The sequence below is a fragment of the Pinus tabuliformis genome, chromosome 5_1 (genome assembly GCF_031772625.1).
Source record: "Pinus tabuliformis cultivar Carrire ecotype Pingquan chromosome 5_1, CPIR1, whole genome shotgun sequence".
NCBI classification, from domain to species: Eukaryota; Viridiplantae; Streptophyta; class Pinopsida; order Pinales; family Pinaceae; genus Pinus; species Pinus tabuliformis.
In genome coordinates, this window is record NC_142305.1 from 427,625,309 (window position 1) to 427,697,397 (window position 72,089).

A 72,089-nucleotide genomic window follows, 5' to 3' on the forward strand; every position below is an offset into this window, starting at 1 on the left:
CACTGAGGGGATGAGGCTACTGATAAGTTGTTGAGAATCCGCAACTTCGAAAGCCAATACCCTAAGTGAAAACATATTTATGTAACATTCTGCAAATTAGAGCTTACTAAAAAAGTATTGAAAAACATAGAAAGGAACACCTTATGGGTACTTTGAAATGTGAGGTGAGCCCAAAAATGAGAATGCATGCTGAATGGAATGGAGGGGACCATGATGTAGATGAAAATGTCTTGATCCCAATGTCTCTGATGATTTTGTGAAAGGAGCTCATGGGATCTAGAAAAATGATATAAATGGAAATATATAAGGATGTGGGGCTCATATTGCCACCTCATTTGTACTTATTGACGTGTAATCTAGGATGGAGCCCACAAGATATTTTTGTCATTGTGATCAACTAGTGTACTCGGGTTGTGCGTGAGGAGAGACATTTTAATCGTCTTAACACCCACTCTATCAATTCAGTAGCCTAGGGTAGGTAGGCTATATAGGGTGGGATGTAACGACCCTTTTAGGGAAAAATATTGAAACGTGCGTAGGCGACTGCGTGACAGTCATGTGATATCATGCGATTTTGGGGATATAAGATGCACGGGGAACGCATTTTATGATAAAATAATCATGCGAGTGTCGTGACTATGGGAAAAATGGCCACGAGACCCTCTTAGCAAGGACCTCATGGGTAAGGCATGAATAGTCGTGCAATGAGCGCAAATGTGAAGAAAACAGTCATACAGTACACGCAAGTGTGAGGGAAACATAGGAAAAATAGATGTAAGGCCTTCTGGAAGAGGACCTCGTGAGTATTGGATGGACAATGACATGACACATGTATGTATTTTTTGGAAACAGACACGTAGGTTGCAATAAGTGAAATTTTTGGCATTTGGGTTGCGTATTTTTTTTTGAAATGACTGATCACTTGGTGCTCATGTGATGGGCAGGATGTTCTTGTGGTGAGAGTAGGATTGGCCTAATATAGCCACAATGGTGGTTGTTGATGCACAAGCATGATCTTAGTTAGCAGGGTGGGGGTTACTAAAGTATCTTTAGAACCCCTCATTGAGGTCACTAGAGGATTTATTGCACTTTGTGATTAGTCGGAGGCAGCCTACGAGGCACGTGTTTGTTATCTAAGGGACAGACCTAGCATTCACCATGGAGGTAGATATTTACTTCATGATAGGGCTATAATCTCAGGTGGGGGGGGGGTGGGGTGGGGTGGAGTGGGGCGTGCTACCAACTAAGCTCCCTCATGGAGGGACTAGGTTAACAGCCTCAAACAACCAATATTACGGGGTGGATGCATTTGATGCAGGGAGTATCTACATTTCTTCTATCTTGGACTTGGTGGTGTGAGTGGTGGCATCTATGATTGTGTGCCTTGTGGGGTAAGCATCCCAAAATCATATCTCAGGGATTCTAATTTTTGTATTAGAGAGCATGTAGGAAGATACCTTTCTTTAATGTTCAGGTTTCCTCTATTGGAGGATGGTGATGCAGCTCATGCAAGTGGTCTGCAAGGAGATGACTACCTTATGATATGGGAGTGTTATTTGTGAAATAATTTACGAGAGAGTGGCGATGTTGCATTTGGTTATAGTGGTGGCATTTGGGCCATGGGGGGAGCTATGAATCTAGCAATGGGCCCCCTTTATGCCCAAAGAAAGTGGGGGGAGGTTGGGCAATACTAGATGCCCACAATTGGGGGTTGGTTCTTGTCCAACCCTTAATTGATTCTACATTTTCATTATGTCGATGTTGACTTCAGGGGAGATCTGGACATGATATTTTCCCCTTTAATTCTATATGCTAGATGCATTGATCCTTTTTGTTTTTCTATCTATGTAGATATCCTTTGGAACATCATGGAGAAGTTGTGGAAAACACTAGAAAAGACTCTAAATCATTGAGGAGAAGCCACCTATGGAAGGCACTGAAGGGACTTCAACATGCATTTCATTCAACCGGTAAGTGATTCCTCGCATATTACTTGTTTCAATCAAACATAAGCTAAGGAAAGGTAACAATTCTTTTCTTGTTTATTACTATATTTTGTTTGAGATCTAGGGAGATCCATCTTGTCCACAAGAAGGATTAGTCCACCTAACAATGAGCCAAGGTAGCAGTAGCTGAGGATGTGAGGGAGCAACTATCAGAATTTTTACATGTCATTCTTGAGGCTAAATGTATAATTCTAGGTGAGGTCATCATTGAGAGGATGATGACTCCTGATAGAGCTTGGTGCCCTATTCTCCGTAGGGTGACTATTGCTGGAGCCATGAAAGGGCCTATCTTAGGACTAGAACCAACGGAGGAAAAAGGACCTTCACTATGTGGTGTAGGGGGCAATGATCCCAGGCTTTATATGCATATTATGATGTACCACGGAATAACCCATTATGAGGATGCTCCCCTTCATTGGATCACTCATTTTTCTGGTGATGACTAGCTGATGTACTATATTTTTTGGATGATGTGTGTCTATATATATATATATATATATATATATATATATATATATATATATATATATATATATATATATATATATATATATATATATATATATATATATATATATATATATATATATATATATATATATATATATATATGAGAATTCCTTTTCAGATTTCATGATGTGTTTTGTGCTTATAAATGTGATGTTCATGAATTTTTATTTATATGAAGGGTTATTCTTATGATTTATATGTCTCAATGATGTCTATGTGTAAGACTTACCAATCTAGTATTTGATTAGCAATGTGGTCAACAACCTGATTTGGTTTTCTTGGGATATGTGAAAATGTGATATGGTTAAAACCTTGTGTTAACAGTCATGCATGCGATTATTTCCAAAAAATCCAAGCATCATGAACATTGAAGGTGTGATTCAACTGTGATACGAAGAGCCAATAATCAAGGAACATATGCATATGATTGATGCCTAGGTGAGAGACATCAGCTAATAAACCTATGACAACATCATATTCTTCTTGATTATTAGAGGCTAACCAAATACAGATTCTATTATGATGGAGAATCATCTGATTAGGGGAGTAAATGGCCCAAGTTTTCACAGCTAGATTTTGTGACCATCGAGAAGCACCATTAGTGAACCCATGGTGGTAGGCTTTTGGATAATCCATTTGTGAAACAATATGAGAGGATAGTTTATAGTACATAAAATGATGAAGTAGACACCATAAAAATAAATCATGGTACATAACATTTACATCATAAGACCAAACTTGAGGATTATGGGAAGAATTTTTTAAGGCAAGGCCCATTGATGGGATCTTTAATGCATCTCCCATTTAGATATGCCAGCTCATATGTGCCCTTTAATAGGAAATGCTTAACAATGTAAGATCCTTTCCATAGGGTTTCAAACTTGCCAGGTACTAGGGCTTCTTTGGCAACGTCATACGTAAGTACAAGATCCCCCCCATTGAATGAGTGAGGGGTGAGGTTGCAATCGAATGAGGCTTTGGCTCTATTTTTATAGGCTTCGTTATGCTAAAGGGATTCTCGCTAAATCTTTTTGATGGAATATAGTTGTACAAGTCATTTTTCTAGTGACAAAGTTTCTGGAGAAGCTCGATGGTCATGCGTAAAGTGGGGATCTTGCACTCTATGGGGAGTACGGCTTCGACACCATATACTAGGTGGAAAGGTGTAAATCCTATGGATGTTTTGACCAATGTGAATTATGCCCATATGGTGGTGAATAGCATGTGATTCTAGTTGGTTTTGTGCTTGTTCACCATACATTGCAACTTTGTCTTAAGGACTTTGTTAACAACTTCTACCTAGCCATTACACAGGGTATTATGGAGAAGTAAACTCATGTGAGAAGCTAAGGAGCTGGAATAGTTCATGGAAAATATTATTCTCGAAGTGTTTACCATGATCCGATACTAACTCCTTGGGAACGACAAACCACGTGATGACATGATTAAAGAAAAATCATGCGGTGGTATCGATAGCATTGTCGAATGTGGCATGGCTTCGGTCCACTTGGTAAAGTAGTCAATGACAACTACTATGTATTTGTGGCCATTTTTAGATGGTGGATTGCAAGCCATGAAATCAATGCCCCATTTGAGAAAAGGACTAGTGACACTGACTAGATGTAGGGTAGTTGAAGAAGCTCAGGCTTTGTGAGCATATCACGGACAATGTTCACACCTTTTGACTTCTTTAATACAGTCATGGAAAAGAGTGTGTTAGAAGTAGCCTACATGGAGGATATTTTGGGAAGTGGCCATTCCAGAGAGGTGGCCACCACAGGTTATGCTATGGTAGTAATTTAAAACCTTCTTGGATTCATCAATGGAAAGGCATCAGTGAAGAATGGTGTCGATACCTCTGCAATAGAGAGTGTCTCCAATAAGGATAAAGTGGGGAGATTGTTGATGAATGCACTGAAAATCATCGCGAGTAAGATGAGCGTGAAAATTATGATTTCATAGGAAGAGGAGTATGTCACCATACCAAGGGTCATATATGGATATAACAAATAAGTGTTCGTCTGGGAAATAATCATTTATAGGGGACCATTCAGATTCTTATGGGAGATATGTGATGAACTCTGCAACAATAAGAGATTTCATGCTCTTGGGGGAAGAAACTAAAGATATAATTCTTTTAATAAAACCACCCATTGGGCGTACTTGTGGTTCATCATTCAACGCATGAGAAAGTAGCGCATGTTGTTGATACTTGTGATGACAATGATAGTCTGCAAAATAATGTAGTGTCGAAGCTTATGGATTACATGCATGAAGAATAAGGTTATTTTTTCTACTAGATCATACTTCAAAGAAGGCCCTAAGAGCTTCTTGCTGACACAATAGATGATGTGTTCTCTATTGTCACTACCCTCTTTGACTAGTATGCTGACGATGGATACATCTGAGGATGAGAGGTAGAGAATATAGTCCTTGGTGTGGTCAAGTGGGATTATCAGTGGTTCCTATGATAATGTGTGTTTTAAGGCCTCAAATAATTTTTGGGTATGTTCATCCCATTGGAAGGGGATGTCTTAACACAAGAGACATAAGAAGATGTGCACACATGTGGCATAGTCAGGGAAAAAGTGTCGTAAGAAGTTGGCCTTAACTTGTAAGCTTTGTAACGGCTTTAAAGTTCTAGGTTGTGGATATGTCGAATGGTATGAACCTTTATAGGGTCGACTCTGATGCCTTGTTGGGAGACTATGAATCCCAACAATCTTCTAGCGGTAATGCAAAAGACACACTTGATGGGGTTCAAGAAAAGGATATATTATCGATGTCTTTGAAAAAACAAGCGAAGTGTTGGGAGAATCTCTCATATGGTAGCCAGACGGTGGGTAGGATAAGGTTCCCAGGAAGGTTTCATGGTCCTTAGGTGCAAGGAAACATCCTTTGTGGGAGGAGTTTGTTTAGGAATTATATAAAGTGGGTTTCATCGGATGTTAAGCTATCAAAATTTTTGCAATGTTAGACATGTCTCCAAACTATGAAAGGTGTTAGTACAAATGTGACAAGGATGAGCTATATGTAATGCAGATCATGTGTCCATATGATAGTTGGTCTATGTAACAACATATATCATGGTTCATGATGATGACTAGTGGTTGATTTCATGAGGTGGGGCATTTGTTAAAGGTGTGTACCACCCATTGAGCTTAGTGTTGGCAGCGAGAGGATGGGTTGAGCTCTTGATGCCATTTTTCTATAATGCTGCCCTTGCCTCTCGAAATTGAGGGAGGTATGGGAAATTCCTCATATTATGGACTTGGGAACAAATGCAATAATGGTTTCACTTGTGTCTAAACTTGATTGAGCGATCAAGGTGAGGAAGCTGGACCAATGAGAGAAAAATTTCCTTGATTTTTTTCAACTCTCTACATTGATTAATCAAATTCCTTGGTTTTCCACATAAGGAGAATGAGTGGGTAGGTTGTGGTGAGGCTATCTTAGGTAGCTTTTCCATCCTAAAGGAGACTCATTATAGGTGTGAGGTAGAATGGAATTGGATGCAAGCAGGAACTAACTTCGGAGCTTCTTCCTCGAAGACATAATAAATGGTCTGAGACACATCGTTTGCCACTGGGGTGTTGGAAAGTGATGGTGTCACAATTTTGTCTTGGGATAGGGCTAGCAATGCATCCCAATAGCAAGGAATTTTGGGGTAATGGTGCATGTAGTGGTCATACTGTGAACATGTATCACATGGATGGTTGGTACATAATCCCTTATTACTCAATGGTGTGGCCTTATCTCTCGGAAGTGGAGGTGGGGCTATTGGTGTGTGTGGGGCATGAAGGAGATCTTTCAACTCTCCCAATTTTGGGCACTGGTTGGTAGGGTATCCCAATACATCACATAATGCACACGATAGAGATATAATAGGAGAGGAATCAGTTGGGGTTTTGATTTTCTTACCTTTTTTTTTGTCCCTATTGTTGGCACCTACCAGTTTTGATGTAGTAGAAATGACTAGAGGTGTGACCTCTAGAGGTATATTCATTGGGATCACACTAGGAAAGGTAACATTTGAATTTTCTGACATGGCATGTGAGGTCAAATACCAAATAGGTATCACAAGATACATGTTGGGTAACATAAGTGTTTCCATGACTTCATGTGAGACAAAACTGGGTGGGGAATACAAGAAAGGGGTTTGGGTTTTTGCGTATGGAAGAAATGATGACTTAGTAGTCACAACATTGGGTTTGCCTAGAATTAATTTCTGAGACCGGGTATTATTCCATGAACCCATCATGCATTCTACCGTTGTTAAAGAAAATGTGACTATTGGTGGGTCTCCTTCGTACCTACCAAGGAGTGATGATGATTTGAACAATCTTGGGCCTACCTCAGTCAAGGATGGGACTGACTCATTGTGGGACCCTATGAAAGGTAACACACTATCGGGGTTGTATATGTTCGTTTCTCATAGTATGTTAATTGATCTTTAGTGATGATTTTCTCATCACGGGGAAACATCATGACATGAAATAATGATGACACTACTATGGTCATGGCATATATGTAGCTACAGCCTAGAAATATATTGTAATCTAACTTGGCATCAAGGACTTTGATACCCATGAGCATTGTTTTTATAGCAAGCTCCACCAGGATGTTTTGGAAAAGTTCAACGAGTGCAGAGGGGTGTCTTCCATAAGCCATTAATGTAATAGGGGTTGCAATCAATTCAAGGGACCTTAGTTTCTGCCAAACTGACTTTCAAATAATTCAAGTGGATCCCCCCCATCTATGATGGATCGATGGATGGTAATGTTTTGAATGGTGACTGGGATCTGAAAGGAAACTATAGAGGGATTCATGATGCAGTGTTCTCAAATTAAAATCCACCAATCATGAATTGGATGAGTTGATTGCACCTAACGCAGAAAGTAGGGATTTCTGTTGAGTTGGATATGTTTGTAATACCTCCAATGATGTTATGGTTGAAGAATATTGTGCTAGGTTATCAACAATTCTATAACTAGAATTTTCCTTTGTGTTATGGGCATTGTGATGTAATGGAACTTTGATCATTTCCGGAATGGGTTCAATAAGGGGTCGTGGTAATGTCAAAGGTGGCGCAGTAGAAATGTTTGATGATGAGGAAGGATTGGCTTTTTTAGGGGCCCCATCATCATGGTTTCATGTTTTCAAGAGATCATCTGATCCGGTCATGTAAATGTCCTACTTGACTAGGTCATTAGAATTGCTCCTAGTTGGATTTTGATAGGGGAGGGGATGCCTCGTGTTGCATGACCACATCTCCCTGGTGGGGGGATGGACTCTACATTACTGCAGGTTGTTGTCTCATTCCCACCTACCCCCTGGCCCCTCTCATCTTCTTCAATTCTTGGAGTCGAGGACAATGATGGGTGTAATGCCCATATTCCCCACAAAGAGCACATGCATGGTTGGTCCTGGAACTAGCATCCTTGTTCTTCTTTTATGGGTTGTTGGTACCTTGACTTTGAGTTTGGCTCTAATTTGGGGGTTTGCCTCCATTTGGTGCACACAAAGGCTATTGGTTGTTTTTTCCTCTCCGCCCAAGTTCCCATTTTTGTTTGTTCTTTCCTTTCTTCTTGTTGGTGTTTGGATTGTTAGCAGTGTTGAGACTTTCAAATTTCTATTGTTATTGAAGGAAGGAAGGTTGCACAAAATTAACCCCTGTATTTAGCTAAGGTGGGGGGTTAGGTTGTTGAGGTGTAGGAAAAGGGTAATAAGGGCTCCCTTGTCCCATGTTGGTGTAAGTGGTTTGGGAGGTCAACATAGCTATTGTGGTGCACAAAGGATATTGACCACCTTACGTTGGAGGATACTAGTTACCCAAAATGCTAGGGTACTATTTACCTTGCATGGGAGGGTTTTGAGAGTGCACAAGGTGATTGGGATAATATCTCGTGTTGATGAGAATTTCAGTTGTGAGTGGACACCCAAAATTTTGGAAATGGGGTTGTCCATTGTACACATTTATGGACTGTTGGAATGTGCTTCCAGGTGAATTTTGGGTGATGGTTCCAATTAAACCATCCACCGCATTTGATGCTCCCAGTTTATCTTGTTTAAATGACTATAATCAGGGGACATTTGAGAGTATGGAGTAAAGGTACCTTGACTAAGTGTAAATAAGCTCAAACTATTGAGCTTTATTGATAGCCTCTTCCTCTATCTGGGGCATGGTTGTAGCCACATCCTTTGTAATTGTTGGTAGAAGATATTTCAAAAATAAATTGAGGTGGAGGTATTTTGTCACGTTCACTTTTCACTTTACATGGGATATGATGCTTTTTCCACTTGTGGATATGGTTTGAAATATGAGTGGAGGTAGATTTCCAAAAGTGGGTCAAAATTTATAACCCAATGTCATGTCAAACTAGGAGATGAAAGAAGGTGAGGAATGAGTTGGCTAGTGAGTTAAAGGTTGCATGGGAGCCTGAGGTCTCACTGACATACCATTTCGATGCAAAGCCAGTGAGGGTGCATTAAAATAGTTGTAGATGAATTGAGTCTTCAACGATGTTGTTGGATGAACACCATAAATGAAAGGTCGCGATGTGGTTGGCGGGATATTCCCCTTGTTTACCTTCAAACTTAGGAATGTTTGAAGGGAGCTTAGTTGGCATGGGAGGCCATTGTGGATCATGGGAAATTGGATTATTTGTGAGCTTAGTTAGATCTAGTAGGTTTAGAGAAGCTACAAATAAGATTATATTCCATAACATAATGACCTTGGGACGTAGTCCGGAAAGAGTTCCCTTGTGGGGGAGAACGAGTAGGACTACTTTGGGGAGTAGTATGTGGACTCCCCAAAGGGGTAGTAAAAGGAGTACTTTGAGAGGGAGGGGTCCCAATCAAGGTTTCTCCAATAAAGGATGACCCAATCAAAGTGGTTGAATGGTGTCTTTTACACCTAGACAGTGAGAGACATGGCACACCTTTCAGCAAAGGGGGGAGGTTTAGAATGTGAAGAGAGTGACGGGTAACCCTTGGTTCCCCTATGGTGCCCTTGTGGATGTGTGTTACCTTATATGGTGAGAGGGGATATTTTATCAAAGAAAATGAACCACATTAATAAAACAAAGAAAAAGTAAATTTTTATTTCTCCCTTTAACTTTATGTTATGAGACCAATTAAGAAAAAAAGGTTTTCTATTTTTTTTTGCATATGATTAAAAAATCCTAAAAATACCTATACATCCTTTCCACTCAAATAGTAACTGGGCCTTGCAAGGATTCTATAGTAGGGTATTGGGGCCACATCCTGAAAGTACTGAAAATGCTTCCAACAACCAAGACTCAACCAAGGTATAGAGAGGAGATGTAATGGGGGGTACTAGGGTGATGTCCTGAAAGTACTAGTGACGTTTCCATCAACCTTACCAATATCACCTCAACTCTTCGTGCTTCATGCACCTCAACCTATAGGGAAAGATTCCCTAATATTTGGCCACTAAGGTTATCTTCGTCCACGGGGGTGATCAAATCTTGGGCTTCTTTGTACTTAGTCAACAATGAGGAGCCCTAGACCAATGAGTCGGGTAGCCTCATGGACAGCCACATGCACTAAGAACTAAGACTAACCCCATATTATTTAGGTTTCTAGAATGCACCAAGTTTTGTTGTGGGATGGTGAAGGATTTCAGGTTACCTACAAGACAAGTTTCTATGTTTCAAGGTGTAAACAACCATGATGACTTATGGGATTCCTACCCCCAGTTGTCCTAGCCTAAACTATAAATTATCTTGTGATCCCTGTGGGGAATTTAGTGTGTTCAAGTGTTAGGGTTGTTTTTAAAGAGGCTTATCTTAACGTAGGGTGTGAAAAATGTAAGCTTCAAGGAAACTAAGGATCAAGATTCTAAAAGGTGGATACCCTTGATGAAAAGTTTAGATGAGCTTAGTGTGTGAAGTGCAAGTGTGTGAAAATGAATTTGTGAGCATACAATTATCTATATTTATGAAGGAACGAAATGAAATATAGATATAAACATAAAAACAAAGATGCAACAGAAATAAATCTTCATTTCATTAATCTCAAAGAACTAAAAGATGCTTACATGCAGAATGGAAATAAAATAGCTCAGGTGATGGTAGCTTATCTCTAAGAAGAGATTTGGTGTTTACATGCCTATGCACTATGTTACATGAGGCTCAATGGAATTTTTATTATTGGACAATAAAGGGAAACCATAAACAACAAAAACCCTAACCCTATGAGTTGGAACACCAAGAGTTTGTGGGCCCCATTGGGGTTAGTTGGACAACCAACTTCTCAGGGTCATAACTTGGTCATATAATATTTGTTTGGCACATACCATACCTTGTTATAAATGTATCTTTGAGTACTAAATTATTTGCAATAGGCCTGCGAGCCTCAAAAAAGTGTCGTTTAGGGTTTCAAAACAACTATGAGAGTTAAAGACATGAAAAAATGCTAAAAATAGTAAATTATGCTATAGTCAAGGAAACTGATGAAATCAGTTGGAGGTCCAGGTGGAATAGGTGGGTGGCCACCAATAGCCACCTATATCATTCCTCCCCCCTTAGGGAGCAATTGTCCCCATTGCATGCAGATTGTCCATGAGGTGAGGAAGTTTATGTTAAACTTTGTCTCTAGTGAGCCACTTACCCTAGTCAAGGAGTTTGCCTGCTTTGACAACTTGATATAGTTGGATCCTCTACTAGAAAGTTTTATTGAACTATTTTTCCATGATCCTATCAATTGTGGCATGTTTGATACAAATTAGGTTGAGCTATGTTGGTGTCATATGCTCATCAATGTTTGATGTGTCCAACAATGGGGGAAAGTATGGTCGTAGCCAATCCACATTGAATACTGGGTGTAGTCTAAGGAACACTGGAATGTTGAGTTCGAAAGAATTGTCTCCTATAAACTTAGTGATGGTATAAGGCCCATATTAAAGTGGGCGAAGATTGCAGTGGGCTCCAGCAAGGAACTTGTTCTGCAAATGTAACCAAACTTTTTCACCCACCTAGAACTTATGTGACACCCAATGTTGATGATGATGTTGTTTGTACTTGGCAGTTTCTCTATCCAATATGTCATGGACCTAATGGTGTATGTGCTTAATTCATTCAATGAATCTAATAGATCTCTTAGCTTTGGAATGGACATGAGCCGAATCTTCCTGAGTAACTGCAAGTGGTATGGAAACATGAATGGGACATAGTGGTTGGAATCCCATCCCCACCTGAAAGGGGTTGTGTTTAGTTGAGTTGTGGAGAGCTTTGTTGTAGTTGTGCTAGACATAGGGTAGGCTTTCATCCCATGTGCATGGATGCTTCTAGTTTTACATGCACAAGATGTGCACGATCATCCTGTTGATGACCTTTGTTTGACAATCAGTTTGGGGGTGAAAGGTCATGCACTGAGTGAGCTTGGTATCAAACAATGACCAAAGGCTTGTCCAAAATTTACTTAGGAACCTATTTTCCTGATCTGAGATAATGGTTTGTGGTATCCCAAAGTGTACCCATACTCATTCAAAGAAGAGTTTGGCAACGAATTCTGTTGTGATACTCTTCTTATAGGCCACCAGAATGGCCATATTAGAGAATTTTTCAATGACCATGAAAAACAAAGTCATTTCCATGCTTGGTAGAAGGAAGGTCTGACATGTGATCCATGGAGATGGATTCATACGGCCAAATAAGAGTTGGAAGAGGAGTATAAAAGCCTTGCTTATTGATATTAGGTTTGGCAATGGCACAATATGTGCAGGATCTAATGTACTTCCCAACATCATGTAGAAGTTTTGTCCAATAAAAATAATTTTGCAACATTTCCACTATTTTTTCTACCCCAAAATGTCGAATGAGCTAACTATAGTGCACCTCCCAAATCATCTTTGAAGACTCTCTTGAAGGAATGCAGCGGTGTCCCAGGTGGCATAATAACACGTCTTAGAGATGAAATTCTAGAACTTTCTTGCCTTCCAGGAGCATTTAGTATGTGGTGCCAAATTTTGGACCACTCTTGTAAAGATGCATTCATCCTAAGGTTTCGTGTCCACAAGAGTTGAACATGGTGGTCAACGCCATAATCAACGGTCAGCTGAGGTAGTCTACAACATTATTGGTGTTGCCCTTCTTGTAATTTTTTCAAATGAAATTGTTTCATATATGTGGACCATTTATGATGTCTATCGTTCTGTAACTTTCCTTATGTCTGTATGAATTGCAGGGGTCAGCGGTCTATGTGGATGATCATTTCCTTCCCCATAATGTAATGCTTCCATTGTCAATAGGCCTATAAAATGGAATTCATCTCTTTGTCATCGGTGGAATACTTTTAGACTGTATCTAAAAGTGTCTCACTGTGATATGCTATAGAATGCTCCTATTGGATAAGCACTACACTAATAGCATAGTCAAACGCATATATCTCAATTTAAAATGGTTTTTGCAGGTCTTGTAATGTGAGTACTAGTGCAGAGTAGAGGCAATGCCTCAACTTGGCAAACTGTTGGCATTATGACACAGATTTTGCACTATGACACAGGTGTTGTCCTTGATGGCAACTCACTCAGATGACAGATCACAGTTCATACTCTCAGAATGAAGAAATAGAGGTATACGCATGTTCCTCATTGACAAAGCCACATGTACATGCGTGTTCGCAGACCAAAAGGCACGTATAGCGTACACACGCACTTTCATGGAAGGAAAGGTGCGTACATGTTGGAAAACTTAGTTTTGGTCTGTGGTATTTGGTCCATGGTATTTTGATCCATGGTATTGGTCCAAGGTATCTTGTCCAAAGTGTTGACCACAGGTATTTGGTCCAAGGTATTGGTTCTAAGTGGTTTTGGTCCATGGTATTGAGTAAGGCCTAAGACTATAAAAGGAAGAGAAGGTCATTAGGCAAGTGCACTTAAGCATTGAATATCTGATGAAGAGAAAGATCCAGAATACATATTATTGGGTTATGGTGCATAGCTGGATTTGAATCAAGGATGAACCTTAGCGCTTGATGAAGGATAAGATCTAATGATGGGTCAAGATCTTAAGGCTTGAAGAGAAGTATCTTTGTGTGATTTTTCATCTTTTATCTGAATAACTGACGCATGTTGTAATTTGTAAATATGATGATCTGGGTATAACTGATGTCTAGAATTGTTGTAAATTTTAAATCATCATTTACAGATCTGTATGCAGGTTCACTTTAGCAAAGGCGCATATACACGCTGATTCTACATATCAAAATAGCATATACATCATAAATTTGATTTGCAGATCTATACGCAGGTTCGCCTTGAGAAAAAGCGTATGTACGCAGGTTCGACACATTGAAGTAGCGTATACCTCATAAAATATGCTTTAGCTACTTCTGGTTGCTGTTGCAGTGTTCTGGGTTCTGGTTACTGTTACTGTATTCTAGTTACAACATTCTGAGAAGTGATTGATTGATTCAGTTTTGGTTGGTGCAAAGGGGATTGGTTGATGCAGATATATTTGATGTTTGATTGATGTTATTGATGGATCTAGTCTGAAAATTTATGAAACGTGGTCCGTGGAAGAAAAGAAAAGGTTTTAGCCTTCTGTAGGCTAGCACCTACGTACTAGTGAACACATCAGCTAGTACAAGAGCTAGGGGGTTGTAGATCCCTTCCAGGAGAAGCTGGAGAAGGAGAGAAGGTTATAGCCTTCTACAGGTAGAAGCTTGCGTACTGGTATAAGACTGCACTAGTAAAAAAATTGTTAGAAGAAGTTTCTTATTAAAAGAAGATAGAGACATTTGTAGCAGGTGGTTTTCACCCACATTGGGTTTCCACCTTATATCTTGTGTTCATGTGTGTGATTGTCTATTCTGTTTTTACTGCACCTGGTTACTATTTATATGGTTCTGATGCACAGATTAAAGATCAACATATGATGAATTAACTAAGTTATAAGTTTGCAGGGTATACACTAGTTGCCTTAAATACAATTGCGTATACACACAAGTTTCAGTAACTGAAGTAGCGTATATGAATCTGATTATGGAAATCAAATATTATTGACTTGCTAATATTTATTCACCCCCCCGCCCTCTTAGTATTATTTCCAACAATTGGTATCAGAGCAGGTCCTTCAAAAGAAGCTTGATTGCTTGAAGGAAGATCTATCATCATGAGTAACTACAAAAGAGAGGGATCCATTAGACCACCAATCTTTGATGGGAGCAACCTTTTTTATTGGAAGGTAAGAACCACAACCTATCTCCAATCTCTTGGAACAGATGTCTAGGAAATCGTGGAAGGAGGATATACATTTCCATCAGCAATTCCTACAGATACGGCAGGTAAAAAGCAATATGAAACCAATGCCAAGGCTGTAAATACATTATTGGGGAGTTTGTCACAATCAGAATTTTTCAAAGTTATGCAGCTCAAAACTGCCAAAGAAATATGGGACAAGACCATTCTAAGATATGAAGGAGACAATCAGGTAAAACATGCAAAACTGCAATCTCTCAAAATTCAATATGAAACTCTCAAAATGCACAATGATGAAAGTATAGCTAGTTACTTCTTATGTATAGATGAGATTTTTAATTGCATAAAGAACTTGGGTGAAGAGATAAAAGAAGTTACTTTAGTTGAAAAGGTTTTAAGATCCTTGTCTACTAAGTTTGAATCAAAAGTTTCTGCCATAGAAGAAAAGCAGGATCTTCAGAGTATTACTATGACACAACTGCACGGAATCTTAACTGCTTTTCAAATGAGAAGAGGAGGTCCATTAGATATGAGAGAAGCCACATTCAAAGCTTGAGGAAAAGTAGAACTAAATGAATCGGGACATATTTCAGAAGGAGAGGAAGAAGCAAACTTTGTCAAGAACTTCAACGGGGTAATGGAAGATTCAAAGGTAAACTACCTTTCAAATTTTTTGCTTGTGGAAGAGTCGGTCATTATGCAGCCAAATTTCCTCATAAAGATAAGCTTGATAAAGGTAAGGAATCGGCAAAATGGAATAGAAAACAAAGTGTAAGTAAGAAGAGCTACTATACGCATGAATATAGCGATGGATTACCAAATAGTGATGAAGATGAAAATAGTAATGACTATAGACTTCTGATGGCTTTTGAAGATGATGATTCCTTGGATGCTTTAGATGAAGATGACCTTTATGAAGAAATTTCTAAACTAAAAATTTGTTTGTAAGAAAAGAATATGATTATAGATACTCTGACATTCCAACTTGCTAAAAGAGAAAAACATAATGAAAAACTAGAATGTGAAATTGTGGGTCTAAGAAAGGATATTGAGAAAACAAAAGCTCTCAATCTTAGATTTGCTAAAGGATTAGAAACCCCAAATGAAATTATCAAAGTGCAGTGTTCTCCTCTGATAAAGATAGGTCTTGGATATACTAAAGAAGCATCCCAAGCACAGAAGCTGTCAACCTCGACTAAAAGCTATCTTGATGTAGCAAAGAGCAGTGAACAGTTTGACAATCGATAGCAAAGGCATAAAGCAGATCACCAGGTAAATCGGGTTCAATTTACTTCAAGGATAAATAGAAGCAACATCTAAACTCAGGTAAATCATACTCAATCTGTTTCAAGAATGAATAGCAACTACAATCACCAGGTCAGTAGATTCGATAATCGCAGGAACTTCTTCAATGGCCAATGTTTTTCATGTCATAGCTTTGGACACAAAGTTGCTCAATGTGTTGCTTACAATACCATCATGACTAGAGAAGCACGAAATCAAAGGAATGTGATGGGGATCATGAAATAGACCTACAATAACTTTTCTCTTCTTGAAAATGAAATAGAATGCTCTATATGCAACAACTTTGGTCACAAAGAATCTGAATGCAGGAGTAAATTTCGACAAACATCTCAGAAGGAGAAAACTTCATTAAATCCCAAAATATGGAGAAAGAAAGAACCACAAACAGAAAGATGTGGTATAGACCTGTATGTAGAAGGACAAGAAAAACAGTGGTACATCGACAGTGGATGCTCAAAACACATGACAGGTGATAAAGAAAAACTTTGGTCATATAATGCCTTAGAAAAGGAAAAGAAGGTCTCATTTGGAAATGACACTCCTATTGTCATAAAAGGTAAAGGTTTTGTTCTTTTAAAAGAAAAATTTAAAGCTGGGAATGTTATGTATGTTGATGGTCTAAAGCATAACTTGTTGAGTGTCAGTCAAATGTGTGATCAAGGAAATGAAGTTGCACTTTGATCAAATGGATGTGTTGTTCATGAGCTTGATACAGGAGAAACTGTGATCAAAGGTATAAGAACTCCAAACAACTTATACATACTCAAGGGAGGACAACAACAGTGCTATATAAGCAAAAATGATGAACACTAGCTATGGCACAACAGATTGGGGCATCTAAGCTTCTCTCAAATAAGAAAAGAAATCAAATTCTAGGCCGTTCGTGATCTTCCTGATATCAACATTCCAGAAAATACAATATGCAATTCATGTCAATTTGGTAAGCAAACCACGTCACAATTCCCTGAAAAGGAAGGATCAGCTAGTAAGCCTCTTGAACTTGTTCATACTGATTTATGTGGTCCATCAAGAAAAAATTCACCTCGTGGAGAAGAATACTTTATATTGTTCATTGATCATTTTTCCAAAATGTGTTGGATAGGACTTCTAAAGCATAAAGATGAAGCTTTTTAAAAATTCAAAGCCTTCAAAGCATTAGTTGAGAATGAATCACATCGCAAAATCAAATGCCTCAGGTCTGATCGAGGAGGGGAATTTACCTCAGATGAATTTTTTGACTTTTGTGAAGAACATGGAATAAAAAGGAAATTCTCCACTACAAGGACTCCTCAGCAAAATGGAGTAGTAGGAAGGATGAACAGAACTGTTCAACAAATGGCTTGGGCTATGCTAGATGAGTCTGGAACTCCTGAAACCTTCTGGGGTAAAGCTGCATTCACTGCCACCACTATTCTCAACAAAGCAAATGTTTGGGTAAACATCACTCAAACTCCACACGAACTTTGGTATGGTAAGACTCCTACTGTAAAATACTTCAAAGTTTTTGGAAGCAAATGTTACATCAAAAGGACTGATGAAAAACTTGGCAAGTTCGAACCCAGAGCAGATGAAGGCATTCTCCTTGGTTACTCTTCCTGAAGTAAAGGATATAAGTGTTATAATAAAAGACTTGGGAAAATTATTGAAAGTATTGATGTTGTGGTTGATGAAGCATGCAAAAATCCAAAGCAGGTAAAAACCGAAGATTGTGGAGAAGATGAGGATTATCCTTCCACATCAAATCAGACTAATTCTGAAGAAGAAACCAATGAAGCACCAGAAGAACAGATAACGGTAGAAGAAAAGACTCCATCCAGGTATGTTCAGAAAAATCATCCAGAGACTCAAATTTTGGGACAAAAAGAGGCAAGTGTGTAGACAAGAAGAACTATCACAGAAGCTTCAAGCTATCTAGCATTACTTTGCTCCATTGAACCTCAAAATATAAATGAAGCATGCAAAGATTAATGTTGGGTCAAGGCCATGAATGAAGAACTTGAGAAAATTGAAAAGAATAATACTTGGGAATTAGTTCCTAGACCTCATGATAAGAATATCATAGGAACCAAATGGATATTCAAAAACAAGCTGAATGAAAATGGTGAAGTTATTAGAAACAAGGCCAGACTTGTTTGTAAAGGATATGCTCAACAAGAAGGTATAGCTTTTGAAGAAACTTTTGCACCTATTGCTAGACTTGAAGCCATAAGAATGTTCCTTGCTCTTTCTAGTTTTCAGAAATTCAAAGTATACCAAATGGATGTAAAATCTACCTTTCTTAATGGAGACTTAGAAGAAGTATATATTGAGCAACCAAACGGATTCATCCTTGGAAATGATGTAAAACTTGTATGCAGACTCAGAAAGGCTCTCTATGGTCTAAAACAAGCTCCAAGGGCCTGGTATTACCATCTTGACAAATACCTCCATTAACAAGGTTTTTCAAAAGGATCAGCTGATAGCAATCTATATACAAATATTGACAATAATAAATTGTTAATACTTGTTGTGTATGTTGATGATATCATTTTGGTAGCAATGAAGAAGCCATGAGTCAAAACTTTGCTTTGGTAATGCAGTAAGAATTTGAAATGTCCCTTCTTGGTGAGCTCACATATTTTCTTGGTCTACAAGTTCAACAAAATAAATATGGTATTTTTCTGTCACAAACCAAATATCTCAAGCAGATCTTGAAAAAATACGGCATGGAAGATTCTAAACTAGTATGTAGCCCTATGGTAACAAGATGCAGTCTCAACTCAAATGATGAATCAGGGGCAGTAAATCAACCAACCTACAAATCCATGATTGGCAGTCTGCTTTATCTAACAGGTACCCGACCAGACATCATGCATGTAGTGGGAATAGTTGGAAGATTTCAAGCCAATCCAAAGGAATCACACCTTTAAGCAGTCAAAAGGATTTTCAAATATCTTCAAGGAACACAGAATTTTGGTTTATGGTATCCTAGAGATACAGATCTTACACTTCATGTATATACAGATGCAGATTGGGCAGGAAGTGTTGGTGACAGAAAAAGCACTAGTGGTGGTGCATTCTATATGGGTTCTAGATTAGTGTCTTGGTTCAACAAGAAACAAAGTTCAATTGCATTATCTACAGCTGAAGCAGAATATGTGGCTGCTGCATCTTGCTACACACAACTCCTTTGGATGATGCAAACATTGCAAGACATCAGATCACATGTACTCCACCCATCTCCATTCTATGTGATAATACAAGTGCAATCAGTATTTCAAAGAATCCAGTCATGCATTCCAAGACCAAGCACATACCCATCAAATATCATTTTCTACATGAACAAGTGCTTGAAAAAAGGTCAAATTGGAGTATGTTCCCTCCAAAGAACAGGTTGTTGATATATTCACCAAACCACTGCCCAGAGAGACATTTGAATATCTCAGACGGAAGCTGGGAGTAGTTGATGCATCATATTGCTATTGAAACTTATCTGTTTCAGAGAAAAATGGTTATATGCGAGTTTCATGAAGCATATCCACGTACATACGCTGGTTGCTATGGATACAGTTGCGTATATATTGGTTTGAAGAAAAACAGTGGGCCAGGCTCAGGATGAAAGGAGTCTGATATGGGTCTGACAATGATCATCTGACATAGGTTCAGGGGGAGCATATACTTCTAATAATGCATTGTTGGCATTATCTTAGAAGATCTTGGTACAAATTCACAGTTGTTTTTTATTTAGGTGGAATAGGTTCAGGGGGAGATCATGGTTGCTGGTCTGGATGGTGATTGACAGGTGCTACTAATGATAGTTGTTGATAACTATCATGGTCTTGTTTCATATATTTGGTCTCTATGTCATGTATATATTTTAATGTCAAGGCCATGAAACGACCTATTTTGTTTCCCCACTATGGATGTGATGGATGATGTAATGTTCTTGTTTTGACTTGTATAATCAATTGGTATATCCCCACTTGGTTTGGTGGATGAGTCAAACTTGGTATATCCCCACTTGGTTGGGAGATGGATGTATGTATGAGTCTTTGGTGATAGGAAGGTCATTTAGGATGTATGTATAGAGTCATGCTCTTCTTTTAGAACATCTTTTTACAGACCTTGCTTATATTCAGGGGGAGCATGGACTCGAGCATGGAGCTCAATCAACACACTTCAGCATATCAGAGAATTCAGCATGTACTTAGGGAGAGAATAACCCTTCGCCCTTGATGACAAAGGGGGAGAATGACTTGGGGTTGCCATCAAGTCCAAAGGGGGAGATTGTTGGCATTATGACATACATTTGGCACTATGACACAGGCGTTGTCCTTGATGGCAACTCACTCAGATGAAAGATCATAGTTCAGACTCTCAAAATGAAGAAAGAGAGGAATACGCAAGTTCCTCATTGACCAAGCCACGTGTACACGCATGTTCGCAGACCAAAAGGTGTGTATAGCGTACACACGCACTTTCATGGAAGGAAAGGCACGTACATGTTGGAAAACTTAGTTTTGGTCCGTGGTATTTGGTCCATGGTATTTTGATCCATGGTATTGGTCCAAGGTATCTTGTCTGAAGTGTTGACCCCAGGTATTTGGTCCAAGGTATTGGTTCTAAGTGGTTTTGGTCCATGGTATTGAGTAAGGCCTAAGACTATAAAAGGAGGAGAAGATCATTAGGCAAGTGCACTCAAGCATTGAATATCTGATGAAGAGAAAGATCTAGAATACAGGTTATTGGGTTATGGTGCATAGCTGGATCTGAATCAAGGATGAACCTTAGCACTTGATGAAGGATAAGATCTAATGATGGGTCAAGATCTTAAGGCTTGAAGAGAAGTATCTTTGTGTGGTTTTTGATCTTTTATCTGAATAACTAGCCCATGTTGTAATCTGTAAATATGATGATCTAGGTATAAATGATGTCTAGAATTGTTGTAAAGTTTGAATCATCATTTACAGATCTGTACGCAGGTTCACTTTAGCAAAGGTGCGTATACACGCTTTTTCTGCATATCAAAACAACGTATACATCTTAAATTTGATTTGTAGATCTATACACAGGTTCGCCTTGAGAAAACAGTGTATGTTCATAGGTTTGACACATTGAAGTAGCGTATAGCTCATAAAATATGCTTTAGCTACTTCTGTTTGTTGTTTCAGTGTTCTGGGTTTTGGCTTTGGTTCTCGTTACTGTTACTGTATTCTAGTTACATCATTCTGAGAAGTGATTGATTGATTCAGTTTTGGTTGGTGCAAAGGAGATTGGTTGATACAGATATATTTGATGTTTGATTGATGTTATTGATGGATCCAGTCTGAAAATTTATGAAACATGGTCCCTGGAAGAAAAGAAAAGGTTGTAGCCTTTTGTAGTCCAACACCTATGTACTAGTAAACACATCGGCTAGTACAAGAGCTAGGGGGTTGTAGCTCCCTTCCAGGAGAAGCTGGAGAAGGAGAGAAGGTTGTAGCCTTCTACAAGTAGAAGCCTGTGTACTAGTATAAGACTGCCCCAATACAAAAATTGTAAAAAGAAGTTTCTTATTAAAAGAAGATAGAGATGATTGAAGCAGGTGGTTTTCACCCACATTGGGTTTCCACCCTATATCTTGTGTTCATGTGTGTGATTGTCTGTTCTATTTTTACTGCACCTGGTTACTGTTTATATGGTTCTGATGCATAGATTAAAGATCAACATATGATGAATTAACTAAGTTATAAGTTTGCAGGGTATACGCTAGTTTCCTTAAATACAGTTGCATATACACGCAAGTTTCATTAACTAAAGTAGCATATATGAATCTGATTATGGAAATGAAATATTATTGACTTGCTAATACTGATTCACCCCCCCTCTCAGTATTATTTACAACACAAACACATTCTATTCGGATTCATACCAAAATAAATTTTCTTTCCACCCTTGGTGACTTGACTCAAAGTCCAAGTGATATAAGAGAATCCTAACATGAACCTATGATAGAAATTGGAAAGACCCAGAAAGTTGTGGAGCTCTATTAGAGTGGTTGGGGTGGAATAATCTTGAGTAACATGTATCTTTGTTGGGTCCACATGTACACCTTTCTCATCAATGATGTACCCTAGATATTAAACCTAGGTCATACCAAAAGTGCATTTCTCCAAATTGGCACACAATTTGTGTTGTCGTAGGATTTGGAGGACGTGTTGAATATGGCGTAGGTTCTCTTTCCAACTCTGATCAAAGATCAAGATGTTGTCCAAATACACTACCACGAATGAGTTGTTGAAGGGCTGCAAGATTGTCGTCCATCAACCTCATGAAGGTTTTGGGGGCATTATTCAACCAAAAATCATGACCAGCCATTCGAAAAGGCCCTTCTTGGATTAAAAGGTAGTCTTCAACACATCAGAGGGTTTGATTGGTACCATGTGATAACCAAAATTCAAGTCAATCTTGCTAAAATATTTGGTCCCCTTGAGCTAGTCCAGAAGTTCATCAATATGTGGGATTGGATACCTATTCCACACAGTGATATTATTTAGTTTTCGATAGTCAACACAGATCCTCCAAGTTTCATCCTTCTTTTGTACCAACGCAATTGAGCTCCCACAAGGTGATGAAATTGTGCTGATGTGCCCTTTCTACAATAACTCCTAAATCTGCCTCTTGATTTCATCATTCTCTAGAATAGAATGTTGGTAAATTAATCTAATCAGATTAATGGAGTGCTTGACTTGATAGTGTAGGGGTACCCCTGTGGGTGAGGTGAAGATTTCATTGTACTCCTCCACAGACTTGTCCATCTGCTTCTATCGTGTGGAGGAGTATTGTCTGGAGGCTATGGATGTGGCCGCAATATTCCTATTGCTCTAAGGGTGAATCAAAAGGAAGACAAATTTATCATTTTGGGAAATAATCTTACTGTATTTTTTAGCGGAAATAATCCTGTACAATTTCTGACAAAGTAGTAATGTAAATTATTATTAGCGTAGACCTAATAAAACATCAAAAAATTCCATAGGGGAAACATTGCACAATACCTCATCTGCAAATGGCTTGATGCTATAAGGTAGGTGACACTACTAGCTGACATAGAGATATCGCCCTTGGTGGAGCCACCCAATGTTTTATGATTGTGGGTGTAGCATTGTTGGTATTTTCAATCTCTTAACGACCTTGGATGAGATCAGGTTCTTCTGGCTCCTGCTGTTAATGATGAACTACACCAACGAACCCTTTACCCACATATGTGAGTGGAAGAGGTGCTCCCCCTCCTTTGGATCCTTAGGTTCTACCTTTTAGAGCTTGTTGGTGGCTACCATCATAGTGGGTTCTATGTCAATAATTTTCTTTCCCTTGTTGGTTCCCTTGTAGGATTACATGTCAGAATCATAGCATGCATCCATCTCTGAGTCTTTTAGCTTGGCCACTAGCACCTGCATTGTGCAACATTCATTCATTTTTGTGAGTGGGAGTTTTATGGAATTCACACCAATTGCCAATGTCCTTCTTTTCCTTTATGTTATTCTTGGCTTGCGACTTCAAGGAGTTTTCTTGGGGGTTCGTGACCTGGATCTACGCTTTTCTATATGGATTGGGGGCACCTTTTCTCTACTATGAGTTCACATATCCAAAGTCTCGCTTCTTTTGCTTGAATTTCTACTCAATCTTGGTGGCATATCGATATGTTGAACCAAGCGAGGAGATGTCCAGGAACTCCATTTCCTCCTAAATGTATTTGTGAAAACAACCATGGTACTTGAGCACCATATGTTTCTCAAAATATTTGATACCCAACTTTGTGTGCAGGGTAAGGAGACGATTCATCATCTCATGCACATCTTGATCCCTTGACTACTGCAGCATATTCTATTGTATGTACTTGTCATCATAGCTTCTAACAGGGTAATATTTTTCATTGATGGAATCTCAAAAATGATTCCAAGTGGGTGCGGCTAAAAGTAGCAACGGTTACCTCTCATCCCTCTGCTCAGAGTAAGTTTCCCACCAGTCCTTGACGTGGGGGGTGTCTTTGAGGAGTAAAAAATTAATATTATCCATATTAGAAAAATAATGAACTGAAAAATATCCTTCCAAAAACTTTAGCCATTTATCTATGGCATCTGCATCTGTATGGCCTTCAAATATGGGAATGTGAAAGTTGACTTGTACCTTAAAGGGAGTGGTGCAAATCTGTCCCTCTTTGTGTTCTTTTATCACTCAAGCCCTTCCTCGAGCAATATTTTGAAAGTATCTCTTGCTCCCTCATCTTTCCTTTCTTCTGCCATGGGAGGTCGTGAGCATTGGTGAGGCCAGTCTTGCAAAGGTTCAACCAGTTCAATCCCTAACTCCTTATACCCCGACCTCATTGGGGATATTCATAGAAAATAGAGAAAGAGTAGAGTGCTCTAATACCACTGATCCATATTTATGAAGGAACGAAATTAGATATAGATATAAACATAAACACAAATATGCAGTAGAAATAAATCTTCATTTCATTAATATAAAAGAACTGAAAGATAATTACAGACAGAATGGAAATAAACTAGCTCATGTGATGGTTGCTTATCTCTGAGAAGAGATGTGGTGGCTACATGCCTTTTAACTTTTTTAAAATGAGGCTCAAGGGCCTTTTTATTATTGAACAAAAAAGGGAAACCCTAACCCTGGGAGATAGAACACCAAGAGTTTGTGGGCTCCGTTGGGATTACTTAGATAGTCAACTTCCTGGGGTCATAATTTGGTCATATGATATTTTTTTGCATGCACAACACCTTCTTATAAAGGTATGTTCGAGTGCTACAATATTTGTGGAAAGCTCCTATCTATGGCTATGGGCCTCCTGTGGACCTTATAAAGGTGTTTTTTAGGAGCTCAAAACATCTCTAGATGTTCGGGACCTGAAAATCTGCTAAAAATAGTAAATTGTGATATAATCAATGAAACTAATGAAAGTTCCAGCTAGATATCTAGGTGGAATAGGAGGGTGGCCATGAATATCCACCTGGATCATACAAGGTGTGAAGAGCTATGGATATGCGGTGATATGTTATAACTCCCCTAATTATACTATGTTATGCTTATTCCTTGCAAGAAAGAAATCATGTGTGGATAATGGGCCACTTACTTCCTTCCTAATTACACTATGTTAGCATATATGAAGATTTAAACTGATCTCTTTGTGAAAGATTTTATATGAAACCACATGACCGTCACAAGGATGCAAAGGAAGCAGGACCTACTCCCTTTCTTTACTAACACCTAGTCTTGGTCCCGAATTTGAAAAATAAAGCTTTGGTTAGTCCACAAGCTGTGTGGATTTAGTGCTACTTTTTTCCTCCTATTTAAGCTAAGTGTGATGGTTTAGATTGAGCAAAACAAGATAGAAATATGTGTGGATCAGGGCCACTTACTTTTCCCTAGTTAAGCTATGTGATTTGCAATTTTTTTAAACTAAAAATAAGAAATTTCCCTACTAATAGTGTTTATCAAAGAAATTTATCCTCCTATCTAAACTATAAAAAATGAAAGAGTATATGTAGTTCAGTAAAGTCTATCACAACGCTCCAGAAAGAGGAATTACAATGGAATTTTGAACTCTTTGTCTATCTCATGGCTTGTGTCCTGTACAGTAGCACGACATGCATGTCTGTCGATGGGAAAATACACGATAATGGATCAAAAAAATGAAAATAGGTATTTTTCATGCTACAAATAGGTTTATGGAGGCCTGCATAATTCTAGGAAAATTGTGGAAGACAAACACAGTGAAAATTCAGAGGAGAAGGACCTACAAAAAAACTAGTTAAATTAAAAAAGGAAAGAAAGTGGGGTCGCCATTTTGTATTCGTTGTTTGTTTGACTAAGGGTCCCAAAAATACCTTCCTTACAACTGGTTGTTTCCTACAAGGAGCATACAAACAAGTGGATGATGTTAGTGTTGAAATAAGAACCAACAAATCATTGAATATAATGGAAACAATGCATAAACAAGATTAAACTAAAGTAAACAAAATGAAACAAGATTAATAAAGAAAAAAACATCAACAAAGGTATATGAAAAGGATCCTCTTTATTGATTTCTAATGGTGGAAGAGTTACACATAAGATATCAAGACACTTGAAGATATTTTCTTGAGAAACGGTTCTAAATACCTCTCAGCAAGGATTTCCTTTCTTCAATATCCTTTTCAAACTCCTTCTCTCTCAAAGAAGCAAAGCGAAATCTCAATAATGGTAGAACCCTCTCAACAATGCAATGCATGATTGCTTGGGAGCAATTTTTCCAGCATAATAATGCACAAACTTCTTCTTCTTCTTCTTCCTCTTCCAATGCATTGTATACATAGAATTTAACTCATATTTCCCTCCCTTAGCTCATCAATGAGAAAGTGGCTTGAGAGGAGGACAAGAGGATTCCTTTTGGGGATGCATATCTCCAGATTGGCTTGAAATTGGTTGTCCTTCGGCAGTACTTGTCAAGGGAAATCAACTAAAATCATGTGGAGTGGTCCCAAACTACCACATGGCTATCGAAGGAAAAGCCACGCGGTATTGAATTTTTTCCTTTGGATCACCCATGCAAGTTGATCCTTTTAATTGAACTTTGGAAAACCTTTAATTTTTTTACTTTCATGATGTTTCCAGCTAGAAAAGCTTCACAAGTACATGTTTTTGTTTGACTCTTGGTATCATATGACCTATACAAATGTGTGTACGATTTTTACATATTAACAAACAATAGCCAAACACATGCTACAAGGTTGAAAACAATGCCAACAAAACATTACTGGTTCCAAGAAACTCAATCCCCATGAGTTTCGCTGTTTCCAATGGTTCATGAATAAAATATCATCTCGAGCCTTCTTCAAGATTTCATGGCATCCTTTTGAATTTTTATTGCCCCTCCAATTTCTCTTAGGAAGAATCCTTCAATTCTTATCAGTGGGTCTTGAGGGAATTCCCTCTTCGCTTCCTTTTCTTCGAGCATTACACCTTGTTTTCTCAAGTGTCTAAGAGCTCTTACTAACCACTCTTTTCTTGCTATACCAATATCTTTATGTGCTTCCACTTACATTCAGCTATTAGTATCATTAATTTAATATACATATTGGTTGTTTCCCTACCATGCTATACTAAGCATGTTGTCCTATATTTGCACACATATCCCGGTTTATTCATTAGTCATATTTATCAAAATCTAGGACATAAATATGCATATTTTATATCTCAGCATAATTTTTCAAAAATCTAATTTTTAATGTATATGAGCATATTAGTTCCTTTATAAATATGCCTTCACATTTTGAAAAAAAAAACAATTTTTTACCAAAATTATAAACATTAATTATAATCATCCTCTTTATCAAGAACAACAAAAGAAACAACATCTACAATCTCAAAGGTCAATTAAAAGCCATATAACATATAAGCATCTTCCATTTTTATAATTTATAAGATTCATATTTATGCAATGTATCATGTATATGCAAGCAATATTATAATCAATACATAGTCGCTCAATCATAATGCTACACCCAACACCCATTTGTAAAAGAAAGCAATTAACATACCATCAACAATGGTAGTGCTACAATTGGAACAAGCAAGCAATAATCTAAGAACATCACTCTCCATTAGAGTGACAAATTGTTTATCTACAAGGTATTCACAAGACCTTTTCCTTCGAACTCATATAGTTCAAGTATTGAACATGGATGCTCTACTATGTATTGAGATAACAACCCTTACATGCTTCAACTAGTCATTCCCATATGCTACATCCCATTCCATGAACAAGAAAGGCATTAACCATTGATGACAAGCACCCTTAAGGAAAAACATAATAACCAATATCAACATATAGAATTAGTTAACCTCCATCAGGGTTCTTTTCCATATGCCAATCAAACCATGAGATTCTCACATCCTAATTAGTATATATATTTATATTCATTTAAATTCAACTATATGCAAGTTGTGTTATGTAGTACAAGCAATGTTGTGGGATTCCATGTTAAGTAAAATTGACTCGGGGTTTGAGTCAAGGTTGACCTAGTTAAATAGTAGTGGTTTTGGGCACATGGTATAGTGTACCCATGGTATTATGGTCTGTGGTATTACATGTAATGGAGCCTATAAAAGGTTGGGAATACTTCATTATAATGTAGGCTTGGAGGTGAGCGGTGAAGGTTCACTTGGCCAGATTGGCCAGGGTTTTGGCCAATGATAATGAGATCTCATTGGGTTGGGTTTTTCCCTGGATTTGGGGTTTCCCTGGATAAATATTATGTGTATAATATTTATGTGTATTGTTGTTGGTTATGATCTCATTGGGTTGGGTTTTTCCTCGGATTTGGGGTTTTCCTGGATAAATATTATGTGTATAATATTTATGTGTATTGTTGTTGGTTATTTTATTATTCCTCTCTATAAATATCGGTAAATATTAGTAATAATTTATCTCTTTTCCATAAAATTCTTAAAATTCCCCACTTCCCTCATATCACATGAACATTTACATGCATACTTATTCCAATTGTATAATAATACACCACTATAACCAACAAAGTTAGTACACTACAAATAATTGATCATAAAACAATGCATGTAGTTTTACCAATAATAAAGAATCAACAAGAATCCATAGTCACAATAATAGATTGTCCAGGCATTCAAGATGCCTAATACAAAACACATGCAATACCCTTGCATTTATTTAGATATCAATCATTATTTTCATCAGCATGTAGTCCACCATCAATGCTATAAGTGAAAAACAAGTACATTCACATTTAGCTATTGCACTTGGAGCTAGGGCTCCACTTATCTCCAAGGGTCAAGCTAGGTCTAATTCCTAGACTTACTTCTCAACTAATTCAGTAAAAAGGTACTAACTTGTTCCCAAAGGTCTAGAGTTGAAACCTTTGCTCAGATACCACTCTACAACACACCCCTTTACCACCCTAACCCAAAGGAGGTGGTTACTAAGCTAACCTGAATCCCAATGTTCTATTATGGAAATGGGGTATACATTTTTTTTTCCTTCTTCAAACTTCTCAAAACCAAAACAAAAGACACCATCACATTCATCTTGTCGAGAAATTCTAGTGACATAAAATTTTACCTCAATCGGGTTCCTGAATCAAAATTTATGGCTTCTTGAAGATTCAAACACAACCTTGGACTTCATCTTAATCAACCACATGACATCCAAGTGGTCCCCAAGTGATGCCCACATGGTGTGCTACCCATCACCATGTCATAGTAGGGTAGCTTCCACCAAATTACATGTCAGCATGCTACTCGCACTCTACCCACATGGCTTATGGCACAACATAACATGTAAGAGTACATATGCAACTATATAATATAGGCAAGATTCTAACTTTCCTTGTGACATAGTGCCACTAGTAAAACCATATAGGCCATTTAAATAAAATGTTCCAGGCCCCTTATCTGACCATAACCCCTCCCCCTATAACAATGTAGAAATTCCTTGTAGATTCAAACTATAGATTGTAATATGCTAAGACAATTAACTTGAATCTACTCTACTCGTCAACGGAAACAATAAAAATTCGATGAAATCACAACGCATAAAAGAGAAAGAATTCAATCACACATAACACAATAATTTTCTGGGGAAAGCCACAACTAAAAACCTCTTGTATCTGTATATTGCATAATCAGAGAATATGAGACAATTACAATGCTCTGCTCAAGCCCGAGAAAACTCTGCAATATCTCAATCTACCTCACTGCTTCACAAACAATCTCCAACCAATACTTAGCCAAATCTATTGCCTAACAATCTCCTATTTCCTTGCGTAGTTTCCTAGGGAATTATCTCGTATTTAATTTGGAAAATCCTCATCCATAACTGCACAATCCATCATAGGCCTTTCTCTAACTGCATGCACTGTCAGTTTAATTTAGATGATTTTACAACTGATAGTGCATTGTCCTTGAACTCTAATATCAACTAGGTCTTTCTCTGATTTGACATGCATGGGTTAATTATGAGTGAATCTTCGGTTTATTGGTTGAGCAGTGTTGGTTACACCCCACTATTGCAGGTTACATCCCACTACTGGAACTCCCACTAATTATTCCATAAATTGGAAATAGTTTAACTGAATTTAACTAAAACTGAATTAAATAATTACAGCTCAAAAGAACTCTAATTAATTCAGCCAACTAAGTCACATTAACTTAGTTAGCTATTACAAGTTGCTAGGAGAACTATAATTACAATTTAATTCCTAATTTAACTCAAGGGAAAAATTAAATTAGAATTTTCTTGTTGCATATTTTTGCAACACTCCCTCACAACATGAAAGGGATTATTTGGTACCTCGATCCTGCCTATGTGAAAATCAAATTTGCATCTTGACAACGCCTTTGTCCAAATATTGCATCATGCTCCTCTATAGGAATGTACTCCAACAACATGATTCTCCTATGCACACAATCTCGTAGATGGTGATACTGGATTTCGATATGATTGGAACGATCATGAAAAACTGGATTCTCGGAGAGTTTGATATAACTCTGATTTTCATGGTAAATCATTGTAGGATCCATCTGCGGACCAAACAACCCAACAAGGATCTTCCTCGTTCATATAGCCTCAAAATTTTCTTGACTAGCAACCATGTACTCTGCTTCTGCTAAACTGAGTGCAACTAATCTCTTCTTCCTATTGTACCAAGAAACTGTTGTTGACCCAATACTAAAGATTCCCCCTAATGTGATATTCTATCAGATGGAATCCCTGCCCAATTTGTATCTGTGAAGCCTTGATGCTTCACTCCCTCTATCCTTCTGTACCAAAGACCAAATAGAGTGGTTCCTTTGAGGTATCCCAACACATGTTTAACTTCATTCCAATAGAGTTTGGTTGGCTCCATGACTTAACTAAGTTGGTTAGCTGCAAAACACATGTTTGGTTGTGTGTTCACAAAATACATAAGTGAACCCACAAGTTATCTATAAATAGTATCCTCCACTACATCACTTGAAGTAGCATCCTCCTTCCTCCAATTACATATTAGAGGAGTCTCCATGGGTTTGCTGCTCTCCATGTGGAACTTCTTTAGTATCTTGTTGGCATACATTCCCTAAGAGACAAAATGGTTCATCATCTCCTTGTCATGCTTCCATACAAAGAAAGTAATGCATGAGCCCCAAGTCCATCATCTCAAATTCTCTTGGAAGATCCTCTTCGCAAGATTTTATCAACTTTTCATCACCTATTAGAATCAAATCAATGAAATATATTACTATAATCAATAATTTACCTTCAACAACAATATGGTAAAGGTTCGCATCTACTTCACTTTTAGTGAAGCCCAACCCGGTGAAATGGCTATCAATCCTTGTGTACCAAGCACGAGGTGCTTGTTTTAGTTCATACAACACTCTCTTGAGTCTGCACACATGCGACTCTCTGTTGAAGGTCTCAAATCCTTCAGGCTACTCAATATATACCTCTTCCTCAATCATGTCATTGAGGAATATTGTCTTTGTTAGGGTCCTATAAATATAGTAGTCCAGTATGGTTATTTATCCATTCATCCCACAGGCATTTTATAAAACTTATTTTTCATTTTAAATTTGTTTAGCCTATAAAAGGAACAATAGAAAAAGAAAAAAAAAAGAGAAAAGAAAATAAATAAGAAAAATTTAAAGGGGAAAAAAGAAATATAAAAATAAAGAAAATAAAAATAACAATAAAACCCCGAAGGGTGCACTAGTTCAAATGTCACCAATGATAATTTTATTAGAGTTTGTTTTAAATATTTTAAATAAAGTTGATATGATAGTTTGTCATTTTTTATAAAGAAAAATCATTTGTCGATGGTTGTGATTGTCCCCACCCAGATCAATGGCGGGGGACAAGGTTCACCCACCCCCCCAACCTTTCAAGACTTAATTGGGGGGATCCAAAATGTTGTGAGCAATAAACTACATGAGGTAACATGGCATCTCAACGTTTGTTTTCAGGGGTCCCTTTCCTTTCCCACTTACTGTTGGAAATAATACTCAGAGGGTGGGTGAATCAATATTTGCATTTCAATAACTTTTCAATTCCAAAACATATTTATATATGCTACTTTAGTGAAGTGAACTTGCGTGTGTACGCAACTATGATTAGGGAAACCAGCGTATACCTAGAGAACTTATGATTTAGTCAATTTATCATGTGTTAATCTTTAATCAGTGAATCAGTATCTTATTATATAGTAACTATGTTCAGTAATAACATAATAAACCATCACACATAAACAACACACATGAGCACCAAGATTTAAGGTGGAAACCCAATGCGGGAGAAAAACCACCTATTGCTATTGTCAATGTCTTCTTTTAATATGAAGAAAATTTGTTTACAATCTTGTATTGGTGTAGACTCATACCAGTACGCAGGCACCCAGGTTACAACCTTCTCTCATTTTCCGGCTTCTACTAGAAGGGAGCTACAACCCCCTAGCTCTTGCACTAGTTGATGTGTTTACTAGTACATAGGCGCCGACCTACAGAAGGCTACTACCTTCTCTCTTCCTCCAAGGACCACGTTTCATTAATTTTCAAACTGGATGCTCCTGGTACACAACAATACAATATGAAGGCCTTGTTGCATCAACCAACAATCAATTAATCTGAACAATCAGATCACTGTCACCAGAACATTGTGCTGAACCTAGAAACTTGCATCATCATTCAGAACCAACTGCAACCTCAAAAATAATACATCAAAATGCATACGCTACTTTACTGAACCCAACCTGCGTGTATACACTACTTCCTTTAACAAAACCTGCATATACCTTCAGAACTACTGAATCATAACAACTTCTGAATCAGATATGTACCAACCAATAATATTCTAAACATCTACTGTCAATTTGCAGAGATCTAGACAATCAACATCAAAGATAACCCTTCTCACTTAATCAATCAATCAATCAGACACAAATTCTTTATGCATTTAGTTTTACATTCAAATCTAAGAAGACTTCATTGACAGACAACAGTAAAATAGCAGCATTGATCATATAAATCAATCATTTCTGAACAATAGGCTTTTCTTTTGCATACGCTACTTGAAAGAGTCAAACTTGCATGTACACGTGCCTTTACCAAGGTGAACTAGCATATAGGTATGCAAATATTAACGCACAACTTCGTTGCTATTCCAAACTTTAGACATACCCAGATCATGACATTTAAAGAATAAAACATGTGTAAGCAATTATATCTAGCCCAACCAATATCAGATCATTCAATGATAATTCATTTCAGGTCTCATGATCCTGATCCAACATTGAATTCAAGGTGCACAAAATATTTTAGATTATATCATAATCATAACCCCTACAACATCATATATACTTTAGATAGAAGTATTCCTGAGAAACCCTTTCACTTGCACACTTGGCCCTTTGATCTTCTCCTCCTTATATAGTTTTGGCCTTCCTCAATACCTCGGACCAAAACCACACTTAAGACCTGTGGTATTCTTGGACAGGATCAAATAGTCATTACTCCACTCAATATTGTGGGCTAATACCATGGTATTGACCCTTGGTATCCTTTGCTCTTGAATTTCCTTGATTTTCCAACCCATACATGATTTTGCTCTTGTGAAAGTGTGTGCATACGTATACGCTCTTTTTGTTATGTGAACATGTGTGTATACGCTATTTTTACAAGGTGAACCTGCGTATATAACTTAAACTATCTGAAAACATCCTTTTTCGCCAAATTCTTCATTCTGATCAGTAGACCTGTTACACTATGAGTTTCCTTTTATCCAATCTAAGAGGACCTGTGTGTGAGTTTCCATCAAGAACAACACCTGTATCATAATGCCAACAATCTACTCCTTTGGACTTGATGGCAACCAAATTGGTGTTGATTACTGCAAGTTGTAGAAACTGTTAGAGATATCAAACAACACCAAAATACTCTCCCCCTTTAACATCAAGGGAAAAGGTCGGACCAAGATATTCCCCCCCTTTGAGCTACACTATGATGTTCATGCTCCCCCTAAGTACATACAGAGTGTGTATAGATATGTTTCAAAAGAATAACATGATTCTATAACTCAACTAAGTGAGTATGACCCCCCTAAGACCAATGACTCAATATACATCAATCACCCAACCAAGTGGGGATACACCAAATTTGACTCATCCGCCCAACCAAGTGGGATATAGCAATTGTTTATACATGACTTAGATACAACAATTATTATATCCTCCATCCCATGCATAGTGGGGATACAAATTACATCACATGTCCAATAGGACTCAAAAAATAGACTATGACAGAAGGAGACATATAACACCCTAGATCTATACGTGACTCATGCAAAAATTGATATAAATATCCGAACCATAGTAGAAGTTAGCAACCATAATGCCAACAATGCTGAATGTTTGTGAAGGCTAATGCTCCCCCTGAACTTGTGCTACTTGTGCATTGTCAACAAATTATTCATCAAGGCATCTTCATCAGTCAGATAAAAATCAATGAACAAAGCATATCAGGAGATTGTAATCATCAATATCAGACTGATCACCCATATCAGAGTCTGACCTACTATTTTTCTATTAGAAAAACATATACGCTCTTGCAGCCATAGAAACTCGCGTATATATGCGACTATCCTTCATGAAAACCACATATATGAACCTTCCTCTGAAAAGATAGATTTAACAACATGATGATGCAGAAACTATTCCCAACTTTTGTCTGAGATATTCAAATGTGTCTCTAGGAAGTGGTTTGGTGAATATATCAGCAACCTATTTTTTGGAGGGAACATACTCCAATTTAACCTTTTTTCAAGCACTTGTTCTCATAGAAAATGGTACTTAATGGGTATGTGCTTGGTCTTGGAGTGCATGCCTCGATTTTTTGAAATACCGATGGCACTTGTATTATCACATAGAATGGATATGGGTGGAATACATGTGATTTTAATGTCTTGCAATGTTTTAATCATCCAAAGTAGTTGTGTGTAGAAAGAAGCAAAAACCACATATTCTGCTTCAACTGTAGATAAGGCAATTGAACTTTGTTTCTTGTTGGACCAAAACATTAACCGTGATCCCATATAGAATGCACCTCCACTAGTGCTTTTTCGATCATAAACATTTCCTGCCCAATCTGCATCTATATATGCATGAAGAGTAATATATATATCTTTAGGATACCATAGACCAAAGTCTTGAGTTCCTTGAAGATATTTGAATATTCTTTTTACTGCCTGAAGATGTGATTCCTTTGGATTTTCTTGGAACCTTTCAACAATTCCTACTACATGCATGATATCAGGTCTGATACCTGTTAGATAAAGCATACTTCCAATCATAGATCTCTATGTTGGTTGGTTCACTGCAGGTGACTCATCATTAGAACTGAGACTACATCCTCTTACCATTGGAGTACATAATGGTTTAGAATATTCCATTCCATACTTCAAAATCTGGTTGAGATATTTAGTTTGTGAAAGAAAAACACAATCTTTTGTTTGTTGTACTTGTAGACCAAGAAAATAAGTAAGTTCACCAATTAAGGACATTTCAAATTCTTGCTACATAACCGAGGCAAAGTTCTGACTCATAGATTCTTTGTTGCTACCAAAGATGATCATCAACATAAACAACAATAATTAGCAGTTTATCATTTTCAATCTTTGTATATAAGTTGTTGTCTGCAGAACCTTTTTTGAAGCCTTCTTGTTGTAGATATTTGTCAAGGCGATAATACCAAGCCCTTGGAGCTTGTTTCAATCCATAAAGAGCCTTTTTGAGATTTCATACAAGTTTTTCATCATTTCCTAGAATGAATCCTTCTGGTTGCTCAATATAAACTTCTTCTAAATATCCATTAAGAAAATTTGATTTTACGTCCATTTGATATACTTTGAATTTTTGAAAACTAGAAAGAGCAAGAAACATTGCTGTGGCTTCAAGTCTGGCAACAGGTGCAAAATTTTCTTCAAAGTCTATACCTTCTTGTTGAGCATACCCTTTACAAACAAGTCTTGCTTTGTTTCTAATAACCTCTCTATTTTCATTCAACTTATTCTTAAATATCCATTTTGTTCCTATAATATTTTTATCATGATGTCTAGGAACTAATTCCCAAGTATCATTCTTTTCAATTTGGTCAAGTTCTTCATCCATGGCCTTAACCCAACATTCATCTTTACTAGCTTCATTTACATTCTGTGGTTCTATGGAGGATAGTAATGCAAGATAACAAGAGGTACCTATAAGAGTTCTTCTTTTCTGTACTCCAGACCCTTTTTCTCCTAGAATTTGAGATTCTAGATGATTCTTTTGGACATACCCAGATGGAGTCTTTTCCCTGTCTGTTGTATCTTCTTCTGGTGCTTCATTGGTTTCTTCCTCTATGTCATTTTTATTTGATACAGGAAAGCATTCACCATCTTTGTCATTTTCATATTCCTTTGTTTATTTCATTTGTTCCAGATTTTTTCATTCTTCATCAATTACTACATCAATGCATTCAACAATTTTTTGAAGTCTTTTATTATAACATTTGTATCCTTTACTTCTGGATGAATAACCAAGAAGAATTCCTTCATCTGCTCTAGGTTCAAACTTACCAAGTTTTTCCTCAGTCCTTTTGATGAAACATTTACTTCCAAAAACTATTTAGTGTTTTACAGTAGGAGGCTTACCATACCAAATTTCATATGAAGTTTGATCACTATTTTCTCGAACATCAGCTTTGTTGAGAATAGTCACGGCAGCAAATGCAGCTTCACCCCAGAAGGTTGCAAGAGTTCCAAATTCATCAAGCATAGCTCAAGCTATTTGTTGAACTGTTCTATTCATTCTTTCCACTATGCCATTTTGTTGAGGAGTTCTGGCAACTGAGAACTGCCTTTTTAATTCCATGTTGTTCACAAAAATAGAAGAATTCATCCGATATGAATTCTCCCCCTTGATTAGATCTAAGACATTTTATTTTTCGATATGATTCATTTTCAACTAAAGATTTGAAGGCTTTAAACTTTTCAAATGCTTCATCTTTATGCTTTAGTAGACCTATCCAACACATTCTAGAAAAATCATCAATGAATAAAATAAAGTATTCTTCTCCACGAGGTGATTTTTTCCTTGTTGGTCCACATAAATCAGTATGGATGAGTTCAAGAGGCTTACTTACTAATCCTTCTTTTTCAATGAAATGAACCCTGGTTTGCTTACCGACTTGACATGGTTTTCATATGGTATTTTCTAGAATGTTGATATCTAGAAGATCATGGACCACCTTGAGCTTGCATGCTTTTCTTATTTGAGAAAAGATTAGATGCCCCAATCTTTTGTGCCATAACCAATTTTCATCTGTTTTTCTTAGATAACATTGTTTTTGTCCTCCTTTGAGTATGTATAAATTGTTTGGAGTTCATGTACCTTTGATAATTGCCTTCAATGTATCAAGCTCACGAACCACACATCTGTTTAATCGAAACACAACTTAATTTCCTTGATCACACATTTGACTGACACTTAACAAGTTATGCTTTAAACCATCTACATACATGACATTTCCAACTTTAACCTTTTCTTTCAAATAAACAGAACCTTTACCTTTAATGACAGTTGGTGTGTCATTTCCAAAGGAGATAGTCTTTTCCTTTTCTAAAGCATTATATGAATGAAGTTTCTCTTTATCACCTGTCATGTGTTTGGAGCATCCGTTGTCGATGTACCACTGATTCTCTTGTCCTTCTGCAAATAGAGCTATGCCACATCTTTCTGATTGAAATTCCTTCTTTCTCCATACCTTGGAATTTGATGATGTTTGCTCCTTTTGAAGTGTTGGCAGAAATTTTCTCCCACATTCAGATTCTTCATGACCAAAGTTACTAGAAAACGAACATTCAGTTTCATCTTCAAGAGGAGAAAAGTTATTATAGGAACTTTTCTTGATTCCTATTATGCTCCTTTGATTTCGTGCTTCTCTAGTCATGATGGTTTTGTAAGCAACACATTGAGCAGCCTTATGCCCAAAGTTATGGCATGAATTTTTTTTCCATTAAATAACTTTCTGCGATCATGGAATCTTTTGGAATTGTTTACCTATTGGTTGATTCTTCTATTAATGTTTATCCTTAGAGTAAATTGAGCATGATTTACCTGATGAGTACTTTTAGGCTTTTGCTGAAGATTGACATATCATTCACTCGTCTTTGCTGCATCAATATAGCTTTTGTTGGAGGCTGACGGCTTTTGTGATTGGGATGATTCTTTAGTATATCCAAGACCTATCTTTATAAGAGGAGAATTCTGAATTTTGATGATTTCATTTAAAGTTTCTAAACCTTTAGAAAATCTAAGATTAAGAAATTTTGTCTTCTCAAGTTCTTTTCTTAGACCCACAACTTCACATTCTAGTTTTTCATTGTGCTTTTCTCTTTCAGTGAGTTGATGTGTCAACGTGTCTATGATCATATTCTTTTCTTATAAACATATTCTGAGTTTTGTGATTTCTTCAAGAAAGTATTCCTCTTCTAAGGCATCCAAAAAATCATCATTTCCATAATCCATGAGTAGTTTATAATCTTGATTAGTTTCATCTTCATCACTATTAGATAAACCATCACTATCTTCATGGGTATAGTAACTTCTTCTATTAACAACCAGTTTTCTATTGCATTTTGCATATTCCTTTCCCTTTACATATTTATCTTGATGAGGACATTTGGCAGCATAATGGCCAACTCTACCACAAGAAAAACATTTGAATGGTAGCTTACCTCGGAATCTTCTGGAACCCCGTTGAAGTTTCTTGACAAAGTTTGCCTCATATTCTTCTTCTTAAGTATATCCTGATTCATTGTGTTCTTCCTTTTCTTTTCCCTTTGTTGAAGCATTGAAAGAGACTTCTCTCATATCTGATGGACCTCCTTTCCTCATTTCAAAGGCAGTTAGAATTCCATGAAGTTGAAACATAGTAATAGATTGAAGATCCTTCTTTTCTTCTATGGAAAATAATTTTGACTCAAATTTAGAAGAAAAAGATCTCAAAAATTTCTCTACTAAAGTAGCCTCCTTTATCTCTTCACCTAGATTCTTCATACAATTAACAATCTCATCTACACATAAAAAGTAACTAACAATAATTTCATCACTATGCATCTTAAGAGTTTCATACTAAATTCTGAGAGTTTTAAGCTTATCACATTTTACCTGGGAGTCTCCTTCGTAGCTCTGAATTATTTTGTCCCATATCTCTTTGGCTCTCTTGAACTACATGACTTTGACAAATTTTGATTCTGACAGACTTCCCAATAAACTATTGACTGCTTTGGCATTGGTTTCATATAACTTCTTACCTGTTGTATCTATAGGTATTGCTGTTGGAAATTGATACCCTCTTTCCACAATTTCCCAAACATCGGCTCCAAGCAATTGAAGATACGCTTTGGTTCTTATTTTCCAATATACCAAGTTGTTCCCATTGAAGATTGGTTCTCTGATAGATCCCAAGCCTTCGTGATTGTTCATCTTGAAAGATCTCCCTTTAAGCGGTCAAACTTCTTCTGAAGGACCTTCTCTTATACCAATTCTTGTAAATAATACTGAGAGGGGGGGTGAATTAGTATTTGCAATTCAATAACATTTCAATTTCCAAACATATTTATATACGCTACTTCAGTGAAGTGAAATTGCGTGTGTATGCAAATGTGATTAAGGAAACCAACATATAGCCAGAAAACTTATGATTTAGTCAATTTATCATGTGTTTATCTTTAATCAGTTCATCAGTATCTTATTATACAATAACCATGTGCAATAATAAAATAATAAACCATCACACATAAACAACACACATGAACACCAAGATTTAAGGTGGGAACCCAATGCGGGAGAAAAACCACCTGCTGTTGTCGTCTCTATCTTCTTTTAATATAAAGAAAATTTGTTTACAATATTGTACTGGTGTAGACTCATACCAGTACACAGGCACCCACCTGCAGAAGGATAGAACCTTCTCTCACTTTCCAGCTTCTACTGGAAGGGAGCTACAACCCCCTATATCTTGAACTAGCTGATGTGTTTACTAGTAAGTAGGCGTCGGCCTACAGAAGGCTACGACCTTCTCTCTTCCTCCAAGGACCACCTTTCATTAATTTTTAGACTGGATGCTCCTAGTACACAAAAATACAATATGAAGGCCTTGTTTCATCAAATTTTCATACTAGACCGATCAGAAACTTTGAAACTCAAATTGCATCAACCAACAATTAGTTAATCTGAACAATCAGATCACTGTCAGTAGAACATCATGATGAACCCAAAAACCTACATCATCATTCAGAACCAACTGCAACCTCAAAAATCATACATCAGAATTCATATGCTACTTTATTGAACCCAACCTGCGTGTATATGCTACTTCCTTTAACAAAACCCGCATATACCTTCAGAACTACTGAATCATAAAAACTTCTGAATCAGATCTATACCAACCGATAATATTCTGAACATCTACAACCAATTTGTAGAGATCTAGATAGTCAGCATAAAAGATAACCCTTCTCACTTAATCAATCAATCAATCAAACACAAACTCCTTATGCATTCAGTTTTACATTCAGATCTAAGAAGACTTCATTGACAGACAATAGTAAAACAACAACACTGATGAGATAGATCAATCATTTATGAAAAATAGGCTTTTCTATTACATACGCTACTTTGAACAGTCAAACCTGCATGTACACACTCCTTTACCAAGGCAAACCAGTGTATAGATCTACAAATATTAACTCACAACTCCGCTGCTATTCCAGACTTTAGACATGCCTAGATCATGACATTTAAAGAATAAAATATGTGTAAGCAATCATATCTAGCCCAATTGATATCAGATCCTTCAATGATAAGTCATTTCAGGTCTCATGATCCTGATCCAACATTGAATTCAAGGTGCAAAAAACATTTCAGATTATATCATAATCATAGCCCCTACGACATCAAATATACTTCAGATAGAAGTATTCCTGAGAAACCCTTTCACTTGCACACTTGGCCCTTTGATCTTCTCCTCCTTATATAGTTTTGGCCTTCCTCAATACCTCGGACCAAAACCACACTTAGGACCTATGGTATTCTTGGACGGGATGAAATAGTCGTTAATCCACTCAATATTGTGGGCTAATACCATGGTATTGAACCTTGGTATCCTTTACTCTTGAATTTCCTTGATTTTCCAACCCATACGCGCTTTTCCTCTTGTGAAAGTGCATGCATACGTATATGCTCTTTTTGTTATGTGAACCTGCGTGTATACACTATTTTTACAAGGTGAACCTGCGTATACAACTTAAACTATCTGAAAACATCATTTTCCTTCAACTTCTTGATTCTGATCAGTAGACCTTTGTTCCAACTTCATGTTCTTTTGTACCAATGCCATGTTACCTCTGAATTGACCTATTACACTGTGAGTTTACTTTTATCCAATCTGAGCAGATCTGTGAGTGAGTTGCCATCAAGGACAACACCTGTATCATAATTCCAACACTTACCACTCCTATGCCCCCCCCTAAAAAACCACCTTTCGGTGTTTTCTTCGCCTATTGGCTCTTGCTCCATCCTTGACACCTATCATCCGCTACTCCATCCACATCACCAATCCATCCATGTCATTTAACTGTTGGTATTTAAATCTCCCGCCAATAGTTATATAGTCATTGCCCACTAAATAATCTCCTGCCAAAAGTTATATAGTCCTTTCCCATTAAATAATCTCTTGCCAACAGTTATATAGTCGTTTCCCATTAAATAATTTCCTGCCAACAGTTATATAGTCGTTGCCCATTAAATAATCTCTCACCAAAGCCTAAAAACTCATAAATGCTACACATCAAAATGGTAATAATATCCTTGATCGTCATCCAATACCTTTATAAAATCTTGTATCCACCCATATTATTCCCTTTTCTTGTCATTTCACCCACATAGGTTTAGATTAAAATATCTCCAACCTCACCAACACCTTCTACAAGGATCTGCTTTTGGAATTCTTAGTCAACTACAACTCTCTATATTTGTTTCCCTTATTTTCCCATTCTTATTAAGATGTCTTCACATAAAGGGAAGCAAAATATGACATATGAAAATCCTTTGTCAGCCCTTGTCCCTGATTTAGATAGGACTCCCTTGATTGATACCCAATACAAGATAGTTGAAACCCAGTGTGAATTTGATCTGTATGAGCTCTATAATTGGGCAAAATAGAAATATTTAGACAAGAGTGATGATTTATGTATCTGGGAATCATTTCTCTCCCAATTTACCTTTCCTCAAACTCACATTTTCCTTGAATTCAGTACCTGGTGTCATCTCAAGTACCTCCCTGGTCAACAAGAAGTAATTGCTCAGAAAAATGAAGTCCTTTTTTCAATTACCCCAGAAAGAATATGTCAAGCCCTTCAGATAAATCCCCAAGCCTATTTACATCCATTTTCTACTGATGCACTTATGGAGTTATACAAATAGCTTACCTTCCCCTAGCAAACCCATATTTTTGAATGTTTTCTACCTAATAATTCTGAATTTCCCAGAACAAATCTCTCCCCATACTCTGCTTCTATTTTCTTTGAGATGTCAAGACAAGTCATTTCCATGGTGTAGGAATTTACAGGGTAAGTTCCTCAGAAAGAATACCAAAAGGACACCGCTCACAACCAGATCACAGATCAATACACCAGTATTTTTGACGTGGTTAAAACCCTCAAAGAGGGAAACAGTCCACGGCCTGTCCCAACGTGGGTACTACAGGCAATTTATTAATCAAAGAATGAAAATTTACATAAGCTTCTCTCATGCACGGATTACCCGAACAATGACCCTCCATGCGCTTTAAATAGAACTCATGGACCAATCGGGTTTCAAGCCACGGATCAAGTGTCGGTAATACCGAGGAGAGAATGAACCGTCGGATCACTACATATTGTGACCGTCGGATTGTAAGTTACAAAATGTACAACGGTAAAGAAACACACTTTACCTAACTCTACACTAGACCAAGTTGAACTTAACTATATCCTATGTGTCGGAATATCCTAACATCCCCCCTTAAGAACAACTTGGGATAGGATTGAAGGATTTACAAATATGACACAATAGGAGAAGGAAGGAGGCACTAGAGCCTATCCCCCCTTAGTGACAACTTCCTGAACTCCAAGCATATATCGAAGTTTAGTGAACTTCGCCTCTGTGAGAGCCTTTGTGAAGATGTTTGCAACCTGATCATCTGTTGAACAATATTGCACTTCAAGAACATGGTCATGAATGAGCTTTCTGATGAAGTGCATGTGTAGTTCAATGTGTTTGCTGCGCTGATGCTGGACTGGATCTTTGCATAGCTGAATGGCACTTTGATTATCACACCAAAGTGTGGTTGGATGCTGCTGCTCAAAGCCAAACTCTGATAGGATCTGAAGAAGCCACAAGGCTTCCTTACTAGCTTCCACGGCACCACGATACTCTGCTTCTGCTGACGAAAGAGAAATGGCAGCCTGTTTCTTACAAGCCCATGTAATAGGTCCTGAACCAAGAGTGAAGACATAACCGGCAGTAGACTTCCGATCATCAGGGTCACCAGCCCAATCAGAATCAGTGAAACCAACTAACAGAGGAGCTGCTTTGGCACTGTAATGAATCCCAAACTGTACTGTACCTCGAACATAACGAAGTATTCTTTTAGCTGCTTTCCAATGACTTTCACGGGGGTTTTGCATAAAACGAGCAACAAGGCCAACAGCAAAGGAAAGATCAGGACGAGTATGGGTTAAATACAAGAGTTTTCCTACAAGTTGACGGTATAAGGTAGCATCAACTTTAGGAGAAGTACAAGAGACTGAAAGTTTGACTCCAGACTGAAAGGGAGAAGGGGCTGGCTTACAGTCTTCCATGTGAAAATGACGAAGAATATCACAAGCATACTTGGACTGGGAAAGGAAAATACCCTCCTTGGATTGCAAGACTTGAAGACCGAGAAAATAGTGTAAGTGTCCTAAGTCTGTCATTTCAAATTTCTTTTTAAGGCTGGACTTCACATGGTTTATAAGGTTGGGATCACTACCAGTAAGAATAAGATCATCAACATAAAGAACAAGGATGATAAGAGAGTTGCCCACTTTCTTGGTGTAGACAGTATTGTCAGAATGACACCTAGAAAAGCCAGATTCTAAAAGAAAGCTATCCATTTTGGCATACCAAGCCCGAGGAGCTTGCTTGAGGCCATAAAGGGATTTCTTAAGTCGACAAACAAGGCTGGAGTCTGTTTGTATGAAGCCAATGGGTTGTTCCATATAGATTTCTTCCTGCAAGTCCCCATGCAAGAAGGCAGATTTAACATCCATCTGATGGACTTCCCATTTTAAAGAGGCAGCAAGGGAAAGAACAAGGCGGATAGAGTTCATTTTGGCAACAGGGGAGAAGGTTTCAGTGTAGTCAATGCCTTCAACCTGTGAAAATCCCTTAGCAACGAGACGAGCTTTATGTTTATCAACTTTCCCATCTGGTCCATACTTGGTTCTGTAAACCCATTTACATCTAACAAGTTTGCGTCCCTTTGGTAGAGGAACAAGATCCCATGTATCATTTGTCATCAATGAATGATATTCTTCATTCATAGCTGCTTCCCAATGTGGATGGCCTGAAGCTTCTACAAAAGTGTCAGGATCATGATTTACTGGAGCTTGAGCCAGTAAAGAAGAGGATCTTTCAAACTGAGAACGTGTACGTCGCTGATCTGTAGGATCACCGGCAAGATCACCTGCTGCATCCCGAGTAGCACGGACCCATCTTGGAAGTTGAGGATCCTGAGAAGGTGGTGGAGGATTATCATCCTCGCTTTCATCATCTGAAGAAGAAATGTTTTCAAAAGTAGAAGAGATAGGAAGAGGTGGCACATCCGCCGGACTAGGCTCGCAGGCCGATTTATTTTCATCAAATTTTACATCTCTTCTAATGATAACATTTTTGGACTTAAATGGAATAAGTCTATAACCTTTTACATCTTCAGAATATCCAACAAAAGTACATTTCTCACTCTTAGGTTCTAAAGCTTTATGCTTTTCATCTGGAATATGGGCCCATGCTTCACTTCCAAACACACGAAAGTGACTTACATCTGGTTTAATGGAACTCCAAGCTTCTTCTGGAGTGATATTCTCTAGAACCTTAGTAGGAGTGCGATTGATTATATAATTTGCACAATTAATTGCTTCGGCCCAAAAACTAAGACTGAGTCCTTTAGATTGCAGCATACAATTAGCCATTTCCTTTAAGGTGCGATTTTTCCTTTCAGCTACACCATTTTGTTGTGGAGTGTATGGAACAGTATGTTGCATTTGAATTCCATTTTCGGTGCAAAAGTTGATGAATGTGTTTTTAACATATTCTCCACCATTATCAGTTCTTAGCTTAAGAATTTGATGTCCAGATTGTTTTTCAACAAAGGCTTTGAAGGCCAAAAATGTGTTAAATACTTCGCTCTTGAGTTTTAAGAAGTATACCCAAGTGCGTCTGGAGAAATCATCAATGAAAGTTAAGAAGTACTTGCAGCCAGAGAATGAAGCAACAGGAAGAGGACCACATAAATCACTGTGCACAAGCTGTAAAGGGGCTGAGGCGTGCCAAGAGGCACGTTTGTCAAAACTGTCCCGATGATGTTTTCCGAGTACACATCCGGAACAAACACCATCTCTGCAAGATACCATAGGAAGACCTGTCACCATATTTTCTTTACATAGATGCTGAAGGGAGCGATAGTTTAAGTGACCAAATCGCTCATGCCAAAGTTTGCTCACTTCATCATTATGAGCAACAAATACTGAGGGAAGATTTGATGACCCAAAGTTGTGAAACTTATACAACCTTGTGGAATCATCAGCAAGACCAGTAGCTAGAATCTGTTTAGGATCTTTTAGATCCTTGATTACAACATCATGAGGTGAAAATTCAACAATTTTACCTTCACCTGAATGAGTTATCTGATAGACAGATAGAAGGTTGCAGGATAAGGTTGGAACACATAATACATCATTAAACTGACCATTGTCTAGATGAACAGTTCCAGTCCCTACAACATTAAGAGATCTATCATCACCAACATATATATTTTTGGTGTTACAATCATTTAAAGAAGAAAACATGGCTTGGTTTTTGGCCATGTGATAAGAGGCTCCAGAATCAATGAGCCACTCATGAGAATGAGAAGAAGAAGAAGATACATTTAATGCATAACCAGACTGAGATGATTGACAACGACATGCAGAAAGTGCCATTCCGGAAGTTGAAGTTGAAGTAGGCTCCACATGGATGTTATGTTTCTTCATTGCGGCTTCCAAGGCTTCCATCTTCTTAAAGCATTTAGATTCTAAGTGGCCATCTCGATTACAAAAGTTACAATGTCTATCAGTCTTCTTCCATTTGTTTTTATTGGTCTTATCATTTTGCTGAAATGATCTTTCATTTTGAGGCTGAGTTGGTTTAGGACCATTCTTTTGAGGATATGACTTCTTAGGATTCTTTGAATTTGGTTGCTGCTGGGCGGCTAACGCTTTCGTGGAAGAGTTTCCAAGATTAAGAAGACCAAGGTGTAAGAGTTTTTCTTGTTCTCTTATTAAGGAATCACAAAAGGAGTCAAAGGAAGGGGCCTTGTAGTCTTTTCCTTGACAAATGAAAGCTTCCCTTGTAGAATGGAAAGTGGAAACAAATACAGAGTAGGCTGGTCCCAACTTAGTAAGGATGGAATAAATAAGGTTACCATCTTCTTTCTTAACTTTAACACCTTCCAAGAGATATCTAAGGGTCTTGAATTTGGACAAGAAATCTTCAATGCAAGAAAAATTATTAGGATCCAAAGTAAGCAACTCATTTTCAAGTTGATGGGCTCTAATTTCATTTTTAATCCCAAAAACTTTAGCGAGTTTTTCTAATGCTTCATGAGGAGTTTCAAGTTCTGCAATGTGGAATCTAAGATCAGGAGAAATAGACATCCCTATCAAACCACGTGCTTGATCTTGTCTATTTTCCCATTTTGCAGCCTTGTCTTCATCTTTTGGTTTCTTCTCTTGGTCTGTGGCTATTCTGAAGAGACCTTTACTTCTAAGTAAATCTTCCATGTAGGCTACCCATTGGAAGTAGTTAGTGCTGTCAAGAATGACTTGGCATGGACTTTCCATTTTTTTAAAAAAAACTGAAGCTGAAGATGCTGAAAGTAAGTGTTCCAATGGATAGATCTCGAAAAAATAGGCGGTTTTAAAAAAAACGGCTCTGAAAAAAGCTTCCGGATGAAGAAGTTATGGCTTTTTGAAAAAAAATTGTTGACGTTGCCGGCAAAGTGCGCGAATGTGCGGGAATGAAAAAATCCGCCCCCACAAAATGGAGACTTGAACCCAAGACCTCTACTCTCTTAAAATAGCTTTGAACCAATTGATCTATACAAAAAATTTGAGAGAGAGAGAGAGAGAGAGAGAGAGAGGGGGGGGGCCTTGGTTTGCGTGCTTGCCTTGAGAAAGCTCTTTTTCCCTACAAAACACAAAACACAAAACCCAACACGAATATGCAAAGAAAAACGAACCTTGCGGCTCGAAGTTAGCTTTAGCCAAAAACTAGAAATTTTTAAAAAAAATCTCAAAGTTAGCTTTAGCCGAAAAACTAAATATTTTTCTCAATGTTTCTGATTTTCCGAGATCACACTAAGGTGCAGGGAAAAGAGCATACGCATGAGAAAAATCCTTCCTTTCTGTTTCTGATTTGCCCAGATCACACAGAGTCGCAGGGCAAAGAGCATACGCAGAAATGAAAGGTATAGATCCGGTTAAAAAAAATGCTAAATAAACCGAAACCGAAATAAGCAGAGAGAAAATAACAGTAAACTGCAAAAAACACTGTATACCTCCCGATCTGAAAAATGACGCAGCTAGGGCTACCGGAAACCTTTTCACGTGAAACGAAAGGGGTTCCTCACTAGAACAGATGCTCCGAACGCAACAGAGCAGTCCTCTCGGCCCGAAAGCAGTCAGAAACAACAGATCTAGGAAACGACAGCCGCATGCAGTTCTACCGGCTTCAGATTTGGATCACCAACGGACGCGGCCCTCAAATAGCTCTGATACCATGTAGGAATTTACAGGGTAAGTTCCTCAGAAAGAATACCAAAAGGACATCGCTCACAACTAGATCACAGATCAATACACCAGTATTTTTGACGTGGTTAAAACCCTCAAAGAGGGAAACAGTCCACGGCCTGTCCCAACGTGGGTACTACAGGCAATTTATTAATCAAAGAATGAAAATTTACATAAGCTTCTCTCATGCACGGATTACCCGAACAATGACCCTCCATGCGCTTTAAATAGAACTCATGGACCAATCGGGTGTCAAGCCACGGATCAAGTGTCGGTAATACCGAGGAGAGAATGAACCGTCGGATCACTACATATCGTGACCGTCGGATTGTAAGTTACAAAATGTACAACGGTAAAGAAACACACTTTACCTAACTCTATACCTAACTCTACACTAGACCAAGTTGAACTTAACTATATCCTATGTGTCGGAATATCCTAACACATGGTTACTTGTCTACTAGATTATCACTCAGACTAGTGGGCTGATAAGGTAGTGCTAGGATTTTATCAGTATTTGTATTTGGTCAAAAGCCTTGAATTCTTTTCAATTATAGTCAGTTCTTATTAGATTTCATACACGAGTAGTTTCTCAAGTTTAAAGATGAAGGTGTGCTCAAACACCAATCAGTTTTAGTATATCTCATGTTATCTTACCAATAAGACAGGTTCAAGTTCTAATTACAGAAGATGGATGATCAGGGTACCCCATTATCAGTCATTTATTGGACTTATTTAGTTAGAGGAAACTCAAAGGATTATTCATTTATTGATTTTGTGGATAAGTTTCTACATACATCTTTGTGTCTAATCAATAGTGATTCTATACCAAGGATTTATCCAGAGATCAAGAAGGTTTTGCATCTATCAGAGCAGTCAAAAGTTGGAGATTGGTATTTATACCATATGTATACAAATTAGAATCTATTGGTGTGAGCTTCCTCCCTATAGTTTGTTAGTGTTTGGGCCAGTTAGAATCTTTGCCTTTGAATATGCAAGACAAATGTTAAGTATGGATGAATTACATTTTGTATAAAATAAAAAGAAGGCACACTTTAAATTGAAGGAAAATGTTGGAAATTTTATTGTGAATACCAGAGAAACAATAAAGGAAGTGGAGAAAATATTAAAACAAATGAAATTTAAAACAAACTTCACTTGGTCTTATGATCCATTAGGGATAATTTCAAAGTTGAGAGTTGAGAAAAAATCTACTCCATATGCACATACACCTAGGCCAGATATAGAGCAGTATGCTAATCAGGAGAAGTGGATAGAGAACACCTTACAGGAGGCTGAAGAGTAGATAGTCTATTGATCATATCTACAAACTCCTATTCCAAAAGACAAACAAATCAAGAGGTCAAGGGAGAGTATGTCCCGTACTAATTCAGAAGCATAGACTGCAGACATCCGTGCCTTCAAGAGGAGGAAGAAGGATCCAAAGACCACTACTAAGACTAGTCCTAAACTAATAAATATTCAATAAGAACCCTCAGAAGAAAAGGATTCTCAGGAGAAAAGTACAATGGTTTTGTCAGGTAGTCCTACCACTTCTTTCCCATATGTAGAGGAGACAATTGAGTCTCCTATCTCTTCTACATCTCAGATTCCAGCACAACAAAGCATTTTTACAAGATACAGGGAAATCAAGTTGAAGAATGAAGGTTTGAAGGCTTCAACATATTCATATTTTTGAAAGAAAATTGCCACCACCCAACACAGATTGTTATATGCATTTCACTCAAAAAAGGGGTAGTTCCAAATGGCCTTTTTGGAACCTACAGTGCCAACCCCTAGAAGTGCAGAAGATTACAAGGCCTCAATATTTTTTGTTCATAATAAAAAGGTTCATGAAATCAATAAAATCAATTTGCATAAGAAAGAAGGTGAAATAGTCTACTCAACACTGACCAATTCAGTCATGGATGCCTCTAAGTTACAAATATCTCTGAATAATATGTGCTCACAGTTGAAGATTTTAAGAATGTCTTCTCTTGCCAAAGACACCAGAATCAAAACTTTACAATATTTAATTATAAAACTAGGATTTCAAGGCAGTTGAGGATATTATTAAAAACAAAAATGCAGATATTCAAGCCTTCAGGAAACATCTTAAGCTTCCAACAAAAAAGCACCCTCAGGCCAAAGAAGTAACCGATCTGGAGATGGAAGAAGAAAAAATGTTCAAAATAGTAGTTGAACATAATGTTCAAATCTAGAATATGGAAAAGGACATGGAAGAATTGTTGAAGGTAAAGTAACAACTGGAAGCAATAGGTACATCAACAAAACATGAAACACAACAAAAGAACAAGCATCAACTTCAGATTCTTTTGAGAAACTAGCCCAAGATTTAGGAGAATTATCTTTAACAAATAACGAAAAGGAGAAGTTAACAACAACATCACAAAGATGGAAGAAATCAAGATCAGAGAAGACAATGCATACCTAGCAGAGGTACAAAATAATTTAAATTAATTTAGCAAATTCAAAAATATGAAGATCATTCCCTTACAACTCAAAGGTTAGCAGAAGCCAAGTGCAACATTTTGCACAATGTTAATGCAAATATTATAGAATTGTGGCCATCTATTCAGATCATTTTTGAACAAGAAGAGCTTGTGTAGAATGTTAAGGCAGTGATTGAGCAGACAAAAGTTGAAATTGAGCACATACCAGCAGAAGTACACAGGACTATAAAAATGTTGAATTCCAAAACTAAAGATGATCTTAAAGAACTAAACATTCATGATAGAACAAATGCATTGATGGAAGTGAAAAGAGTGTTGACAAAGAAAAAAATTATGGTTCAATTAGAAAATAAGTGCAAAGAATTGGAGTTACATGTAAAAAGATTCCACAGAAAATTTAATGTATTGCAAGAAAAAGAGCTCCCAACCTTAAGAGCTTCTAATGGAAAATTTATTCCATTAGAAAGATATCAAGATCAATTATGCAATATTGTTGTAGATGCATCTAAATTTTCTAAAATCAGAGGAACTATAAGTGGAGAAGATTTCATGGAGGGAGTATAGCATGATCTCTTTATTCAGCATGAAATTCATCATCCATTTCTGAATAAGCCAACTTTTGAGACATACACAAAAGTAGATGAGAGATTCAGGAACATGGTAAAATTTTCCATTTCGAGTGAAAAGTGATGGGATAAGTTACTAGAGATGGTTGAGAAAAGATAAACAAAAATCTTACAGTTTTGGCAACAGACAGATAGAAGAAGAGAAAGAGTAGCTACAGTCAGCAACAGATCACCTCAAAGTCTGAACAAAAGATCAAAACTGGTCTAGATTTCCTATTACTTAGTTCTATTTTGGAAATATATACATGTTTCTAGTAGATATTATTTTGTAATAAGTTTTATTTGAAGTCTAAATCTGTTCGAGACAAAGTCTATAAATATTTTGTAAAAAGACTCAGCAAGGGTTGGATTATGAAAGAAGAAAATATTTTCCTGTCATTGTAAGCAATCAAATACATTCTTTGAAGTAATCAATTCAGTAATACAGAGGCATTTTGGTTTCAGTATTCTTGTTTCAAGCAAATGGTGATGTCTTCCTCTTTGTAAATTTGTTTCCCTTCAAGTTTCACATGAATGTTTTCCTTCCTAAATTGTTTACAAGAATATTAAGGGTCGAATTTACTTTCATTACTCTGCTCTGGCTTGTTAAACAATATCAATGTTTTATTTCTGATATTAAGTATAGAATTCATCTATGTATTCTCCATATTTAATTGAACTTAATTCTCATTCACACCACAATAGCTCTATGAGATCCAAGAGTTTTCCTACATCGCCCTATTTTCTGCTCCTCTGTTTATTTTAATTGATTACTAAAGACCTTATGGCTTCATGCCAAATGAATGTCTCTTCCATTTTACAACCAAATCTTTAAAAAATATATCTTGTCCTTTCATACCTAGCCTAAAATCTAAACATTAAAATTAAAAATCATACAGAGAGAACCCTCTCTGAAGCTGGAAGAGCTAGATCCTAGCTTTCAAAGTGGTTTGTGGTTACCTCTACAATTCCCTTTTCAGCCTTGGAAAACTACGGAGTGCTAATACTATTCAAATCCATCTGATGTATATTCCATCCCATCTACACTGACAGTGCTAGAATAGATCTAATTAAAGAGTATTTTGATACTGGAGAAAAAGTATCATCGTAATTAATTCCCTCCACCTGAGAGAACCCTCTGGCCACAAATATGGCCTTATGTTTCTCCAGACTCCCATCTGTTGCTTGCTTTACCTTGTAAATTCATCTGGAACTCACCACTGACTTGTCTGCTAGTCTTGGGACCACTTCCCAAACATTGTTTTTGATAATGGATTCATACTCCTTGTTAACACCCAGGTTGTTCCCTATGACTCCCAAGGGAATACGGCCAGGGTAACCACTAACCAATCTTTGGATTACAGTTTCTAGCCAAACTGTAATCAGAGAGGGCTCTCTCTTTATGATTTGTCTCTGTTTTGATAGTATTTTAGGCTAGCTGTGATGTTCAGGTTTTGGTTTTATGTTTTCGTTGAGGGATGTATTCTGTACCTAAGGTGTAAACCTTTAGATAATTTTAGTCCATTGGGCGATGGAGTCTTTGGTTACTGGTTGTTTGAGAGGTAGATTAGGATTGCTGAAACTGTAGGGCCTTTTGAATATCTCATGAAACAAACTTGATATTATAGTGATGAAATGTGTACAACCAGTGAAAAGCAATTAAGAATTTTCCACTAAGTTGGGTTGTGAGAAAGAGATGTATTGTAAAGGAGCAGACTTGAATTCCTAAACAATAACTTCTGTGAAAGATACAGTGTAGAGGTGCAGCAATTAAGAATCACACCTTTATAGCCATAACTAAAGAAAACATTTGTAATAGCATAGATTGAATTCAGGGTATTCTGTGAATGAATCCTGGAATTAGTCCTTTTCTCTGCTATTAATTGTGAAATCTAGAACATGGATGAGTTATGAGAAAATAACAGAAAGAAACATAACGAAAGTTTAAAGGGAACTTATTGAGCCATGACAACATGCAGGAATCCTGTAGCACTCAGCAAATCGCATCACAATCCCTCAGACAACACAGACTTTGGAAATTCCATCGGCCTTTGTATTAAACTCTGAAAATTTACAGCAAAAAGAACTCTTGAAGAGTAATCAACAACAACCCCTGCAAGCTTATGCAAGGGGGGAATATATACAAACGATTATACAAAATATCTAAGGCGTTGAGTCATTTGAGAAATGAATGTTTTCACCAACTTTGTACAGAACAGTAGATAAGAAGTTATTACTGCTTTTAATACAATATAAATGCTCTTTATGTCTGTCAGAAGATATTTTGGCCTTTAGAGGCCACTGAGTCGGTCTGACCGTTCTGCTTTAACTCTGAAAAATGCGTCTTTATGGCATGTCGTGCTGTAACTTTCGGCCCTGCTACCCGTTAGCTGTCAATTGTGCTTTGTTGGCCAAATGGTTCTGCTGAGTTGGCTCAGCCCTTCCCTTTTCATGCATGCTGATCTTTCCAAGTTTTCCTGTGCATGACAATTTGTAAATTCGAATAATAAATAACAAAACTTGATTTACAGGCTCTGGTTTATAATATCATCTGTATTGCCTTAGTCCACCATTCCTGTGTGGGCAATTGATGTCTGAGAATTGCATCCAAAGTCTCATCTGCCTCTGTGTATTTATAGAAATTGGGAGGCGCTTCAAACAGATGCTTGATCTCATCCATGATAAAAAATAAGTTCTCTACTCTGTTGTAGAGACTTTGCCCTGTCGCTGGCCCTGTTTCCTCTGAGGTGCTGGCCTTCTCTATGATCTGATTTGTGGCAAAGGTGTTCACCCTCTTGGCATAGTTTTCATGGGAAAGTAGTCTTCCTGCGCTATTCAGTAAGCTTGGAAGACCTTTGTTCTGCAATGCCACAAATTTTTCCGTGAATCTATTAACCTCGATCTGCATATCTTGGGTCCTTCTTTCTAGTGTCTGCACTAGGCTTCTCAGTGTTAGGACCCTCTTTATTAGCTGGATGTTCTCAGTTCTGTTGGAGATTCCCATAGTAGCTAACTGAGCACTTGTTCTGTTGTTAAGCACATTGATCATTCTGTTGGCAACCTCAGGCATATTGCCTAGAGATGCCCTTGATCTCTGGATTTCTCTCTGTGCTTTTGCTATGAGCTCAATCTGCTCATGGATTGTCTCAATATATTGCCATTGGTCAGTGATGGACTGACCAATATTTGCCCATAGCACTGTCTTGAGCTCAGCTGTCACTTTATCTAATGTGAGCTCCTTCTCCAGCTCCTTAATCCTGTCTTTAAGGGCCTTTATTTCCCTGCCCTTTTCTACTACAGTCTGCTTGGATTTGTCATATCTCTCATTCAACTTGGCCAAATTTTCCCTGGCCTCTTTTAACTCTGACATTTGGGCTTCCAGGGCTTGGATTTCATTCCTTAGTTTCTGCATGTCCAGGCTTGAAGCCTGGTCTGTTGTTGGCACTGGTGCTGAGGTGGATGGTGCTGCCTGTTCTGTTTGTTGAGTTGGAGGAGCAGTGGTTTGAGGAGCTTCCTCAAGATTGATTATTTCAGGAGAAGGCTGAGAGGTTTGACCTCCTTCCTTTTGCTGCAATGCTGCCTGGGCAGCCTCTGACTCTCCCAGCTTCTCTTGGGTCTGGATTAGCTGTTTGTATAAGGACACCAGCAAAGCAGTGGCATCTTGATCATGCCTTAGCTGAGCAACTTCTTCAGTTTGTGGGTGAATTGTTGCTGGGACTTTGATCATCTTTCTAAGGGTTGCCATGTCTGCATCCCTCAATTTCAACAATGCTTGCACAGCCTTAATATCCTTGGGATCATGCCCAAGTTCTATAATTATATCTTCTAAGGCCCTGATTCTATTATCCTTTGCTTGAGAGGATGCCCTTTCCAATTCAAGCTAGGCAGTGGTGTTATTTAGGCTATTTTCTAGCCTGTAGTTATCCAGTGTTTTGTCTGCCAAGGAGGCATACACCATCTCACCCGTTTGTTTGTGCAATTCAATTTTGTCCATTGGGTGGCAAGGGATGTCCTTGGCAAGGACCTCAAGATTGGTCCTTATATAATCTGCAGGGGACTGGGGTTGTGCTACAGCTGGCATAAAATGACTCATGATCATTTTTCCCTCCTGTACATCATAGGCAGACATCAGTCTTTGCTGGTTGGTAGGAGCCATTTTCAGCAGATGATTGTAGAGCTGTATTTTAAGTGGCTCATTTTTCCTTTTAATGTCAATAAACTGCTGTTTGATTCCTCCTTCAGCTTCTCTTTGGTGGCTTGAGGAGCTGACTTCTCCTCCTATTGTTCTGTCTTGTCCCTGCTGGAAGGAGCTAGCAGATGCTTCTCTACTAGGTGGGCCCATGCCCAGAGACTGCCCTATTGGCATTTCGTCCTCAGAGAAGGGATTCATTCTATGCCTTTTTCCTCCCTGATCTATGGATGATGTGAGGGGAGTCTCTCTGTCCTTTTTCCTACTTATGTCCTCCTTTTTTGGAGTTTGGAGGACTGAAGCTTCAGTAGTAGTCTCTTGCCTAGGAGGCACAGTGTTCTGAGCCTGTTGCTTAGTGAAAATTGGGGCCTCAGCTGCCCTTTCTTGCTGTAATGGCTCCTCTTTGTCATGCTGCCCCTCTTCTTGTTGTTGTGCCTGCTGTTGTGGCTGCTCTACCTGCTGTTGTTGCCACTGCACCTCCTCATGAGGTGGCTGTTCTGTTTCCATCACTTTTTCCTTGCCTTTGCTAGAGGTTTGCTCACTAGCTTTGGCTGCTTGCTGATTTGCAGTTGAGGACGAGGCAACTGCTCCCACTTGTGTGCTTGGAAGAGTGGGTACCTATGAACAAAGTTCAAGGTCAGCCATCTTCTTCAGATTCCTCACTACTCTTTGATTCAACTCTTCTTGTGTAACAGGCTCCTCTACGGTTCCTCTTCTCCATTTTACTTGATTAGCATATTTTTCTATGTGAGGAATCCTCACATGATCATAACCGGACCGTCTATACTTGACCCTTCTTAGACTTATGAAGTGACTGGGGTCATATGGTTTCCACAGGAAACTAGTTTGCAGGCCAAGGGATTCTAACATGTTATCCGCCTCCTTCCAACCTTCTTCCCTTTTGTTGTAGATAAAGTGGCCAAGTTGGTTCCTGACCTTTAGTTGTGCTTTCTTGCCTCTGCCTGAAAAGTGCAACACATCGGCATTCCTAAATTGCCTGAAATATTCCAGGGCAAATAATCTCATGGGCACATACTTGGGCAATCTGTAGGAAGGCAGTTCACACCCATAGATCCTGATGACTGTGTGGTTCTGGTAGAAGTACCAGTCCCCAATGTTGTATGATTTGGATAACTGAAGGATCCTTTGCATGTCATCAGTGAGCCTTGGAGGAGGTGAGCTCATCAACATAGACATGGCTGGGTGGATGAAGAGATCTATGAACTCACAGTAAGTGTATGGAGAGTGAGATCTGTAGTGGAAGGCAGAGGACCAATAGACCACTGACCTTGGATTGCCTTGGGCATCCACTCTTTTCATAGCAAAATGAAATCTCTCGTGTTGATAATACAAAATCAAATGGTAGATGTAGGAGGTGTATCTGAACACCCTTTCTCTTGCCAGGTTCATCAATTGCTTGTGTATTTTGTCTGATATATAGGTGGCATAGTCATAGCAGATAGGAGACTTGCCAGGGGCAAACATAAGCATCATTACCAGCACTGTTTCATCAACAAACTCAATTGAATTGTAGCCCAAAGTGGGACTAATCATGTCTGCAAGATCTCTGCCCAATTGGTTGAGGTATACTTGATTGATAGGAGGATACTTCACAGAGTCAGAGTCAATGTACAGCTGATTTAATTTGGTGACCTGAGCATCTGTCAATCTGGCTCCTTGATTTATCAAGTCTATGAGTGATAGAGGGACCAGTTTCTTCTCAGTCCTGAAGCAGAGCATCTCTCTGATAGCTTCTGGGGTGATATAGAACACAGCTGAGCCTAAAGGGTCAAGCACTGCCCTCTGAGTAGGGTCATAGTTTTCAGCACATAGGTGGATCAAATCAGGGAACTGATTGACCTGAGGAAGCTTGAATATAGGGAGAAAAGGGTCCCATATGCCCAGCACATCTGTCCCACTCTCATGTTTAGCTTTTAATTCATTTAGCAGGTGGATGTGGAACTTGGTCCTCATCAGCATTTCCTCTGAAATTTGATAGTCCAGGTCTGCCAGAGGCTGCCACTCCAATTGTCTCTGAGGGGCATTTAATGCAGCAACGTTCAATGCCACCGGGGCTACTGGTGAATCCATGGATGCTTTAAGGATTTCTGTGGTTTATGGACTAGTGTTACTGTGCAGAACAACACTAAAGAGTTTTCTTTGAACAGGAAGGTGAATTACTTGGGTATAGAGGAAAAAAGGTGAGCTGCAGCAATTGAAATACTGCTTTGAACACAACTAAGGCAAATGTCTGGCCTTACTCCCTCTTTTACAGCAAATTGGTATGGTTTGGGTTACTAGTTCGTGATTGCGCGAACAGAATGCAGTTTACATCAAAATTGCAGGTAAACGAGGCTTGGCTGGTGAATTTCGACGTTCTAGGTGCAAATGGGGACCGGGCACGAGGGATTTGCCGGTGAATTTTATGTTTTTTCAGTGTCTTAAGCTATTTTGGCAATTTACAGACAGAATCGGGCGCAGAAAGGATTTTCATGAGTAAATACCTTATATACAGTCAGCAATGGTCAAGAGTGTAGGTGAATTGGCGCGCCAGCGGTGTCCAGGTTGATTCAGCAGGTTGGCGGAGGCTCGGACGTAAAAAATACATGCAGAGGTTACAACAGCGTTTTTGCAGAAAGTGTAAAAAACGCGACATTTCGGCCAAAATATGGTTTTTTAGGACTTTGGCGCCTTTTTTGGGATGACGTCAGCATGACGTCATCAGGTGGGGTCAAGGTCAGATGACGTCAGCATGACGTCATCGGGTGACATGGCGACATACAAGGGGTTCACGGGGATGGTGAAGTGGCAGACAGGTGGGTCAAATCGGGTACGGGGCGCTGACACGGCGGTGACGCTGGCGGCGACGCTGGCAGGGCGGATCAACCGAAACCGGAAGTGGTTAGCGGTTTCATATTGCACCGCTTTTGTTACGGAGGCAGGAATGTCAGATGTACCTCCGATACGCTGTGGGGGTGGCGCGTGGCAGAGGCCTGACGTCACCCTCTGACAGATATCGGAAGGTAAATCTCATACGTCGGGGCCGGTTCGATATGCACGAGGGCCGTCAGATCAAAGGGGCCTGATCCGACGGTCGACGGGACGCTGAGATGACCGAACGATACAGGCGGAGGGCGAAATAAAATAATATTTCTTTTGGGATTTGTGCCCGACAGAAAACTTTGGAATATGGCGGATTTTTATGGTTTTTCCAATGTTTTTTACAAAAATGCGCATAGCACCAGAACTTTGGATAAAATGAAAAAGTGGGTTTTTGGTGGTTATTTCGCAAACGAAGCGGGTTAGGGGTACAGTAATGGGGTTTTTATAAGGTTTTAGCATATAAAGGGGTTTAAATGGGTCAAATGATTTCTTGAAGGGGGAAAAGGGTAGGGCTTAGGGTTCTTAAACTGACCTGGTGCCAATTTAATCCCTGACTGTGAACATATGGCTATAATGCCAAGGGGAGGGATATTTATACCATGCTTGGGGTTTATACACCATAGTGTTATAATAGTAGGGAAAGGGTAACATAGGGGATTTAGATAATAGAAGTTAGGGGTTAATATGGATGGAAAAGGTGAATGAGGAGTGAAATCACTAAGTTTATTGGGAAATCACTTAGCTTAGGGAGTAGATCAAAATGAAAAGAATTTTAGACAAGAAATGTGGCTTTTAAAGGAATAAGAACCACCATAAAACCACCAATTCTTCCATAAATCTCAACTGATGAGGGGATGTTAGGAATGGGAGTGAAAGGGGAAACTGGGAAGTTAGACATGCTCCTTTACTTTGCTGCAATATGATGGAGAAGAGGACCTTCTCAAACCATTGATTTTCCTTTGTGAATAGTTTAGCCCACATTCAATTGTAAGGAATGACACTTCTGCAACCCCATCTGCCTACCCATCTATTTGCCTAGCATTTTTCATTTCTTCATGGAGGGTGCACTTAGACTTGCAGACCCTCATATGCCTTTTCTTTTCTCTTGGCTTTTTCTTTTGATTTTCTATCTAGAACTACCCTTATTGCTTCCAAGGTCCCAGATTAAGCAGTTGGGAACCTTAATTCTCTACCTAAGCTACTGGTCTGCCAAGATTACACAGTTTGGACAGACTTCTTTCTCTATTCTACAACAGAAAATTGAAACATGGCATGATCCAGATTAGGCTTTTAGATCACCCACAAAAATGAGTCAACAAAGTACTATGTACATACATGGTTTTCTCTAGGAAATATGGGATCTTTGCATCACCAAAGTAGAGCATATTTGGACCTTTCTTTGCCAATCATGAAATATGAAACCTATTGATATAGGTAGCTAACAGTGGCTCCACATGGGGATGGTTTTTCATTTGAAAGACCAAGAATAGCAGGTCAGAATGCCTTAGCCCTTGACTACTTTTACCAAAACTTGAAGTATGTTGCTTTGAAATGCCAAAATTGTGCTCTTCCTATCTTGGTAAATCTCTGAACTTATTTGCCTTTTGCTGATACCTTATAAAACTTGAAAAATTGCATTTTTACATATCAACAGAAAGTAATATATACACCTAAATATGTACAAGGGAAACTTAGGCTGCACTCATGGATGATAGTCAAAATAGTGCTTCAGCATCCTGCCATTCACAGGACATTCATTCGAATCAGTTTCATCAAGACTTTTGAGGAAATAAGTATTGTTTCCTTGCACTGCTTGAACAGCTAATGGTCCTGTCCAAAGGGAATCAAATTTTCCATGTTTTCCCTTATCCTCTCTTCTTGAGTCCCACTTGAGGACTTTGTCTCCAATATTGAAATCTTTTGCCTTAGTCCTTCTGTCAAAAGCTTTCTTTAATTTTTCTTGTAAAACTTGAACTCTGCTGTAAACTTGATCTCTAGTTTGTTGCAGACATATTATTTGATTTATCCTTCTCTGCATATCATTTGGTTCAGCTTGAATTTCTTGAAGAAGTTTCATGACATGAATCCCTAGTGATGAAGGGAATTTAGCTTCTAATCCATAGACTAACTCATATGGGCTGGTCCCAATTGATCTCTTGGTTGTTAGTCTATCTGCCCATAAGGCATTTACAAGCTTCTTATGCCAATTCTTTTTATTTTCTTCTAGCACCTTCTTTATGATGTTTACCAGGCTTTTATTTGATGATTCAGCAAGGCCATTTCCTTGGGGATAGTATGCAGTAGAATGGCCCAAGGTAATGTGAAATTTGTGGCAGAAATTCACCATCTTCTTAGATCTGAAAGCGCAGCATTGTCTGTTATTATTTTGTCAGGACAACCAAATCTAGCCAATATGTTATTCTCCAAAAACTGAATGATTGTTGAATCATTTGCTTGTCTACATGGAACAGCTTCAATCCACTTAGTGAAGTAGTCTGTAGCTGTTAAAATCCATCTATGTTGGCCTGAGGATGAGGGATGAATTTCCCCAATGAAATCCAAGCCCCATTGTTGAAAAGGCCTCTCTGTGGCAATAGGCCTCAAGGGAAGTGGTAGTAACTTTCTCTTTCCCTCAAATACTTGACATTTATGACATGATGTGGTAAATTTTTTAAGATCAGAGAAAACAGTGGGCCAATAGTAACCAGCCCTTAGTATTTTGTCCACAGTGGACTTCCAGTACAAGTGTCCACCACAGTCACCTGCATGAAATTCTTTCATGATATTGTTAGTCTCATTCTCAATTAAGCAGTTTAGCAATATCCCTTCATGGTTTTTCCAAAGCAAATTTCCATCCATAACACAAAATCTTGAGGCTTTCATTTTTAAGAACCTACATTTAGTTCTGGACAATCCTGGGGGAGCACACAGGTTTTGTAACACATAACATATATCAGAGTACCAAGGGGATTGTTCAAAGGCTACATTGATCTTTGGAGTCGCCAGCTCCGGTTCATTGTCCAGTTGGTTTATGTCTAAGGCTTGGAAGTTTGATTCTGTCATTAATTTGGCCAAGCCTTGCCCTTTTATCAGCTTTGTAGGTTTTATTTCAATGTCAAATTCCAAGATGTTGGTAATCCATTTTCCTCTTCTACCCTCTAAGTTTTCTTGAGTGAGTATGTCTTTTACAATAGGACTTGGCACATAAGCTATGACATGGGAATAAAGGATGTAAATCCTAAAGTCCTTAATGGCCTTGACCAAAGCATAAGCTTGTTTTTCCATGATTTGTTATTTCAGAGGTGCATCTCTAAGAGCTCTGCTAAAGAAAGCAATGGGCTTTTCATTTCCCTGGTCATCTTTCTGTAATAAAACAGCAGCAATGGTATGCTGAGAGGCAAAAGAGAAAATGATGAATTCTTTATCAAATTGAGGATTTGTTAGGACTGGAGTTTGGGTAAGGGCCAATTTTATACCTTCAAAGGCTTGATTTGCTTCAACAGTCCATTTCACTTTTGAATCCTTCTTTAGCATGTTATTTAGTAATCTGATTAGTTCTGCTAAGTTTGGGATAAACCTTCTCAAGAAATTGATTTTTCCCAAGAATGCTTGCAATTCTTTGATATTTCTTGGGTGGGGCATTTGTAAGATAGCTTGTATCCTATATGGGTCAATTCTAATGCCATCCTTTGAAATGATATGTCCCAATAGCTTACCTTCCTCCAAACCAAATAAGGATTTCTTGGGATTCAAGGAGATTCCATATTTTCTACATGTTAGGAAGATCTGTCTCAAATGTTTCAAATGTTCTTGGTCTGATTTTGAGAAAGGTGTGAGATCATCCAAATAAATGACAAGGAAGTCATGAATCTCTTTGGCAAAAGCAATATCCATTGCTCTTTGAAACGTTGCCCCTGCATTCTTCAATCCAAAAGGCATTTTTACATATTTGAAAGTTCCCCATGGGGTTGTGAATGCAGTTTTGTCTTGATCATCAGGGTGTACTAGGATCTGATTAAAGCCTGAGAATCCATCAAGTAATGAAATCCTTGAGGCCCCTACCACTCTTTGGAGAATGTGATCCATCTTGGGCAAGGGATAATTGTCCTTGAGGGACACTTGATTTAAGTTTCTAAGATCAACACAAAGCCTTATTTCACCAGTTTTCTTTCTTGTGGGTACCAAATTTGAAATCCAATCAGAAAACCTGATTGGTGCTATGATACCAGCTTTAAACATTTTTTGTAGCTCCTTTTCAATTGAGGGGAGCAGTATGGGATTAATTCTTCTCAATTTCTGTTTGAATGGCTTTTGATTAGACTTGAGAGGGATAGTGTGCTGGATAACAGAGGTATCATAGGATTTTAGATCCTCATAGCCCCATGCAAATACGTCCTGAAACTCTTTGAAAAGGTCAATGTATTTGGGCTTTTGATCAGGAGGTAAGGATGCAGACAATTTGATTATCTTTGGTTTCTCAATGGTTCCAATGTTGCATTCCTCAATGGCAGCATTAAGGGGCTGCATCTTTGGTTTTCTAGGGATGTCATTTGAGTCAAAGATGTCTTCTAATGGAGTTAGGCCTGTTGGAAGAAAATTGTCTTTCAGCTCTATGATTTCAGCCTCTGTAACCGGCACTTCTTCATAACTGTTTTGTTGAATTTCTTGTATGTTTTCTTTGTTGAAAATGGTTGGGTGTAGCATTTGTTTTGCTGTCCTGGGTGATATTGGGTGGTTATTCTGTTCAAACTGTATTTGTGATTGACTTGCTCTTTCAGGTATTTGTGATTGACTTGCTCTTTCAGTGTCAATATTTAGTCCTGCAAATTCTTGTTGCAAGGTCAAAAAATTGTTTATTTGTGCATCATCTACAAATACTTGCTAGTCCTTGACATTGTTTGGGACAGAAGGTCTGTGTTTTACCTCAGCTGTAAAACAGTGGTGGGGCTCAAAACGTAGCTTGCAGGTACTTGCAAATGTGGCTAAACTGTGGGCATGCAAGTTATGGATTCTGGGAATCTTGGTAATTTGAAATTCAGTGAAGGACTGCAGTAGTTCAGCAGCAGCAGATCTATAAGATCTCAGTCTTTTGTCATTGGTGACAAAATTTCCCTTTACTTGTTGGATAACTAGGTCTGAGTCTCCTAGAATTGACACTTTTATGGCTTGTAGGGATTTTACTAGTTTGAGGCCTAGTAAAAGAGCTTCATATTCTGCCATGTTATTAGTGCATCTGAAATTTAGTCTGTAGGCTCGGCCTTCTGCATGACTGTTTTGTTTATTATGTATCCAAACTCCAGCTCCTGCCCCTAATTTGTTGACTGACCCATCAAATTCAAGAAACCATAGGTTCTCTCTTTCTAGGGGAGGTTTAATAACCCCTCTGTGATCTGGGATCATAAGTTGAAGTTCTGATTTTTCACCTGGTTTGTCTTCTATGACAGTCTGATCACTTGATTGAATTAGCTTGATTTCTAGAACAACAGCTTTGCTTAGTGATGGTTTAACCATTATTTCTTGGGTAGTAGTTTTTTCATCAGTGTCATCTTCTTGTATGAGTGTATTGGTTTCAATATCATTGTTTGAGGGAGTTGTATGATTATTGAAGAGTATGTATGAGTCTATGTCTGAATGGACAACATATATGGGAAAGTTTTGGGGCTTTTCTTCACTGCTGACCATGTATTTCATTAGTGTTTCTCTGTATAGTCTCTTTGGTTGCCCAAAAACAGAGATGGTGGCGTATGACATGTCCAGTTGTAGGGAACCTTGAAGTTTAGCCCCCCATGACCTTGATAACAGCATCCCATACTTGGGTGGGATATCAGCAACTACAACATCCATTAGAATTGTTTTATTTGGGTATTGAACAAGAGACACACACAGATCTTTTATTAGACCTAAGCACTTGACTTGGCTGGAGTCAAAGGAGAATAGGTCCTTATATGGCCTTGTAATATCTAGATTAAGTCTTTCCATGACTGCTTTTGGCATGAGGTTGTGAGAGGCACCTGAGTCAAACATTGCATTGTGTAATATCTTATCATGAACATGTAAACTGACATAAAAAGGTAAGATCCCTGTGACCACTGTTTTTCCATCAACTTCTGGACCGAACAGCAATTCTGGGGTATCATCCAGCACATTGACATCATCTTTGTTGTTAGTAAGTTGAAGGGACTTCTTGATTTGTTGTTTATAAATGTCATGCTTGGCTAGTTCTGAAAGAGGAATAGCTACCTTCAATTTACTAATTTCAGTTTCTAGGTCAAAGGGTTTTTCAGATTGGGTCTTTTGGTTGTGGATGACAGTTCTTTCCTTGTTCACTAACTCTTCTTCTTGATTCTTATCTTGATCTTGAGGCTTGCCCTTCTTGCTCATCTCTTGAGGAGTGACACTTGGGTTAGGGTGCAAGGATGATGTAGCCATGGGCTGCTGTTTTGAAGAAAGTGGTTCAGTGATTTCTTCAATGGTTACTTCCTTTGCAAGTGATTCTGTTGTGTCATTTGGCTCTGTGACTGTGGCTCTTTTGGGCTGCTGGCTATCCTTTATCTTTTCAGGCTGTGTTACATTTACAGTTCTACTCCTTAGCTTGTATTGTTTATGGACTTCATAAACAGCTGTGTCATAGCCTTGTTTAAAGTCAAATGACTCACCTGATTTGGTTTGGAATAGCTTGATTTCATCATTCTCATGATCTTCTTGTGTTAAAAAGACTTGACTTTCACCATCCAAACCCATTAAATTAATGTGGGGATCTTCATTGGGTTCACTTGCTGTGGAAGTCTCAGCATAATTCTCTTGGAAAGGGGGTCTTATGTCTGGGTCAGAACTGGCCTTGCCAACGTTTGGATTTTGAGTTCTCCTAAAATTTGGATTCCTAGGAGGGTTGTTTTGCGGTGCTTCCCATGATGACTTTCTCTCAACAGATTCCACTCTATCACCTAATCTCTTCATACCAGTGAGTATTGCATCCAGTTTTTGATCAAAGGCTGAGGGTTCTTCTTTGAAGGTGGTTCTCTTTTCCAACCTTGCTCTGTTTCTTTTGGCAATCAGGTTAGCTTCCACTGTGACAACAACCTTTTGGGCATCTGCAAGGGTTTCAGGAGCTCTCTCCTTCAACTGATAGGCCATGTCAGGGTCAAAACCATCAGGAAATTTGTATAAGGCCAAATCAGGAGGAGGTCTTAAATTTTGTGGGATTGCGTTATATACATTGTTAAATCTTGCACAATACTCCAAAACAGTCTCTTGGGGACCTCTTTTGATAGTGTCATATTCACCAAGTATGTGCAGAGGATCTTTCTTTTTCTCCCATCTGTTAGTAAAGGCTTGATAAAGCTCATCAGGAGTTGTGATGGTATTTGCATTCAGGGATCTAAACCAAGTTCTTACATCCCCAGTCAGACTTTGAACAAACATCCTCATTCTCACACTGTCATCATCTATTTCATAGGTCTCAAAATGGTCTTGCATCCTTTTGGCATGCTGAATAGCTGTAAAAGGGCCAGTGGAGTCAAAATATGAAATTTTAGTTTGGTAGTCTTGGGGTAAAGCTGCAGCATTAGCTGGTAACTGCAAGGGTGCATATCTGTTAGCCATATTCACAAGGTTAGGGGGATTTACAGGAGCAACTGGGATAATAGGAACACTGTGTACCACAGGGGTAACAGGTGTAGCAGCACCTAGAGTGTTTTCAAGGGGATATGTGCAGTGGGTGAAGATGTAAAAGGAGGGCTTTGAGATGTAGATGGTGAACTGGGGGAAACAGGAGTAGACCGAAATAGAACCTTGATAGGAGTTGGAACTGGTTCAGGGTGAGCTGTCTCAGGACTCAAATCACTAGGATTTTCCTGCCTTTGCTGTTTCCTAATTACTTTGGGGATTGTATTTGGATTTTCAAAAACTGCTGGTGGATTTGGGTCAGGGTTTGACCTAGTGTGTCTGGTTTCCCTTTTAGGAGCCAGCTTCTGAACTTCTTTTTGAGTATGTTTTTTGGAATATTTTTATATCTGTAAGGACTAGGCAAGATTTTGGAATGGCTGTATATTTCTCAAAGCTAACATGAAGATTGACTGAAGCAGCATTTATCTGAACCTGTTAATGTAAAACAGAAACAGTCTTGAAGGCTTCCTGGCTGGTATTCAGACTTCATCTGTAGATTTAGGAGATATACAGTAATTAGAAAATTTTAAGGAGTCCCCAGTGGAGTCGCCAATTATGTTAACACCCAGGTTGTTCCCTATGACTCCCAAGGGAATACGGCCGGGGTAACCACTAACCAATCTTTGGATTACATTTTCTAGCCAAACTGTAATCAGAGAGGGCTCTCTCTTTATGATTTGTCTCTGTTTTGATAGTATTTTAGGCTAGCTGTGATGTTCAGGGTTTGGTTTTATGTTTTGGTTGAGGGATGTCTTCTGTACCTAAGGTGCAAACCTTTAGATAATTTTAGTCCATTGGGCGATGGAGTCTTTGGTTACTGGTTGTTTGAGAGGTAGATTAGGATTGTTGAAACTGCAGGGCCTTTTGAATATCTCATGAAACAAACTTGATATTATAGTGATGAAACGTGTGCAACCAGTGAAAAGCAATTAAGAATTTTCCACTAAGCTGGGTTGTGAGAAAGAGATGTATTGTAAAGGAGCAGACTTGAATTCCTAAACAATAACTTCTGTGAAAGATACAGTGTAGAGGTGCAGCAATTAAGAATCACACCTTTATAGCCATAACTGAAGAAAACATTTGTAATAGCATAGATTGAATTCAGGGTATTCTGTGAATAAATCCTGGAATTAGTCCTTTTCTCTGCTATTAATTGTGAAATCTAGAACATGGATGAGTTATGAGAAAATAACAGAAAGAAACATAACGAAAGTTTAAAGGAAACTTATTGAGCCATGACAACATGCAGGAATCCTGTAGCACTCAGCAAATCGCATCACAATCCCTCAGACAACACAGACTTTGGAAATTCCATCGGCCTTTGTATTAAACTCTGAAAATTTACAGCAAAAATAACTCTTGAAGAGTAATCAACAACAACCCCTGCAAGCTTATGCGAGGGGGGAATATATACAAACGATTATACAAAATATCTAAGGCGTTGAGTCATCTGAGAAATGAATGTTTTCACCAACTTTGTATAGAACAGTAGATAAGAAGTTATTACTGCTTTTAATACAAATAAAAGCTCTTTATGTCTGTCAGAAGATATTTTGGCCTTTAGAGGCCACTGAGTCGGTCTGACCGTTCTGCTTTAACTCTGAAAAATGCGTCTTTATGGCATGTCGTGCTGTAACTTTCGGCCCTGCTACCTGTTAGCTGTCAATTGTGCTTTGTTGGCCAAATGGTTCTGCTGAGTTGGCTCAGCCCTTCCCTTTTCATGCATGCTGATCTTTCCAAGTTTTCCTGTGCATGACAATTTGTAAATTCGAATAATAAATAACAAAACTTGATTTACAGGCTCTGGTTTATAATATCATCTGTATTGCCTTAGTCCACCATTCCTGTGTGGGCAATTGATGTCTGAGAATTGCATCCAAAGTCTCATCTGCCTCTGTGTATTTATAGAAATTGGGAGGCGCTTCAAACAGATGTTTGATCTCATCCATGATAAAAAATAAGTTCTCTACTCTGTTGTAGAGACTTTGCCCTGTCGCTGGCCCTGTTTCCTCTGAGGTGCTGGCCTTCTCTGTGATCTGATTTGTGGCAAAGGTGTTCACCCTCTTGGCATAGTTTTCATGGGAAAGTAGTCTTCCTACGCTATTCAGTAAGCTTGGAAGACCTCTGTTCTGCAATGCCACAAATTTTTCCGTGAATCTATTAACCTCGATCTGCATATCTGGGTCCTTCTCTCTAGTGTCTGCACTAGGCTTCTCAGTGTTAGGACCCTCTTTATTAGCTGGATGGTCTCAGTTCTGTTGGAGATTCCCATAGTAGCTAACTGAGCACTTGTTCTGTTGTTAAGCACATTGATCATTCTGTTGGCAACCTCAGGCATATTGCCTAGAGATGCCCTTGATCTCTGGATTTCTCTCTGTGCTTTTGCTATGAGCTCAATCTGCTCATGGATTGTCTCAATATATTGCCATTGGTCAGTGATGGACTGGCCAATATTTGCCCATAGCACTGTCTTGAGCTCAGCTGTCACTTTATCTAATGTGAGCTCCTTCTCCAGCTCCTTAATCCTGTCTTTAAGGGCCTTTATTTCCCTGCCCTTTTCTGCTACAGTCTGCTTGGATTTGTCATATCTCTCATTCAACTTGGCCAAATTTTCCCTGGCCTCTTTTAACTCTGACATTTGGGCTTCCAGGGCTTGGATTTCATTCCTTAGTTTCTGCATGTCCAGGCTTGAAGCCTGGTCTGTTGTTGGCACTGGTGCTGAGGTGGATGGTGCTGCCTGTTCTGTTTGTTGAGTTGGAGGAGCAGTGGTTTGAGGAGCTTCCTCAAGATTGATTATTTCAGGAGGAGGCTGAGAGGTTTGACCTCCTTCCTTTTGCTGCAATGCTGCCTGGGCAGCCTCTGACTCTCCCATTTCTCTTGGGTCTGGATTAGCTGTTTGTATAAGGATACCAGCAAAGCAGTGGCATCTTGATCATGCCTTAGCTGAGCAACTTCTTCAGTTTGTGGGTGAATTGTTGCTGGGACTTTGACCATCTTTCTAAGGGCTGCCATGTCTGCATCCCTCAATTTCAACAATGCTTGCACAGCCTTAATATCCTTGGGATCATGCCCAAGTTCTATAATTATATCTTCTAAGGCCCTGATTCTATTATCCTTTGCTTGAGAGGATGCCCTTTCCAATTCAAGCTGGGCAGTGGTGTTATTTAGGCTATTTTCTAGCCTGTAGTTATCCAGTGTTTTGTCTGCCAAGGAGGCATACACCATCTCACCCGTTTGTTTGTGCAATTCAATTTTGTCCATTGGGTGGATGTCCTTGGCAAGGACCTCAAGATTGGTCCTTATATAATCTGCAGGGGACTGGGGCTGTGCTACAGCTGGCATAAAATGACTCATGATCATTTTTCCCTCCTGTACATCATAGGCAGACATCAGTCTTTGCTGGTTGGTAGGAGCCATTTTCAGCAGATGATTGTAGAGCTGTATTTTAAGTGGCTCATTTTTCCTTTTAATGTCAATAAACTGCTGTTTGATTCCTCCTTCAGCTTCTCTTTGGTGGCTTGAGGAGCTGACTTCTCCTCCTATTGTTCTGTCTTGTCCCTGCTGGAAGGAGCTAGCAGATGCTTCTCTACTAGGTGGGCCCATGCCCAGAGACTGCCCTATTGGCATTTCCTCCTCAGAGAAGGGATTCATTCTATGCCTTTTTCCTCCCTGATCTATGGATGATGTGAGGGGAGTCTCTCTGTCCCTTTTCCTACTTATGTCCTCCTTTTGTGGAGTTTGGAGGACTGAAGCTTCAGTAGTAGTCTCTTGCCTAGGAGGCACAGTGTTCTGAGCCTGTTGCTCAGTGAAAATTGGGGCCTCAGCTGCCCTTTCTTGCTGTAATGGCTCCTCTTTGTCATGCTGCCCCTCTTCTTGTTGTTGTGCCTGCTGTTGTGGCTGCTCTACCTGCTGCTGTTGCTGTTGCACCTCCTCATGAGGTGGCTGTTCTGTTTCCATCACTTTTTCCTTGCCTTTGCTAGAGGTTTGCTCACTAGCTTTGGCTGCTTGCTGATTTGCAGTTGAGGACGAGGCAACTGCTCCCACTTGTGTGCTTGGAAGAGTGGGTACCTGTGAACAAAGTTCAAGGTCAGCCATCTTCTTCAGATTCCTCACTGCTCTTTGATTCAACTCTTCTTGTGTAACAGGCTCCTCTAGGGTTCCTCTTCTCCATTTTACTTGATTAGCATATTTTTCTATGTGAGGAATCCTCACATGATCATAACCGGACAGTCTATACTTGACCCTTCTTAGACTTATGAAGTGACTGGGGTCATATGGTTTCCACAGGAAACTGGTTTGCAGGCCAAGGGATTCTAACATGTTATCCGCCTCCTTCCAACCTTCTTCCCTTTTGTTGTAGATAAAGTGGCCAAGTTGGTTCCTGACCTTTAGTTGTGCTTTCTTGCCTCTGCCTGAAAAGTGCAGCACATCGGCATTCCCAAATTGCTTGAAATATTCCAGGGCAAATAATCTCATGGGCACATACTTGGGCAATCTGTAGGGAGGCAATTCACACCCATAGATCCTGATGACTGTGTGGTTCTGGTAGAAGTACCAGTCCCCAATGTTGTATGATTTGGATAACTGAAGGATCCTTTGCATGTCATCAGTGAGCCTTGGAGGAGGTGAGCTCATCAACATAGACATGGCTGGGTGGATGAAGAGATCTATGAACTCACAGTAAGTGTATGGAGAGTGAGATCTGTAGTGGAAGGCAGAGGACCAATAGACCACTGACCTTGGATTGCCTTGGGCATCCACTCTTTTCATAGCAAAATGAAATCTCTCGTGTTGATAATACAAAATCAAATGGTAGATGTAGGAGGTGTATCTGAACACCCTTTCTCTTGCCAGGTTCATCAATTGCTCATGTATTTTGTCTGATATATAGGTGGCATAGTCATAGCAGATAGGAGACTTGCCAGGGGCAAACATAAGCATCATTACCAGCACTGTTTCATCAACAAACTCAATTGAATTGTAGCCCAAAGTGGGACTAATCATGTCTGCAAGATCTCTGCCCAATTGGTTGAGGTATACTTGATTGATAGGAGGATACTTCACAGAGTCAGAGTCAATGTACAGCTGATTTAATTTGGTGACCTGAGCATCTGTCAATCTGGCTCCTTGATTTATCAAGTCTATGAGTGATAGAGGGACCAGTTTCTTCTCAGTCCTGAAGCAGAGCATCTCTCTGATAGCTTCTGCGGTGATATAGAACACAGCTGAGCCTAAAGGGTCAAGCACTGCCCTATGAGTAGGGTCATAGTTTTCAGCACATAGGTGGATCAAATCAGGGAACTGATTGACCTGAGGAAGCTTGAATATAGGGAGAAAAGAGTCCCATATGCCCAGCACATCTGTCCCACTCTCATGTTTAGCTTTTAATTCATTTAGCAGGTGGATGTGGAACTTGGTCCTCATCAGCATTTCCTCTGAAATTTGATAGTCCAGGTCTGCCAGAGGCTGCCACTCCAATTGTCTCTGAGGGGCATTCAATGGAGCAACGTTCAATGCCACCGGGGCTACTGGTGGATCCATGGATGCTTTAAGGATTTCTGTGGTTTATGGACTAGTGTTACTGTGCAGAACAACACTAAAGAGTTTTCTTTGAACAGGAAGGTGAATTACTTGGGTACAGAGGACAAAAGGTGAGTTGCAGCAATTGAAATACTGCTTTGAACACAACTAAGGCAAATGTCTGGCCTTACTCCCTCTTTTACAGCAAATTGGTATGGTTTGGGTTACTAGTTCGCGATTGCGCGAACAGAATGCAGTTTACATCAAAATTGCAGGTAAACGAGGCTTAGCTGGTGAATTTCGACGTTCTAGGTGCAAATGGGGACCGGGCACGAGGGATTTGCCGGTGAATTTTATGTTTTTTCAGTGTTTTAAGCTATTTTGGCAATTTACAGACAGAATCGGGCGCAGAAAGGATTTGCATGAGTAAATACCTGATATACAGTCAGCAATGGTCAAGAGTGTAGGTGAATTGGCGCGCCAGCGGTCTCCAGGTTGATTCAGCAGGTTGGCGGAGGCTCGGACGTAAA